This window comes from Haemaphysalis longicornis, unplaced genomic scaffold (assembly GCF_048455015.1).
Source record: "Haemaphysalis longicornis isolate Haplotype H1 unplaced genomic scaffold, Haemaphysalis longicornis Haplotype H1 scaffold_3, whole genome shotgun sequence".
Lineage (NCBI taxonomy): Eukaryota > Metazoa > Arthropoda > Arachnida > Ixodida > Ixodidae > Haemaphysalis > Haemaphysalis longicornis.
This window is the reverse complement of record NW_027526335.1, coordinates 170,465,672-170,537,760: the sequence shown is the minus strand read 5'-3', so window position 1 is coordinate 170,537,760 and position 72,089 is coordinate 170,465,672. Positions and strand designations below refer to the sequence as shown.

The window sequence follows — 72,089 nt, the reverse complement described above, 5'->3', positions numbered from 1 at the left end:
GAGTCTACTCGTCGCTGCGTGTCTTTTGCGGGTCGGTCGTCCCAAGCATGATTTGGTGCAGCCGTCTCGATGGGAAAAGGAGAGTAGACTCGGCGGCGCCGTGTGCCGCCAGTTGCGGCACGTCTGCCGCGGGCTGGCTGACCGAGGCGCGAATCGGGCCCGCCGTCGGCGCGTCGCCAGGTGCAGCAAATTTGTGTCGGGCGCTGTGGTTAACCGCACACACACGCATAGAAAAATTAGTGAGTAAGATCAGACCCGTGTGGGTTTTGGCCTAGCTGTTAACGGAAATAGACACAACGACGCGTAGCGCCCGTCCTGTAGGCGGGACCTTCCTCTGGCTTTTCGCGCGCTAGCCGGTTTTCGTCTTTCTGTTTATCTCTTACTTTGCGGGCTGACGGCGGTTGCGAGGGGTACGGTTGCGCAATGTTCGCAGAATTCGGAACAGCGGCGGCACTGTCTCTTTCCAGATGGTTTTAAAGACGATAGTCTTTCTTTGGCCACTTGAGCGCGACAATGTTGGCCTCTCAGTCTGTCTGTCTGTGTACGTCATAAAGATAATTCATTATTGCAACGTAATATCACGCCCCGCTGTACACATGGGAGCTACTGGGGTCGCCGTTAAGTAGCTTCACGTACATAATGCGCCCTCTCTACAACTGGCCAACTGCCCCGCGATTCAGCCGCAATTCAGTCCGCGATTCAAAACGCGAGTGCGTACGTCCCGTTTCGCTCTCTCCCGTGTACGTGCCTTCGCGCAGTGGGAAGCCCTACGACAATGCACCGTGTAAGACGTTTTCTTTTCGGGCTCCTCTGTCCTGAAGTATATGTAATCTCAGTATTTCTAATTAGTTAAACATTTTATTTTTTTCTGTTTAGCCTTTCATTCGAGCCACGACCTAGCTAAGATGTTGCAGTCGACAGGATCATGATTTAAGGCCACGGGAGGACGAACGGACGAACAACCTGGACAGACCGCACCACGACTACGAGAGTGCAGCACGAAGACATGGTGCACCGACTCACTCCACGCCAGCCATGGTCGACACAGTGCTGACTTCAACGGAACGCTACGTCCTATGCTCTATGAAGAAACAGCATTTCGTGAGCGCACTACGATTACGGGGGCTACCCTGCTCTGGCCGTAAGGACGACATCATCTTGCGTCTTCTAGAGGACAACGAAGAACGTCGTCATCTCTTCAAACGAACGAATGTGCCAACGCTACTTCAGGCTGCCTCCGACAACAAACGGCAGAGGACCCTGCAAGCGGCGCTGTTTGAGAGCAGAAGGCTGCGTGATGAACGAGAAAGTTTTCTGAGACAACGGGCGAGAGTCGGCCGCACGTTTTCCACGGTGCCTGGACTGCACGAGATCCGGACACAGGCAGAATGCACGACAGCACGCACATGAACGAGACGACGCATGCAAAATTGTGATTGCGTGCTCACCGGACCTTTCCCAGGTAATCGCCACTATTTACGGAGACGCATCGAAGGTCAGTGCATTTCTGGCGAGATCACGAACACATGTTGCTCTGCTACATCGCCCACGAGCTACATCGCCCACGCGCAGGTCATTTCAGCAACAAGCAACGAAACGCGCAACGTACGCAGCGCGCACGAGCCAGAAGGCACCACGTTCCTGGCACCCGCTCTTCCGCTACAGACGTACACGAACGGAACGCTGAGAGCACGGAACGCAACGGAGCCGGTACGTACATTTTCCGCACGTGCTGTCCCGGCGCGGGTCCACGCAACCAACGACATCGCATCCGGATTGGTGGATATGGCCACGACAAGCGAACAAGACGCACGGCGCCCGAAATGCACCATACGTGGCGAACGACAGCACCCCAATTATAGGGGAGCTTCCTAGATAAAACGAGACGAACAGCGCACGAAACGCACCAGAAGTGACGAACGACATCCAACTTGAACCAGTGTAGCTGACCACGGAGAACGAAATGCACAACGCACGGAACGCCACCAAGCCGGCACACACGGAGGAAACTGCTGTTCGCGACATCCTCCGCTCCCACTGCAGGTGCTATCCGGACGTGGCCAGCGAATGTTACAACCACAGAAATCACCTGGCCACAAGCAACAAAAGACCCAGCGCACGCGGTTCAACCCTACCTGAAAGTACGAGCTCTCCGACACCCGCTGCTCCCGCCCGAGTCCAGCGGATGAGCGACATGACACTCGGGCAAGTAGGTCCGTCAACGAGCAACGACACGGCCAGCGCATGCGGCATGTCCGAGCCAGAATTAACAAGATCACCGGCACCCGCGCTCCGATCGAGACTCACACGACAAACACCATTTCGTACAAGAAGACGCAACCGCGAGCAAGCGGACTCGCTATAAACGGAGCCTGCTTGTATGGGAGAGATAGCGATTATAGCATTCTCGAAACAACGGGCAAAAGACGAGGTCTTGAGCGACGACACGGACACGGCAAGAACGGCAACGAATGAACCCGATCCAGACGACGCATCGAATGCCCTGATGATGAAGTCACGTTTGCGACGCCGAGGAATGTGGTACCGAACGGACAGCACGAACTACGCCCGCTTCTCCACCACAACGGTTTCACTTCCGAAACAACCACGGCGACTGCGAGCACAGAGCCGCAACGACTTTGACCGATCAGCCATGCCACCCTACGAAAACGCCCCGCTACCGCACACTAAACGAAAAGCCAAACGGCTCCCGCACCATACGCAACGCACGCATCAATTCAAGCAACGTCCTCAACGCGCCGAACTATGCCATCCCTACACAGCGCAGCTCGCCACCGAACAAACCAGACGTCTACGCCCCCACATGCATCAAGCACGCGACGAGCTGCACGAACACAATCGCCGACGGAAGCGGCGCAACCAACGCAACGCCGTAAACACTGTCAAGCAGATTTGAAATTGACCGAAACTCAACGAGACGAACACCCTCTTAACGATGTTTCTAGTATCTGGAACAACAAAAAACAAACGCCAGCATTGGGCATCTGTGAACAAGCGGACAGTGATCTGGATACGAACGGACGTCAATCTACGCGAACGCTTCATTGTGCCTGGGGACAGGCGCATTTCGGATTCAGAGCACGATTAGGATACGTATCAGCGCGCCCGGAAACGAAAACGGACGACAAAAGCTGCCACAACAAGACACGCAGAAAAACGCAGTTTACGGCCACGGCCGCACCGACAAGCCCCGAACTCCCCTCAGCCCGACCCGGCCTGAGAACAAGACGAGACGCCAGGCGCAACGCGAGTGCTTACGTTCCGTTTCGCTTTCTCACATGTATAGTGTACTTGCTTTCGCACAGTAAGTCGCTCAACGGCAGTGCACCGCGTCAGACGTTTTCTTCCTCTGTCCTGATTTATATGTAACGTGTGTTTTTCTAATCAATTTATAAACAATTTATTTTTTCTACTTAGTCTTTCATTCGAGCTACGACCTAGCTAACAGTGCAGTTAAGTTGATTATTCATGAGTAATACAAATTGAGTACTCTTGAGTACTGATTGAGTACTCATGAGTGCAGAATGAGTAGTACTCATGAGTGCAGAATGAGTAGTACTCGTCAGTGCAGAATGAGTAGTACTCGCGAGTGCAGAATGAGTAGTACTCATGAGTAGTACTCGTGAGCAGTAGTACTCATTGAGTACTCATGAGGATAGATTGAGTACTCATGAGTACAGAGTGAGTACTCATGAGTACAGATTCAGTACTCATGAGTACAGATTGAGTACGAATACTCGTGAGGACAAATGAGTTTGAGTACAAGTGAGTACGATTACAAATGAGTATTTGATGAGTGAGTACGAGTGATTTTGTGAACAGACGAACTTTTTGAGTCTGAGTTTGATTGAGTACAGCGTAAATAAAAAAAAATGTGATTGAGTTTGAGTGAGTTCTTTCTGTTTTGCCAACCTATGATCGGGCATAGTGTTGACGGAGGGTGTTCTCGGATTGCTGTAATTATTTGGGCAAACATCTTCCTTGCCGACTGGCTTGACGTTGATTCTGATCCATACATTAGAATGTGGTGTGCTTAGTGGTAGATATTGTCCGTTGAAGCATCAAAGCATCAATTTCGGTTTAGGGGTTCATTGGTTTCACAGGCTGTATTGGTCATTTGCCGCATGTCATTGATCTTACTACAAAATACTAATTAAGATTTTCATATTTTCGTGCAGTTCCACCTTGCAAAGAGAATTTTTCTGACGAGCGGCCAGGCAACGAAGATTTTAAACAACAAAAAGCCTACGCTCGTTGCGAAAGATACGGCACAGGCAATCTGGACCAACGAGGTCCTCGCAGATCGGAGCTTGCACGGGGGCGTGGCACCCAACAAGAGGGCACTTGGAGAGCGGGCCAAAGAGCAGATGTCACCTGAAAAAGTGCAGGTTGTGGCAGGTAATGCAGTTCCACTATCCTACTTGCGAAGGGTGCTGCACAGTTTTTTTTTCAGCAACCGTACGCTACTAGGGCTCTAAGAAGAGCATCGATGTGGACTCCACCGAGGCTGCATTGTCGCGGCTCTTGAGTGAAAAAATTCAGGAAGCTAGAAAGTCGCTCAAGAAACAAGAAACAAAGACACACGGTTCAGAGGGCCAAGATAGAGAGGGCCTAAACGCCCAGGGCCAGAACACCCAGGGCCAACACGCCCAGGGCCAAGACGTCCAGGGCCAAGACGGGGAGGCCCTGGCGGGAGCAATGTTGGGTAAATAAATGACATCCAGCTACACCATGCATATGGCGTGACATGAAGCGGGTCTGGTGGCACGTGCTCCTAGTATCAGCTTACCTAACCGTGGAACCTGGTGAACTGTTACCAGCTCGGTCAGGAGCCTGCTCGTCTTAGCTGGGAGCGACAGCTTTCTGAGACCACCAGCCTGCTAGGACCAGCATCCCATTCCCAGCTGGGACCAGCTGCCTGCTGGGACCAGCAGCCCACTCCCAGCTGGGGCCAGCAGCCTGCTGGTTTCAGCTGGGAATTTGGCCATAAACCAGCTCAGCTGGGACCAGCAGAAACAAGCAGAATATTTTCTCTTGGGATACTTTCAAACACGTATTATTCGAGCCTTATACTATGCGTATATTCACAGTCATCTCTCCTATTGCTTATCATGCTGGGGAAATATATATTTCACGCATTTAGACCACCTACAAAGTTTACAAACTCAAGCCATTCGAATAATGATATTTAGTCCATTCCTGTCTTATGCGCAACCAATCTGTCATAGCCTAAACATTCTTCGTATTAAACAGTTATTCCGGTTAAAGTTATCAATAATTTTGTATAGGCTTATTAATCATGACGTGCACACTGACGTCATCCATATTAATTATCTTTTAAATACTAATAATACTAGGTTTTCCCAACGCAATAACCTTCTTTTTCCCAAGGCGCGTACAAATAACGGCCAATGTACCACCGCTTTCGCTGGCATATCTCTATGGAATGCCATTCCGAGTGAAATCAAAACGTCGTGTAATGTTCATTCATTTTCTCATCCCACTAAAGTATATTTGCTAGTCGCAGTTTATGACTTCGCATGACTGCGTAAATCTTCTCTGCATATTTACCCTCATTGCTTTCTGCTTAGAATAGCTACTCGTATTCATCTCTCCACAAATACTGTTTTATTTTATTGTTATATTTTTTGAAGAATTTTTCAAATCAGTGTATATACTAAAATTGTATTTATACTTCATCGATGTTTCTTATAATGGTAACATATATGTTGTCTTTAAAGTGTATTTTGCATTGTCTAAACTTATATAATAATTCTGCTCTTGTTAGGATTATGAAATCACTGGTTTCATTATGTAATATTCCCTAAATCTGTTTTGTCATACGAGGTACCCCCGACAGTTTTTTTAAAACTTTCGGACATCCTTCTGTAGCATATTTATTGTATTCAACAATACAGTATTCATTATTTTGAATACACTTGAACTTAAAGGGACCCTGCAACACTTGCCACCGACTACTAGTAATGTATTTTTGGATGAAGTCTATTGTCCCAGAAATCTCCTCCCGCAAAAATTATGAAAATCCGTTCACAATTAACGAAACTACGCGCGATGAGAAATCACGCATAATCGTTCCCTCTCAACTCGACCGCGGACAACGCGACGAAATCTGCGCGCTCTCTCCCGGAGAGGGGGGCGGCTCGCGGCGTTCTCTTCGGCGGCCTTCGATATATTCTCACGAAGCCAAGGACGACGCAGTTGTCTTGAAGCAGAAACAAGTTTATTGGAGCGAACTTGTGCTTCCCTAACAACTCAAAAGAATACAGAGGCGGCGAAGCAGCGGTCAACAAAGTGACTTGCGTAGGCGAGGGTCGCAGAATCGAATGCCGAGGCGTCTGCTCTGCAGGCTTTTTATCTTTCGGCGCGAGTGTTTCTGGAACCGTCGATTCACATCCAGAACATTGTAGATCACAGGCGATTATTCTGGGCTAGCGACGTTAGGGCGAAACAGTTTGCTTGTCTGAATGTGATAGCCCGTGTGGCATAAAAATAAAGGAAGACGCGCTTTGCTTGGAACGCAGATAACACAGCCGGGCGTGACCCGGCAGTAAAAACAAACAATAAATAAGCATGGCCATACATGGTTCGCGGCATTACCCCCCTCTAAGAGTGCATCGACCCGATGCTAAAATAAAAGACAGTCCGAACAAACAACAACAACAACAAAAAAGTCCGTCATCTTGCATAGTAAGGTTTCAAGCGAACCACGTGGACCACTTCGGGCCGCGTGCGTCGTCGTGATGCTCCGGAATCCCCATCGGGGATCACCTCGTAGGTAAGTTGGCCGACACGTCGCAGAATTTGGCAGGGTGCGAAATATCGTCGCAGAAGCTTCTCACTGAGTCCGCGTCGTCGGATGGGAGTCCAAACCCAAACACGGTCCCCTGGGTGGTACTCGGCGTCTCGGCGTCGGAGATTGTAGCGCCCGGCATCCACGAGCTGCTGGCGCGTTGTACGAACTCGAGCCAGCTGGCGGGCCTCCTCCGCATGCTGAAGGAATCCTTGGACGTCGGTGTTGAGGTCATCGTCTTCTACGTGCAGAAGCATGGCGTTGAGCATCGTAGTTGGCCGTCTTCCGTAGGCAAGCTCGAACGTCGTCAGCTGCGTCGTCACCTGGATAGCCGTGTTGTACGCAAACGTGACATACGGAAGAACTCCGTCCCAAGTCTTAGGTTCGACGTCGACGTACATTAACCGCATATCCGCGATCGTCTTGTTCAGACGTTCTGTTAGTCCGTTCGTTTGGGGGTGGTACGCCGTCGTTCTTCTGTGATCCGTGTTGCTGTAGCGTAATATTCCTTGCATCAGCTCCGCAGTAAAGGCCGTTCCGCGGTCCGTTATTAGGACTTCCGGGGCTCCATGTCGCAGCACAACTTGGCTTACGAAGAACTTTGCGACTTCCTGTGCAGTGCCCCTCGGAAGAGCGGCGGTCTCTGTTTAGCGCGTCATGTAGTCTGTCGCCACGACAATCCACCTGTTGTCTGATTATGACGTAGGGAACGGGCCTAGAAGGTCCATTCCAATCTGTTGAAAGGGCCTCGACGGGACGGCGATCGGTTGCAGAAAGCCGGCGGGTCTTGTCGGCGGCGTTTTCGTCGCTGGCAGTCACGGCAACTCCGAACGTAGTGGGTGACGTCGGATGTAAGGCGGGGCCAGAAGTACTTCGCCTTGATTTTTGCAATAGTGCGAGCTGTGCCGAGATGTCCGGAAGACGGGTCGTCGTGGCACGCTTCCAAAATTTCGTTACGGAGCTCTGCAGGGATGACAAGTAGGTAATGCGTTATCGTTCCGGGGCTGAAATTCTTCTACACGAGGACGGAGTTTTTGAGGCTGAATGGTGGCAAGTTCCGCTTGAACGCCCTAGGCACGGCGACATTTCGTCCTTCGAGATAGACGATCATAACGCGCAAGTCGGGGTCGGCACGCTGCTGGGCGGCTAGGTCGCTCTCCGTAACGACTCCGAAGAACGCGCTGTCTTCATCGGAGTCTAGTGGTGGCGGGTCGACGGGGGCGCGGGACAGGCAGTCGGCGTCGGAGTGTTTCCTGCCGTATTTGTAGACGATTCTAACGTCGAACTCTTGCAGGCGCAAGCTCCACCGCCCAAGACGGCCAGAGGGGTCCTTCAAATTGGCGAGCCAACACAGCGCATGGTGGTCTGTGACAACCTTGAATGGTCTACCATATACGTATGGGCGAAATTTCGAAATGGCCCATATAATTGCGAGGCACTCTTTTTCAGAGGCTGAGTAATTTTTCTCCTCCTTCGACAGACCACGGCTGGCAAAGGCTATTACTTTTTCGCTACTGCTTTGCTTTTGGACGAGAACGGCACCCAAGCCTATATTGCTGGCGTCGGTGTGCATTTCAGTTTCGGCGTTTTCGTCGAAATGAGCGAGCACGGGAGGGCTTTGCAGGCGTTTTTTCAGCTCGCAGAATGCCTTTTCTTGGTCGTTTTCCCAGCTAAAAGGCGTGCTATCTTTCGTCAACCGTGTGAGTGGCTCCACAATGCGGGCAAAGTTTGCGACGAAGTGCCGGTAGTATGCGCACAGTCCGAGAAATCTTCGCACGCCCTTCTTGCCTTTCGGCCTTGGGAAATTCGCAATGGCCGAAGTTTTTGCCGGGTCAGGTAGGACTCCCGCGGCGTTGACGACGTGGCCCAAGAACTTCAGCTCCTCATACGCGAAACGACACTTTTCAGGCTTCAGCGTTAACCCCGATGTACGAATGGCCTCGAGTACAGACTCCAACCTTGCAAGGTGTTCGTCGAAACTCCGGGCGAATACCAGAACGTCGTCGAGGTATACGAGGCAAGTGTGCCACTTCAGGCCAGCTAGCACAGTGTCCATGACTCTCTGAAACTTTGCTGACGCCGTGCACAGCCCAAAAGGCATCACCTTGAACTCGTATAGGCCGTCCGGGGTTATAAACGCAGTCTTCTTTCGGTCTCTCTCGTCCACTTCAATTTGCCAGTAGCCGGTCTTCAAATCCATCGATGAGAAGTACTTGGCATAGCAGAGGTGGTCAAGCGCGTCGTCGATTCGTGGCAGGGGATACACGTCCTTTTTGGTGATTTTGTTTAGTCGCCGGTAGTCAACGCATAACCTTAAAGGAGCACTCACACCAATTTTCGGCGTTAATATTATTGCGCAGTTCGCTTCCTTCACTCAACATAATACCCTGGCTGAAATATGAGCGGCCTGCGACGCGAAGAACGTAGTTCAATTGGATCTCATTTATCGCGCCGACGGAGCAGCGCGCGGAGCGGCACTCAGCAAATGGACATCAGCGTGACGTCAATCCAAGAGCGGGAAAGAAGTGACGCGACAGCGCTCGTCAAAAACTCGTGACGTCCCTTCACGCGCGCGACCCCACGAGCGGCGAGCGGGCGCAACACCCTCTCAAGCGGGCGCCGGTGACGTCCGCACAAAGCGGTGACGTCTGTCCGGGAGTCTGTCATATGCGCCGTTCGGGATGAAAGCGCGGGGATTTGAAACAAACGATTTTCAGGCCGTTCAATGTAATTAACTATCGCGCGCTGAAGTATTTGAAGGGCTGTTTCGGGTTCGCCAGACCATTAAGCATCGATAAAAACAATAAGAGTGGAACAAAAAATTTTCGTGTCAGTGCTCCTTTAATGTGCTGTCTTTTGTCTTTACGAGTACGACCAGCGACGCCCAGGGGCTTTTCGATGGCTGTATAATGTCGTCGCTGAGCATGTCGTCGACTTGAGTCCGGATGGCTTGCCGTTCGTGGGAAGAGACGCGGTATGGTGACTGTCGGGTAGGTCGGGCTCCATCCTCAGTTATAATACGGTGCTTCGCTAGGGGTGTCTGACGTAATTTTGAACTCGACGAAAAACACTCGCTGTAGCGACGCATCAAAGCCAATAATTTGTTCCGTTGTTCTTGCGTCTTGCGGTAGCGCCGGATTCACGTCGAAGGGCTGCGGAAGCTTGAAGGTGTCATCGAGTGGGCGTTCAAAGTCGGCGACGGCGATCACGTCACTTGCTTCTTGCGTTTCTTTGAGGAACGCAATTGCAGCTCCCTTGTTTAAATGCTGGTACTCTTCGGTGAAATAAGTGACCAAAAGGTGAGATTGGCGTTGCATAAAATGGGCAATGCCTCTTGCGACAGAGGAGGAGAAGGATAAACTTTATTGGGAGCATCGTAATGTGGTGTGGGGCCCTCATTCCAGGACTCCATTGGAGACCCCTGCCGCTACGGCCCTTTCCACCAGCCTAAGCTGGGAATCGAGACCGGAGCTGGACAGCTCCTTCTCCCACTGCTCACGGGAAGGGTGCGCGATTCTTGAAATTTTGGGGTTTGCCGAACACTCCCATACCATATGGTACAGGGTGCCCGGGGAAGCGCAAAATTTGCACAGCTGGAAGTACTGAGTGGGATGGAGCAAGTGAAGTTTTGACGGATGAGGAAACGTATTTGTTTGGAGGAGCCGGAGGCAGTGCTCCTGCTCTTTGGTTAGGGATGCATGACCGGGGGGATATATCATTCTTTGGCACTTATAGTAACCCGTAATGTCTTGATACGTAACCAAAGGACACGCAGTCTCTAACCTACACCCTCGTGTCGCCTGGCGGGATAGATCTCGGGCGATGTCATGGGCGGTCGTGTTGCCCTTGAGGGTTGAGTGGGCTGGCGTCCAAACAATCTTCACTTTTCTTTCGGGTGGCTTTTGCAGCAGGATGTTCAGAGCCGTTTTGGAAATTCTACCACGAAGGAAGTTTCGGCAAGCCTGTTGCGAGTCCGTAATAACGGTATCCGCATTTGTCTGGGAGATGGCCAGAGCAATGGCCGCTTCCTCTGCTTGGGTAGTGGTTGTGAAGGGCAAGGTGATGCTGGTAAGGTGGTTCTCTGTTGAAGTAACCACGGCGCTCATGGCTCCCCTTCTGGCGTAGTCGGTGGCGTCGGTGTAAACCGTGCGCTCTCGGTCCCTGTGTCGTTTGTCGAGAGTGCGCGCTCTTGATTATCTTCTCCCTGCGTGGTAAGTAGGGTCCATCTTGCGGGGTATAGGTGCAACGTCAATGCTTATTCTTATTTTTGGAGGTACGTCGCGTACTTGCTGGGATCTTTCTTCGGGGGACGCCATTCCCAGTCTGGTGAGGAGATTCCTCCCGCAGGGCGACAGAAACACCGCGGTCGAGAAGCAACCTTCGGTCACTCTCTACGATAGCGTCGATGTCAGAAGCAGCATCCTCACAGTAGACGGCGATCATCAAGCTTGCGCGGGGTGGCAGGGTGATGTGATCGTCGGCGATCCTGACAGCAGCACGGTGATCGGGGTTCGGCTGCGGCGTCGTGGAGTGATCGGAGGAAAAAGTTATCGACTTGGTCTGCAGATCAATTATTGCGCCGTTGTCCGTAAAAAAGTTCAGTCCGAGAATTACGTCGCGGGAGCAGTTAGGCAAAATAACGAACTCAGCAGGGTACGTGGTGCCGCCTACAGTGACGCGTGATGTGCACGTTGCAGTTGGCGTTACGAGATGTCCTCCTGCTGTGCGTATATGCGGACCGTCCCATGTTGTCGTAACTTTCTTCAGCTTTGACGCGAATGAGCCGCTCATTACCGAGTAGTCGGCTGCCGTGTCGATGAGGGGGACTACATCAAAGCCGTCGATGGGCAACTGGACGTCGGACGCCGCTTTCCTCGAGTTTCTGGTGCGTCGGGGCGTTGTATCTCGGCTTGTGCGTGGTGACGGTCGGGCACCATGCGTCGTCATTCTCGTCATCTTCTCAGCGGCAGGCTCTGTCTTTTCGGGTACGCGTCGCGTCGTGTCGTCGTCGGGTTCAGGAGTCACGTCCGGGTTAGGTCGAGTCGTTGGGCTGCAGGCACGGTGTTCGGTGCGGCCATGCGTCGTTGGAGGGTTTTCGTTTTAGGAGCGAAGCCATGGGTCTGTCCATCCCTTGTGTCTCGTGGTACGTGACCGCCGCATGCTTTCGGAGATGTCGCAAAGTGGGCCGCGTTGTACGCGCAAGAACCGGCTGCAACCGGCAGCGCAAACTCGGCACCGGGAGCGCGAGCTTGTCTGTGTTCGCCAACGGAGGCGCGAGCGCACGTGCACTGCGAGGGGGAGATAACGCAAGAGATCACGCCACGAACGCAGGCAGTCGTTCTCGGAGATCGAACGAGACGCAAGGACCTTTGCTCGTTTCCTCTCGTCTTGTTCGGGCACAAGTTCGCCCTAAATAAAAGTTCTTTCTTTACCGTTGTGTCCCATCCTACGTGACAAATTGTGGTGGAGGTGCGGGGTAGTCCTCGATGGCGCGGGGTATTTCACCAGGTCTGGGCATGGGAGCATTGACTCCGAAAATAGAAGTTGATTTGTACAATGTACGCACACAGTCTTACGTCTTTCTTAATGATGTAATGGGCGAACTTTCACAGGAGAGTTACGGTTACCGATGATCTCCCCCTCTCGAGCTTCGCCCCACTTATCATCATTCATTCCGTGGATATGGCGTGATTTTTTTTTCGCCGTTCTGCAACTTCACCTCCAGAAGGTGCTGCTTTTAGTTTCCCCCGCGTGGGCTGGGGGACCTTCCACGTGAGAAGTCAGCGGTGTTATGGCGGTTTGGCGACTGGTACCGGTAGGGCGACGGCGAACGGTTGAAGCGGGCAGGTCCTCGGTTCGCGTTGGACAAGTATTCGTCGTTCTCAGTTGGGCGCTGGCCGGGTCGGGGAGTGGTGCGTCCACGGAGAATCCTCCTAGACCGAGCCTCTTGTAAGGGCAGCGACGGTAGATGTGGTCGGCCTCTCCGCAGTGGTAGCACAGCGGGTGATTATCGGGCGTTCGCCACACGTCGGTCTTCCTTGGCGTCTGGTATTGGTCTACAGGGCGTCGGGCGGGCGGCATTGGACGGCGGTATGGCTGAGCCTCTTGACGACGGGTTGGAGCAGGGCGGCGTTGACGAGGAGCTGCGGAGTAGGTCATCGCTTGGGGCTGACGGGGTGCTTCTGAAGGCATAGAAGTTTCCAGCGCCTGCTGAACCTCTTCATGGATGACGTCAGTCAGAGAAGCCACTTGAGGTTGCGGCGTTGTTGGAAAAAGCTTCTGAAGCTCCTCCTTGACCACTGCTCGGATGGTCTCTCGCAATGTATCGGAGCTTCCAGTTGCGGCACCGATGGTCTCCGAGAACAGCGCGTTGACAGGGCGGTCGTACTGCCTCGTTCGAATTTCTAGCGTCTTCTTCATCGCGGCCGCGTCAGACGCGAATTCAGCCACCGTATTCGGCGGGTTACGGACTAGACAAGCTAAAAGCTCTTGCTTCACTCCTCGCATTAGAAACCTGAGCTTCTTTTCTTCGGTCATTTCGGGGTCCACACGGGGAAAAAGTCGCTTCATCTCCTCAACGAAGATCACGACACCTTCGTTGGGGTGCTGCGTTCGAGTTTCAAGCAAAAGCGCAGCTCGCTTTTTTCTCGCAACGGTAGTGAAGGTCTTAAGAAACTCCCTTTTGAATTGAGTTCAGTCGGACAAAGAACTCTCATGGTTGACGAACCAAGTTCGAGCAGCATCTTCTACGTAAAAGAAGACATGCCGGAAAGTTTCTTCGTCGTCCCACCTGTTGAAGATGCGCACGCGCTCCAGCTTCTCCAACCATTCTTCAGGGTCTTCAGCGGGGGCTCCGATGGCGGTTCCCGGGGGCGTGAAATAAATTGCAAGGACGCTCAGACGCGAAAGGGAGAAAAGGAGGAGTGCGAGTGGGAAAGGCGAAGGGCGCTTGGCTTTTCCGCCGTTGTGCACACTCCCCGCGCTCTGGGACCGCCCTGCCGGCGTTGAATATCGCCGGAGAAGTGTGCGCTCTGCGCTAGCCTCTGCTCGGGCACTTTCGTGAAGCGACAAGTGTATCAATCGGCGTGTTTTATTTCGCTCTCTGCGACGGCCGCGCTTTGGATTTAACGCTTAATCCTTCGTATTCTAGCGAAGTTACGAGTGCTTCAACCGTGCCTGTGTTGGATATTTCGCGTTCTCTTACGTGAAGCGGCAACTGTTTGGATACGCAGTGTGCGCTCTACTGTATCCTCTCCTCATGCTCTTACGTGAAGTGCTTCAACCGTGCCTCTGTGCGTGATTTCGCGTTCTCGGGTGTTGGCCGGCGCTGTAGATTTCGAAGTGCCTCAACCGTTCGCCAGTCGCCGCGTAGTTGGAGCGGCTGTTTCTCAAACGTAGATCTACCGTTCACCCTACATGTGATCGGCTCAACCTTTGGCCGGGAAATTGCATTTTGTGCCCCGATGTTTTTTAAGTGCGAATGCACTTTATAAGCGACCCCGAACCTTCCGCCGTCCGCATAGCAACAGCTGCGGGTGCGCGCGCTTTTCGTCTTCCTTAGCAACGGGGGGAGATGGGCGCGCGCTGCCTGGCCGCTGACATGGCACATACCCACGTGGGAGATTGGCCAGGAATAAGTGCGAATGCACTTCTTAAGCGAGCCTGAATCGTCCGCCGGGGAGGTGGGGGTCCCGCTAACCTTCCCGATCTAAACTCGGTCGAAGAGCGCCTCATCTCGCCTCGCCTCCCCTTCATGGTCATCAGGCGGCTGACTCGGGGCAACGGTCAGTACGGCATTAAGGGACAGATCGTGAACGTGCCCATCGACGTTCCGAGCGTGGTGGAGTGTCTTCCGCGGCTGGTTCCCGAGGACGTTGCGATAGACGTGCACGTAAAGCGGAGGCTGGTGAGTCCGGCTACGTACAGGCGCGGACTAGTAAAGCGTGGTAGCATCTTGGCGTGGTTGAAGCACCTGGAGCATGCGCCGTTGTATGTCGCTAGCGGCGTGCGCATCGACTGGAGTCGGCTGGGTCCGGCTCCGATTGCCCCCACCTCCCCGAAGGGAATCGTGAAGGGAAGGGAAGGGTTAGGTTTGCACTCACCCTCGGCGCGCGCCTCTCCCCTCGCCTGACAGCTCCCCCTCGCCGGTACTGCGCCTCTCAAGGCGATGGCACAATTACTACGCTGTGTACTCTCGGTGCAAGAAATGCATTCGCACTTCCTCACGATTCCCTTCGGGGAGGTGGGGGCAATTTTTTCTGTGATAGCGCAAACGACCATGTTGCTTTCGTTCTTTTTTTTTTCTTCACTACCGTTCCGTGCTGACGAAACGGCAGTTGTAACTCGCTAAAGTTTCGGCAGGCGCAATGATAACTGGCCTGAGTCCTTCAATGATTTACTACTGCTCGGACGATTTCCTCAGTCAGACAGGATGACCCTTTAGTGTGCGCTTCCGTTGCTAAATGTGTTGTTCCAGGGTTCAAATCTATTGTGACCACCCACCCCCCTTTTTATTTGTCGCTGGCGACCGCTTAGGAAAGTGTCTGGTGTGCAAATTCAGTGTACTGCTGACCAATTGCAAAGCGTGGGTGTTATTAAGCTTGTCACAGAGCCTTTGAAGATATGACTATTGCATTCCTAATGACCAGTTTCCCAAAAGACGTTTCCAGAAGGAGCATATTTAAGCAGTTCTGCTCTCACTGTGTGAATTGCAAAACAGGTGAAAACAATGTGCTATGGTGGCTGTATTTGGCTTAAGAGTTAAGTGTACATTGCATGTGTTGCTGCGGACCAGCTTATTTATTTATTTATTTATGACATACTGCAGGCCCCACACAGGACCCAAGCAGGAATCACTCAAATATAAACAAACCGACAACACAGGGTAAAATACAGTAACTTGTAAAAACATACTGTCTCAATTTTCAATATGTTCAATCCCATCAATGCTGCAGACAACAGATACAGGCAGATTATTCCAGTCGGATATGGTGTGTGGGAAGAAGGAAAATTTGAAGACGTTTGTCTGGCGCGGCAGCATTGAGGCATATATTGACACGGCAACGATATTTAGATATGTCGATGATTACATGATTGTTACTAGGTCGGTGAAGCCAGAAGAAGTAAACCTTTTAGTCAAGACAGTTAAGAAAACATTTCTGGAGCGCTCTGACGGCTTGGAATTCACTCATGAATTACCAAATGATGGGTCCTTGCAGTTCCTCGATGTGTGTTTTAATTTCTGTGGAACACGCGTGTGTTGGGCGTATCAGCCACGGTCAAAAAAGGCAATTTTGGATTATCGTTCAGCGCATTCGAAGATAGTGAAAAGGGGTATTGGCGTTAGCTGTCTTCGCGGTGCCCTCGAGAAGTCTTGTCAGCACCAAGTCGCCGATAGTGTTCAGCACCAAGTTGCACGTTTGAACGATGCCGGCTTCCCTCGGGAAGTAATAGCAGCAGTGGTTGAAAGCCTATTGCGTGACGTCAAGTCAGGGGCACGGCGTCAAGGGCGAGATGAACCTCGCAAAGAAAGGAGGCCTGTAGTCGTGTGTGGGCTGGGGGAAAGCGTCGGCGGGAGAGGCGGTATTGCTCTGTGACTTCTTGGTATGAGAGCAATCAATCGCGGGCCGACCGAGCACCGTGGTAGGGAGCAAGAACGAGCCCAGCATTACGTGCACAATTTCTCCAACCGCCTTAAAAAGGTGGCGGGGAAATGTGGTGCCGACGTTGTGTCCTCCGCCCCAGAAAAACTAGCACGAATGTGCTCTGCTGTGAATGGCGAGAAGAAGGGTAACCGAAGAAGAGGCATGCCACGCTGTTTGTTGGTTGCAAACAAGGTGTTGTATATGAAGTGCCTCTATCTGGTGGAAAATGCTATATTGGGCAGACTGGTAGGTGCATAAATGACAGGCTCTGGGAGCACCGTACAGCTGTTCAAGCGCTCGCTGCGGGGGGCCATTTAGCTGACCATTGCCGCCGCTGCCGGTGCGTTCCACACTGTGTTCCAATTTACGAGAAGACAGTAACATTGTGCTGTTTTAAGGACCAAGCCAGCCGTGAATTGTTTGAAGCGTGGTGCATCATGAAAGCCGGTGAAAAGTGTGTAAGCACGGCATCTATTAGTTCATCAAAAAAAGAAATAGATTATCTGGATGCGAACTTGCCATGTGCGTAACAAAATGCACCACTTGACCTTGTCTTTTTTATTTGTGCTTTGAGCATGTTCACGCATGCGCCCTTCCTGTATATCTTTTGATGTGTGTAGTAAAAATTTCAGTTGATGTCTAGCGCTAGTCCTGTGTGGTCTCTACTTTTGTCCCGTCTTTACCGCGCTACTTGACCATGTTTCCCCAGAAACGCCTGCAGGCGCTACTCACCTAGGAAAAGCTGCTGAATATGCATGCACCATTGATCAAAGCATTTGAAAGCCGTCCTGCTTCGTGTTGATTGTGCTAATTTTCCTGTTTCCACTGGCTGCTTTATCTGTATGTCACTAGCTAGGTAGAGTACTACAGTCTCTAGTGCACCCACATGCATGTATTTTTGTGGCTGTGTTTCTAGGCGAGGCAAAACATTCCCACGAAATCGACATTGCAAGAAAGCCTGGGATGAGGCATCATATTTTATGTTTACTGGCTGATGTTTGTGTCTTTTAAAATGCTCATAACCAGGAAAAGTTCTTGCACACACTCATTTTAAACTTGCATAACCCTGCATCAGTGTTTGCTTCAGAAGAACACTTCGACTAGTTCCACCAGTCTTGTCTTGCCATTCGCAATCAGTGATGCCACAAGTTGTCTGCAGAACAATGTACAGGGCAGCCGTGCCTGTTTTCAGGACGCTTTGCGAATTTTCATGCACTAATAAAGTACTGCTGCTGCAAGTCGCATATTATTTGTATTCACAACACTGCAATTACCGATGCTGGCCAACTTGCTTTTGCACTTTAGTGTCTCTTTAGGCGTCTATAGTGTACCGTAAAACCATTAGGTCCCTCCTGGGCAGATGTACTGAACTATGCTCCTGTGCTATGTCCCTTGTGCATCCCAGTAGATTTACTTCCTCATTCTCTTTTTAAGCATAGCAGCAATTTTTGAGGTGCAAAAAGTGTCGAAAAATGAAAAAGTTCAGTGTAGTTTTTCGTGCTTAAAATGAGAGCTACTGTATTTACTCTCATAATGAACCCTCCCCCCACTTTTCTTGTTGAGAATTTAATTTTTTGTCACTGAATAAAAAATGCAGCGGGAATATGTCTTATTTTAAGCATGGTTGCTGATGCTGTAGGCGATCACAGTAACGTGATATTGTGCTACAGTACGCGCAGAAATGCTAAAAATGCATTCCAAGAAAAAGAAATCTCATCCGTAGCCGGAGACGTGAGCGCGAATGCCGCGGCTTACAATTTAAAAATTGCGCGTTTGCGGTGCGCCACCTGTTGAATGCAAAACAAACCTTGCGCCATAAAAACGTTGTGGTGTGCGAAGTTCGAACAAAGCACCAAACGTACTCCGCAGTCCTTTTCTGCTATTTGATGTTTAGGCTAGTTCTGCCGGCGTGCGAACAAAGCAGTAAACGTACTCCGCACTCCTCTGCTCTTGTTTAGGGCTCGTTCACGTACGTTCACGGCACCAGCAGCATCAGTGGCGTAGAGTTTGCTGCAATTTTACGGTTTTTTTCTAGTTCGACGACGAAGTAGCAGTTAATTTCTTCAGCCGTTGTGACATGCGCGGGCGCGACCAACCTTTCGAGTTAGGCTGCAAAGCCAGCGTCGATAACGTGAACGTGCTTCGTGCGTGGATGCGTACGCATGGCTGACTACTACGGCGAGGCAACCGTGCGTCGTGGATCGTCGACTGGGAGCCCCCAACCCAACGAGGTACCATAGATGCTCTACGGCAGTGTCTTTATTTATTCTGGCAAGGTCCTCGGAGGCGTTGCCAAATCACCCCCCTACCCGACCTGGTAAAATCAAGACAGACTGATCAGTTGCAGTTGCGAAGCTACACCAGCGAGTTTTTTTTTTTGCTACGCAATTATTACAGTAGCGGTGGCTTAAAAATCTGGTTACTACTGATCACACTTGCTTCCGTCACGCTGAACAACGCCACGGGTCAATCATCGATGCCGCCGTCTTTCACGCTCAATTTCAAAGGGAAGAACAGCTGAACTTCGTCGTTGTATGTTCTCTTGGCCGAGGTGAAAGAACATATAGCTTAAATTACATTACATTGAGTTGGGCTGGGATTTTTTGACCACGATTTGAAGCACCCGTGCAAAAACAATCCGCATTTCACTTCATGTTCAAATTCATTTATTTTTCCTTACGTAAGATTAAACAATATCAGAATAATGTGTGATGTAATTCTAATTCACAAACAAATAACGCTTCATAGTATGGTCCGAGCAAAAAGAGTCAAGCATGTGTGTCATGCTTTTGACATTTTCACAGATGAATGATTTTTAGCCAATTATCTCCTGCCCCCTTCGGTCTATAAAGGGGCACCCCTTGCTGAGGAGGAAAAAAAGACCAACTGAAAATGCTTTAAAAGAGGCTTTAAACGTGTCGTGTTATTACGTGTTCAGTGGATTTAAACGTAACCGAAATGTGGGAAGCATATAACTGTCCTATTTTGGAGAGAATTGTGTTATATGCAAGAGCATAACATGCAACTGTTCCGCTTCGATTTCGTGAGCGATTGAGCAAGTTTTTTTTTTGCTTGGTACCAACACAAATTTTCCTAAAACGCCATTTTTCATACATGGGAAAATTAAGTGATAGGCGAGTGCTAAACCTGTATAATTTTTTATTCCGCGAAGTAGATCAGAACATGACTTGGAGGCACATCTTTAATACAGTATGCGCATCACCTTGGAACTTCAGCATTTCTTAGTTGTCTGATTGTGAAACTTGTCAGATGAAGTGGGTAATTGAAGTAAAAAAAACATTTGCAGGTTACATATTGCATATCTGGTTCTCAATAATAATCTCACAACTAAAATAATTCAAAATGTTACCGTTTAACACGTTTGTGTTTCATAAAATTGTAATTTAAGTAAAAAAATATATTGCAGGTTAGTCGTTGTATATCAAGCTTTAAATAATATTTTGAGAATTCAGATAATTTGTGATATTCTCTTTTTACAGGTTTTTGTTCCACAAGGAGTGAAGGTGTCAGCACAGAAGCTCAAACGAAACTGTCGGAAAGCATTCTACTACTGCTAAGCATTTGTAGATGTCAAAATTAGGAAGTCACAAAAGCAACTCAGCAGAACGACCCATTCCTCAACTGGCCAGTCTCGCCGACTGCTGTCATCAAGCTGCATGAGGTGCTCAACCACGGGCTCGACTGCGCCGATGGGCTTCGCCTTCTAAAACCCACATCGGACAAAAGTGCCGCATTCTTCCGCTACTTTCAAGATGATACGACCCCAGCAGCCGCACTAGCTCCTCATAAAACGAAGCTGGCAAGGCAGGAGGACGGCGAGGACCTGCTCGCTAGCAGCGCTGTAAATCCCCCAGTCAGCACCGTCTACCACTGGTTGTGTGGGTGGGGGACAGGGCAGTATGGCGACGAAGGAGTGAGCCCCCTCACTAAGCTGGACAGAAGAGCACCAAATCACGTTGAACATTGTAAGTAGCTATATACCCCAGCACACTCCATTTATTGCTACTTTTATGTGACCTGTGCCAACGTTTATGCAAACATGGTATCTCTTTCAGTTTCATTTTCAGCTTCAAGCAAGCTATCATGCAGTGTAGACGGAAAGGTATCGCAGAAACTCTGTTCTGCAGTGTTGAATTCTCTAATTCGGGAGAAAGGCAGCGATGAGCACATGCACAGCCACGGCGCACTTAACTAGACTTGTCTGATGCACCTGTCCTAATGAAGATGGCACAGCCTGACTGAAAGCCTGTGCTTGTAAAACTACTTTTAAATTATGGCCCAGACGTTCATATGTCTCAGTACATACCTTCGCTCTACTATTTTTGTTCCACTTAGAAGGAATAAATGGGCGTGTGGTATTCGCCACAACAGTGCAGCTCATAATACTTCTTTATACGTGGCACAGCTAACAGCAGCCTGGCGTGGGAGCAATGCGCAGTTTTAATCAAATTCAATGTGAAGTGAATTTTCACTATTCACATTTGAAAATAATTCATTTGCAGTAATCTTTTGCCATTTACATTCGAATATATGTAATTCGCGGTTGGTTTCTACTATTCGTATTTGAGAATATTCGATCTGATTCACAGTCAGTTTTAACTATTCCTAACTGTTTACAGCATGTCTGGAGGGGGCATTCAGGAAGCTTGACTGGGAAAGCAAACACAGGGCAACTCCCAAGAAGCCAGCACCAGCACACCCACAGGGCAAGGCCAACCGGTGGCAGCAGAGCCTGAACAGCAGCAGCTGCCTATGGATACCGAGCCACAGCTGGAGGCCCAGGGCTAAACTGGAAGCAGTCACCAACGTGAGGTGTTGAGGTGTGGCTTGTGCTCGTGCATTTATTTTAGCAAAGCCTAATAATTGTGACCCTTACTCCAGTTACTGGACACCTAGGTAAAAACTAGACACCTGAACAAGATCTGTTTCTCAGCAACACACTCCACTTTTGGAAAGAGCTTTCTATTTTATAACCACGTGCATGCATTTTTTCAGGGGTCTCTTGTAGTAAAATTTATTTTTACGAAGGTACAATTGCAGGAGCTAAGTAGAAGAAGGCTACAGGATGCCAAAAAAGACACTCCAAAAATTAAGGCAATCCAACATGACTGCGTAGCATCATAGCAGAAGCAAGACGAACAAGTTTTCCCAATGAATGTAAAGGGGAGCAAGAATGAAGTAGTATTCATATGTCACAGCTAGTGTGAAATTTTGCATGCTGGCTGTCGTATGTCTTCCGAGGCCCTTTCTGACATAGGGAGGGTGCTAAGAGGAGGAGGAATAAACTTTCATTAAACAGCACTGTACTGGTGTTAGGGGCCCCCACCAGGTGGGACAGTCTTCAGCCCAGCTTAAAAGAAGAAGTGTTAAACAGACTCTGCCAGGATCCAATCTCATACCATTAGATACACAGTCAGTTGCACAGTGCAAGTTTTTGAGTTGTAAAATTTTACATTCTGGTCTTAATGTTTTTTCTGTGTGTTTCGCTGAATAGTCCTTGTATGCCACTAAGGCCCTGTGAATAAAAAGGTGCCTTGTGAAAGCGCTAGGTCAGGGACTCTCAAGTAAGGCTTTGAGGAACCCTCGGATTTTGAAGAGGCGTTGCTTGGGTTCTGTGAGACTAAAGTGACTATGGTGTTGTGCTGCTGAGCCCAAGGACATGGGTTCGATACCGGCTGCGGTAGCAATTTTCCTGATAGAAGTGAAAAGCGAAAGCGTCTGTGTGTCGAGATTTCGGCGCACGTTAACTCTTCCTAGCTGTTCCTAGGTGACCAAAATTAAACCCCAGCTGTCTCCACTACAGCGCGCCTCATAAGCAAGGTGTAGTTTCGGTACTTTAAACCTCGCAGTCAATCAATCAATCAGTCATTATTATGTAACTGAAGATGGCACTAAACAAAGCTTTTTCTTGTGTTTTATTTTAGTTCAATGAATGCATTAATGTTTGTGAAACTAATCTGTAAATACCTGCGTAGTATTCTCTGGTTCAAACTGGTTATCTAAGCTTGGCAGGGGAAGGTGAGTTCTGTGAACATTTTTCAGCCCTAATGGGTTTCCCTGTAGGCCCGTAGTTGAATACCTACGGAACACCCTTATTACTTCAGCAGTGCAAAGAAGACAATAGTAAAGATAGGAGATGCAACAAATTTTGAGTAAATCTGTGGTATATCCTGAACAAATTTTTCGTAGGACACTGCGGAGCTGCAGAAGATCTACGAGGAGTGGTGGCGCCAGCCTTCCCTAGCTGCTGGCAACCCATTTTATGCCACTGCCCTTCAGCAGCTGCTGCGGCAGATGCACAAGATCAGAAAGGAGCCCCAGGAAGGAGCCTGCCCATGAAGGCAGGCTTCACCAGCGCCCGGAGGTGCGGCTGTACCGTCAAGGTCCAGCCCACAAGCATTGCCAGGCGTCGCCCTGGGGTCAACCGGGGACCAGGTAGAGTGCCTGCTGGCCAAGAGCTCGGCTAGCAAGAAGGTCAAGCGGTCCTCACACCCTGAACCTCAGCGTCAGAGATGGGGTGCCGCACGCCAAAGCTCTCGGACTACAGAAGGGACAGAATGCACCTAATAGGGTGCCCCTTGTGTGGGCCTCTTCATTTAGGGTTATGTTTTCTCCTGAGGTGTGTGAATGGCACTACAAGTCGTAAATGAATAGTGAAAACTCACAAGAAATCACCTCCAATATTTTTAAATGCACATGTCTCGGCATTAAAGGCCAACTGCACTCAAATTTTTCTTTGTCCAAATAAGCAGTCTAAGCTCTTAGGAGGTTGGGGAACCTGTCCCGTGAAGCTCGCATTTCTCCGGCGACTTGCAGGGCGCTCCGCCAGGTGCAGGGATGTGCTCGCCCGGGGTTTCTCTGCTACACCAGCGCGCTGTACCGCCGTCGCCATCACATGTTTAAACTAACCGCATAGGCAGGCGTATCCGCCATTTTTTTTCAATGTAAAAAAAAAGAAAGAAAGATGAGAAGCCTACAAACTATTCACGCGCTTGCGAATGTCTTGGTGTTAGCAAACCTCTTTTTACTTAAAAATAAAATTTTTACTCAAAGATAAAAATAGCGCGAAATGAGCACATGCCTTACATTTGTCATTCCTATTGCATTTACAACAGAAAAAAAAAGATATTTTATAACTTTTTGGCCGCTTGCATCCCGCGTCCAATATGGGCCATATTTGGGCTGGCCCAACGCCACCTCTATCCTTTAGACCTTTTCAAAAGTTTGACGACCTAAATAGAGTTGTTGTACATGCGGCTATAAACGCTTGTGTGTCTTTTGCCTGACTCGCTAAGTGAGCCAAAATCAGCCTTTCTCTAAGTAACAAATACATCAGCACAAATATCGGCCGTCGTCTTCGTCAAGTGCGAAAACTAACGAAACTTCTCCTCTCCTAAATAATAGACTAGATTTTTAAAAGTTCAATTCCCAAGTGAAGTATTTACTTTGAGTGTTAGATTTAGTTTATTTGAAAGTAAAATGTTTTCAGCAGCCCCTGTCTCTGGTTAAAGTAGAAAAACAGTGGCAGATAGGAAATGTTTTCGTGCTTTAGTGCATCATTTAGCTGTGGAAGCTGGCTTATCGTTTTAGATCCGTTTTATAATTCGTTTCCCGATGGGCAGCAAGGCAAAAAATACTGGGTTGATATTCACGAAGCTGTTTGCACATAATGTATGGTAAAAATAGTGATCGATCGCAGCCCGCGTGCGGTTTGTTCCCTTCAAAGAGAGAGACGTGATAGCTGAAGCGTCGGCTATAACAAAAGCTCCTTTTCGAAATCGTACGGGCAAGTAGCGTTGTAAATCAGGGTCCGCTTTTTTAGTAAAATATGCTGGTGGGCTAGTTGGTTCATTGCTTAAGGAAAATCGAGCGCTACAAACGAGGACAGAAAAAACGAAGAACGACGAGACAGATGCGCTACTAACAACTGATTTATTCCAAGGAAAGACAGCGGTATAAGTAGCTTATCTACAAACGCACAAACATACACAAAGGATAATAGATCTGAAAAAGATACTATAAAAACAAAATAGCCACAGCTGAAGACAACAATCACACTTTTTTATCGCATGTTGTCTAGGATCCGGTACTCCTTCGAAAACAGGGATAGCGATGCTTCACTGATACAGCCTGCGCTGTTTTTTTTGGATAAAATACGCTTCGCGCAGTTCTTGCGCCACGGTGTCACGACTCTTTCCGATAATGATTGTCTCTGTCAGTCTCGGAAGGCATCCTTTGCCACACTCGCGGTAGTGATGAGGCAAATGCGACCCGGTGCCATTCTTCATGGAAAGATCATGTTCCCTGAGGCGGTCATTTACGCATCGGCTGGTTTGTCTGATGTACACCTTACCGCAGAAGCAGTCATCGAAGTATCTCGGGAACACCTTGGGTATCGGCTAAAATATTTCCAATGCCTTGTTTTAAATTGCTTCTATTGTAATATTTGCAGTCGTGACTGAAATAAATGCTCCCATAGCGGTACCGAAAATTTGCTTGTAGAATTCGCTTTTGTGCGAGAAGCAAGTGTTAGACAGGCAAAACCGTAACAAGGTGCAGAGCTCAGTGACATCGAACGGCGTGCGATACACTAATGTCATGTCCTTGTGGAGGAACTGCCTGGAAGTGAAGCCCTTGCTCGTGTCTTCAGAAAACGTGGTGTGCAGATCGCGCATGTGCAAGCAAGCAATTAAGCTCACGGGTGACTTGCTTAACATAAAGGATCCTCCCTCGGCAACGTTTCCCTGGTGTGGTCTACAAAATCCCATGCGCCGACTGCGAATCGGTATACAATGGTGAAAGCGGAAATTTTTGCCGGCGTCTTAAACAGCACAAAAATGACGTCACCGAGGGCCACACCGTGACGAATGCACTTGCAGAGCATGTCGAGAAGATGGGCCAAAAGATAGAGTGGGACCACGCGCGCATCATAGCCACGGAGTGGAGTGGATAAACTTTATTAAGACGAGCTTCAGGTGCCCACCAGGTGGGGGGCCTCCTGTAGTCCGGGAAGCCCTGGTCCGCGCTGGCTGCCCTAGCCCTCTCCACCAGGATACGCTGGACTGAGAGGTCGGAGCTGGCCAGCTGGTCCGCCCACTGCTCGTACGTTGGGTGAGGATTTGGGGTAAGAGATGGGGTTTTTCTGACACTCCCATACCATGTGGTACAGGGTGCCTGGTTGGTGACAGAAATTACACGTTGAGTAGTAGAGGGTGGGGTACATGGCATGGAGGAAAGGCAGTCGCCTGTGCTCTGGATAAATGGGAATGTGGTGGCGGGAAGCGTCGTCGTTCGTGGCGGTAATGGGCGAGGATGTCCGCGTATGAATTCAGAGTAGCGGGCTTGGGAGAGCGAAGGGGCTGCGTGACTTCGCCTTCTTGAGAAACGGCCCGGTGTGTATGAACGCGGGCAGCGGCGTGTGCCGCCTCGTTCCCCTCGAAGGACTCATGTCCGGGGGTCCAGATGATGTGCATTTCCGGGAGCTGGTGCACACTTTGCAGAATTTTTAAGGCCGTGGGTGTTATTCGACCTAGCAGGAAGTTGCGGCAGGCGGATTATAGTGAAGTAGCCGTTTCCAGTGGTGGCGGCTAGAGCGATGGCAAGTCCTTCTGCTGCCTCAATAGATGTCGTGTGTACTGTAGCGGCCGTCAGTTCTGCACTGTTGGCTCCGGTGACACTCACGGCATGTTCCGGTTGTTGGTGGTATGGAGAGGCATCCGTGTAACGAGTACAGGGAGAGTTGGGGAAGCGTTTTCTAAGGGCTCGTATCCGGGCTTCTCGGCGTGCCTTGTTATAGATGGGGTGCATATTTCTGGGAATGGGTGCGATTGTGATGTACTGTCGGATAGTTAGAGGGATGCGTTGCCTCTGTTCGCATATTGGGGGAGGCCTGGAGCCGAGCCGGGTAAGTTTAGCCCTGCCGGTTGGCGTGAGCTTAAGTCGCGTGAATTGGGAGATGCGATGAGCTTCTTCCAGTTCCTCCCATGTATTATGGATGCTGAGCTGTAGAAGTTTTCTTGTTGCTATTTTTGGAGGCAGTCCAAGGGCGGCCTCGTAGGCCTGGCGTATGGCGATGTTTAGCTTTTCTTTCTCTGCGGGTTTCAGGGCCAAATACGGTGGCGTAACCTGGCTAATAAGGAGGGCGTGAATGATGCGCAGGGTGTCAGCTTCTTGTAGCCCAAGTCGCTGATGGGAGATCCTGCGGATGAGGTGAATGAGCTGGTCAAGAGTCCGTTGCAAGGGAAGGATAGTCTGAGCGCCTGGGCCATCTTTTGGTATGGTGAGGCCTAATATGCGTAGGAGTGGGACATTGGGGACGCGTTGCTCATCTGGACGCTTCTTATATGTCCTTTTGCACAGGGTTAGAAGGGCAGATTTTTCGGGGACACAATCGAGTCCTCGGGCTTTCAGGTATTGTTGGGTGACCTGAATGGCTGCTTGAAGTGCATCTGGCTGGTCGCCCGGAGATCCAGTGGGGACCCAGAGCGTTAGGTCGTCCGCGTATATTGCGTGGCGAAGATTCGGGATGGCTTTTAGTAGGGGTAGCAAGTCTTTCATTATGAGGTTGAATAGTATTTGGGATACTACCAACCCCTGCGGAGTGCCCTTTGGCAGGGTTTTAAATCCGTCGGATCGACGGTGCCCGATGCCCACTGTTGCTGTGTGCTGGGTTAGAAAGGAGACAAAGAATTGGAATGTGCGCTCGCCACAGTTTGTAGATGCGAGGCCTTGAAGGATGGCTTGGTGAGAAACGTTGTCGAATGCCCCCTTAATGTCAAGGGCCAAGATGGACCGCTTGCTGTGGCTATTAAAGTCGTCCAGCACCTCCTCCTTAAGCTGAAGTAGTATGTCTTGGGTTGACAGATGTGGGCGGAAGCCGTACATCGTGTCAGGGAAGTAGCCGTTGTCTTCAACGTGGGGCGAGAGCTGGTTGTAAACCAGGTGTTCAAACAATTTGCCGACACATGAGGTCAGAGAAATAGGCCTCAGATTCTTGGAGTTCAAGGGTTTGCCGGGCTTGGGGATGAAAGTGACGTCTGCGTGTTTCCACTGTGGGGGCAGGAAACCCGCTAGCCAGCACTCATTGATGTAGACTAGAAGATTTTCTAGGACGGCATGGTCGAGGTTTCGCAATAATTTGTTAGGGATTTTGTCTCGACCCGGAGTGGTGTTTCGGGTGAGGTTGTACGCTGCCGCCTCGATTTCAGCAATGGAGAACGGCTCGTCCATTTTGGGATTCGGATCGCCTGTGTAGTCAGGTGCCTGGGTGGGTTGGACATGAGGTGGGGGCGCCAAGGCTTGCTTAATAAGTTCGTCCAACAACTCTTCTTCTGTGCCCGGGTAATTGTGGATTAATCGGCGAAGCTGGTCTGCTGCGACCGCCTTATATTCACCGGGGCCCATAAGGGAACGGAGCAGGTACCATGTGCGGCGGGTTCCCAGCGTTCTTTGCAGCTTGTTGCAGAACTGCGTCCAGTTGTGCTGGCTCAGCTCACGGGCGTACACTTCAGCTTCTGCCGTAATTTCCGCAATGCGGATCTTCAGCTTGCGGTTCATCTTGTTCTTTTTCCACCGCCTGATTAGCCCTCTACGGGCGTCCCAGAGGTGGAGGAGATGGGCATCGATGGCTGGGTTATCCTGCGTAAGGAAAGGTTCCTTGGCGTGTTTTCTTGCCTCTTGAATGAGCTTGGTAGTCCATTCCTCGAGACTGTTATCCGATCAGCGGAGGTGGTTTCTCGGAAGTTCTTCCAATTTGTTATGCACGCAGTGCCAATTTTTTGTCTGCTCGCTCTTTGATGGGAGATTTGTGACTGAATTATGTAGTGGTCGCCGGGAAAGAATTTCGCAACGAGGCTCAATCTTGAATCGCTAATAATTCAGACAACAAGCAACACAATCAACAGATCATCTGGCACTCTAAACCATGTGTACTCCCGTACATTACGTCTTGCGCTCAACGCTACTTAGGAGCCTGCTGCTAAGCCATCAATCCATTATGAACAAGGGATCCATACGGATCCCGAAACGTCAATTTTGTTGCAACATTTATACAAATCCCTTTACCTGACCAGACGGCATTCCGTCGAACTCTCGACAAAGACAGAGATTGGCTTATAGGTTTATAGATGACGCAGCTACACTCTCACACCTACCGACAGTGCTACTTGGGAATGCCACATCAAAGGGAACATTAAGGCGTCTCTCGCAGCAGAGCGCACATGCAGCAAGCTACTCTGTGAAGCACAGCTCAATGAGTAGGCCACACATCACACATAAAACAGCAACTGTATGTCACAGCTTTGCTTGTTAATCATCTGTACAGACTGTGTAGGTGAATGTTTTTGCCAATGCACTTAGTGAGATGTTGCTGTGCTTTGTTTGTGAGGGTGCTGCTACAATTGCTGAAGTTGTTAATGTGAATGTACTGAGTGATAGGAGTATGCATATGACTAAAGTTGTGTTTTTATGGTTCGCATAATGCCACCTTTTTAAGGCTAGGACGCAGGCTCCTGCTTGTGATTCTTGCTTTTGATGTTTTGTACTTGCATATCTTTGCGGTGCAAACAAATAAACTTTGTTGCAAGTCAAGCACTTGTCGTGCCCTTCTTTCAGGCCTGTGGGCAGCAGAAATGCCACAAGGTGTAATATGCGCAGAATGTAGCTCACTCATTTCAAGCACGAAGAACTACACTGAACTTTTTCATGTTTCGACACTTTTTGCACCTCAAAGGTTGCTGCTATGCTTAAAAAGAGAGAAAGAGGAAGTAAATATATTGGGATGCAAAAGCGACATAGCACAGGAGCATAGTTCAGCACATCTGCCCAGGAGGGACCTAATGAATTTACGGTACAATACAGACGCCTAAAGAGACACTAAAGTGCAAAAGCAAGTTGGCCAGCATCAGTAATTACAGTGTTGTGAATACAAATAATATGCCACTTGCAGCAGCAGTACTTTATTAGTGCATGAAAATTCCCAAAGTGGCGTGAAAACAGGCACGGCTGCACGGCTGCCCCATATATTGTTCTGCACGACAACTTGTGACATTACTAATTGCGGATGTCAAGACATGACTGGTGGAACTAGTCGAAGCGTTCTTCTGAAGCAAACACTGATGCAGGGATATGAATGTGTGCAAGAACTTTTCCTGGTCTTGTGCTTCGTAAAAGACAAAAACCTCATCTAGCAAACATAAAATATGATGCCTCATTCCACACTTTGTTGCAGTGTCGATTTCATCAGAATGTTTTGCCTTGCCTACAAGCACAGCCACAAAAATGCATGCATGTGGGTGCACTAGAGACTGTAGTACTGTACATATCTAGTGACTTAGCGCATACAGATAAAGCAGCTAGTGACAGCAGGGGATTATGAGCACAATCAGCAGGAAACAACACGACTGTGAAATGCTTTGATCAATGGCGCAGGCATGTTCGCGTAGCAGCTTTTCCTAGGTGGTGCCACTGCGGGCGTTCCTAACGAAGCTTTGCCGATGTCATAATGCCCTGCCAGCAAAGAGATGGGGCTGGGTGGCCTATTTTTGATTGATTGTGGGGGTTTAACGCGCCGACGCAACGCAGGCGATGAGGCGCGCCGTAGTGGAGGGCTCCGGATTAATTTTGACCACCTGGGGATCTTTAACGTGCGCCGAAATCTCGTACACACGGGCGTTTTTGCTTTTCGCCTCCATCAGAAAAGCGGCCGCCGCGGCCGGGAATCGAACCCGCGACCTCGTGCTCAGCAGCGCAACGCCTTAGCCACTGAGCCACCGCGGCGGGTTGGGTGGCCTATTTTGCTGTACGCCGCCACACCAAGGTAGCATTAGGTAGAATGTAACAGAATGACAGAACGTAACTTTGAAAAGTGAAGGGCAATCAGAAAAGTTTTTAAGAAGGTGGTAACAACTGAATAGTCGGGCTTGGCTTGCTCTGGGCGCTTTGTGACGTGCCCTGATATGTTTCCAAAAAGCGAAAGAGAAAAAGCCAGTTCGATGAATAAAAGAAAAGGCTTTGAAAAATTGTGGTTTTTCTGGCAGACCAACTTTTACAGCCAGTTCAGCACTGTTAGCTGGCCTGCAGCAACACATGCATGTACACTTCACTCTTAAGTCTCGTGCGCAAATTCAGCGTACAGTAGACCGATTGCAAAGCGTGGGTGTTAGGAAGTTTGTCACATAGCCTTTGATGTGATGACTATTGCATTATAATGACCAGTTTCCCAAATATGCTTCCAGAAGTGAGCATTTTTAAGCAATTCTGCTCTCACCATGTGAACTGCACGACAGGTGAAAACAATGGCTACCGTGGCTGTAGCCAAAGAAAACGGGGGGCGAAATTTGATTAAGCACCGGACAACACATTTAGCAACGGAAGCACACACCAAAGGCCACAATGAAGACATGAGGAAACGTAGAGCGCTGAAGTTTACAAGACGACCACAGAATAAAGGGACAAACGAAACGCTTGGTGTTATTCGTTTGCTCCTTTATTCTGTGGTCGTCTTTTAAACTTCAGCGCTCTGCTTTTCCTCATGTCTTCATACCAACTAGCCCAACACCCAAGCTTTACTGAATAACACAATTAAAGGTCATCCTGCCTGATGGAGGCAACGCATGTGAGCAATAGTAAATCACTTAAGGACTCTGGCCAGATATCATTCCGCCTGACGAAACTTTAGGGAGTTCTAATTGCCGTCTCGTCAGCACGGAACGCTAGAAAAAAATATATCTGAAGCAACACGGTTGTCTGCACAATCGCAGAAACAATCAGGGCGATTTTCGGGCCAAAGGTTAAGCTGATTCCACGTAGGGATGTAGGGTAAACGGTGCAGATACACGTTTGACAAACAGCCGTTCCAACCACGCGGCGATTTGCGAACCGCCGAGGGCGTGAAATAGAGCAATAGTAAATCACTGAAGGACTCTGGCCAGTTATCATTCCGCCTGACGAAACTTTAGGGAGTTCCAATTGCCGTCTCGTCAGCACGGAACGCTAGAAAAAAAATATATCTGAAGCAACACGGTTGTCTGCACCCGTGGTCTGCACTATCGCAGAAACAATCAAGGCACAAAATGCAATTTTCGGGCCAAAGGTTAAGCTGATTCCATGTAGGGTAAACAGTGCAGATCCACGTTTGACAAACAGCCGTTCCAACCACGCGGCGATTTGCGAACGGCTGAGGAGGCACTTCGAAATCCACAGCGGCGGGCAACACCTGACAATTAAAGGTTGACTTTATAACTTTTACAGCGGCGGTCGATCACCACAGGGTGAATGGTGTAGATCTAGATACACGCTCGAGAAACAACCGGTTCATATACACGGCGATTGGCGAACGGTTGAGGCACTTCGAAATCTACAGCAGCGGGCAACGCCTGAGAACGCGTAATCACGCACAGAGGCACGGTTGAAGCACTTCACGTAAGAGCATGAGGAGCGGATGCGGTAGCGCACACTGTGTATCCAAACCACGACCGACTGTCGTGACTCAAACCACGACTGGCTTGATCCAAACACTTGCCGCTTCGCGTAAGTGCATAAGCGGCGGGAAACACCTGTTGAGAACGCGAAATCCAACACAGGCACGGTTGAAGCACTCGTAACTTCGTTAGAATATGAATGATTAGGCGTTCAATCCACAGCGCGGCCGTCGCAGAAAGCGAGATACAACATGCCGATTGAAACACTTCACGTAACATGAGCACAGGCTAGCGCAGAGGGCACAGCCTTTTTATTTCTCTATGGCACAGCTCCGGCGGCTCCGGCAGGTCCCAGAGCGCAGGGAGTGTGCACAGCGGCGGAAAAGCCAAGCGCCCTTCGCCTTTCCCACTCGCACTCCTCCTTTTCTCTCTTTCGCGTCTGAGCGTCCGGGCAATTTATTTCACGCTTCCCGGTGCTGCTGCAGGACGATTGGCGACGTTGGTTCCTGCACCATGGTGTTGGTTGCAGCGCTCCTTCTCTTGGGCCCTTCTGGCATGAGACCGAACTCGGGCAGCACTGCTTGCAGTCGGCGGCTTCCTCTGGTTGGGCTGGCTTGGCGGCTTCCAGATGTCGTAGAGAGCATAAAGGGTGAGTACCCCGCACCTCCACCAGATGGCATGAAGCCAAGGACGACGCAGTTGTCTTGAGGATAAACAAGTTTATTGGAGCCAACTTGTGCTCCCCTAACAACTCAAAAGAATACAGAGGCGGCGAAGCAGCGGTCAACAAAGTGACTCAAAAGCAAAAAGAAACGGCAAAACTATGCCTACAGGTTCAGGCATAGAAGAGGTTCGTACACAGCGATGACGATGACGGAAATGGGAGAATCTAGCCGCGAAGTTGACCAGTGACAACCAATCGGGCAGCCATGGCCTATGTAACGTCCCTTAGGCCATGCCAGGGGTTGCATAATGAGGACAACTGAAGAGAGAACGGTTGGTTTTTCCGCGCCTTTCACATCGATTTGCGCGCTCAACGCTTCACGTGCAGGCGTAATATTTGGCTCACGTATTCCTGGAAGTGTAATCTAAACGTCGCGCAGGTTTACTTGCACTGCTCAAAGAGTGTTGCAGGGTCCCTTTAACATGAAAGAAAGTGCCGGCGACACCGGTGGCGCCACCTGGCCGTGGCGTTAGAAAACCCCCGGAGTTGCGCGCTCAAGGCGCGCGCCAGATGGCGCCACCATATCCAATTATTTTTGGGCGGCCGGTCACTCCAAAGAGATCGACCCCAAGAATCTGTCCATCGGAAGGACTGCCGTTCGTGCGGTGGCTTGTATTTAATTTTCTTTCGCAACAGTGAAGCATTCATGTCATTTTTCACAAAGGAACACTGGAAATATCACCTACGTATTGATGTAGTGCCGCAGATATCCGCTATGTTTAGTTTTGGCACAGCAATGTATACATGTAGGAACATTGCCACCGGACTTACATGCTTAGATATGGCTGGGGTATATAAACCTTTCGTTGAATGTCTGCATTAACTTTGGCCGGGCGGAAGAGTGGAGGGACAGACAGAGATACCAAAGCGACAGCCGTTCCAACCACGCGGCGATTTGCGAACCGCCGAAGATACAAAGAGACCAAAGCTTCTACGTTTATTGGGGCCACGCAGACAAAACACAAGTTTAGTTTGTAGAGCGCATGCCACGGAGGCGTTGAAACAGAGACGACCAGACCACGTAGCAAGCCGGTTTATTCCGAACGCCGTGGGGACTCTATCTACTGATGCCAGGGGCGCGCGAGTCCAACGGCGGGTGAGCGCGCCCGTGGGCCTGCGTCACGCTGCTGCCGCTGGCACTGTGGCTTGCCGCTACAAGTTCATTCGAGAGATTGCCTCGTTAGAATCATAGTGACACCAATCTTAACGCACACGTCACTCAAATAAGCTGTATAATTGGAGAAAAGGGGAATGTCCATGTGACCCACCACTTCCTTTCCCATAACAGAACCTATGTTGCCATATGGGCCCAGATGCGCGATTGGCTGAGGCTGGCAAAAGCAAATGAAAATTAGGCAGAGCTTATAGGCTTGCCTAACGAGCTGTTTGCGCTTAAATGTAATGCATATTCATTTTAAAGCAGCAAGAATGGTGCCGTGAACAAGGAAAGTTACGAAAATACAAGTAAGAAAACAGGTACCCATGGGAACTGCTGTTGATACTCTGCGGATATGCTTGTTTTTGCTGCACAGCAGTCCGCAGCTTTGGAGTTGTCTTACACGACACTGCTCGATAGGCGTAAACACCGTTGTCTTACGTGACCCTGTTTGTTGAGGACACCCCGTGTTTCCCCAAGCGAATACTTATACGGTAACAAAAACAAGCCAAGAGAGCAACTGCCGACAACGGTCCATGGATCAGTATGGTAGCGCCACTTGGGAGGACTGACGGCAAGCAAGATTGCAGAGCCGAATGATGCAGTGGAAGTTCGTCTGAATGCGCGCACTCATGACTTCACTGCTGACGTACCGAAAACACACGGTTTAGTGGGAGAATCAAAATTTCAACCTAATTTAACTAATTTCTCAGTGAATACGGCATCATTTGCTGTCGGGCAAGCGCTTGGGGCGCTATAAAACACGCAATCTTTCCAATAAAAAACTTGTATTTTGCCTGCATGGCCCCTTTAAATAACCCAATAAAGACTATCGTCTTTAAAAGGAAAAACCAGGTTAATCCTGCGCAAAAATCGTCAAGAATGGCAACGATGGCGGCAAGAGCACGGTGTCCTGCAACTCCACCTCTCCCTCTCCTCTCCCCCCTCCACCCACCCCCACCCGCTCAGCGGCTCACACTGAGCTTCCCATCCTAGTGGCATCTTTCAAGGCACAAAATCAGACGCTTTTAGCCAATCTTGAACCTATAAAAAAGCAATCCCCTTGCCCTCCAAAGTGTGCCCCGCATAGAGAGGCCATGGAGAGCCAGGCGGCGGCGCCCCGACTCTGGAATCCTCCATTAACACCCGTCATCAACAGCCAAATTTGCAGACATGATGAGCGAGTTGGGAGCGCAACTCTTGTCCTCATGCCCAAGTTAACGCTCAAGTAGCAGAGCCCGTTCACAAAATGCTTGCCCAGGCTGCGCGCAAAGTTGTCCTGAAGGCTATATCTGTCCTCCCAAGCAAGTTTTCTCGTCGTTTGATCATGCCGGACGGAAATGAGGACAGTAGGTGCCATTCCGGAACCGAGGTACAGGCCCGTGAGGTAGTAGGACTTCTTTGCTGGCTAGTTGGTTCATGACGTATGAAGGAATATGTTTGCGCAAAAGACGAGGACGAAGGGCAGAGGGGACAAGATGAGCGCAACTTCAAACTTTATTTATCTAACAATTCATTTATCTACACGAAATGCGTTTCAAACGTAGTCTACAAAATTCCTTTGACCTGCAAAAGGTTATTTTACATCGGTCAAACTGGGCGCTGTTTTAATCAGAGAGCGCGGGAGCACAATCTTCTCGTTAAAAATAAATCGGGGACGGAGGGGGGGCATCTGGCTATGCATTGTAAAACCTGCGGCTGCATTCCCAAAGTTGAAGATACCGAATTCCTTGCACGAGCTAAAGATCAAGCAGAGCCTGAGAGAAATAATTGACGCCAGAGAACAAGAGACCGGGGAAGATTGCGTCAGCACACCCTCGGTAAGCCTCCTACCCACTGAGGTAAGATTCATGGTGAAAAACAACGAAAGGAACACAGGGACAAAAGAGTGGACCAGGCACAGCGCTGAAATCGCAACTCAAAGTTTATTAGAAATAAAACACGTATTTATTACACACAAAAAACATAATATCGCGTGAACAGACAACAGAGACAGAGCGTGTGAGCGACAACAAATTGACATCTTTAAACATTGTGGCACGCGACAAAGTTCGTCATCCAAGAAGTTACACAATCTGCTAGGGGATAAGAAATTGAAATTCCTTGTCAAGTAATGGCACAGAAGGAACACTAACGCACTTGCAATCGTTCCTTCTAAAATGAAAAGCCTCTATTATCTCTCGGACATGCTGTTTTTTTATGTTTGGCTACAACGTTTCTGTCCTTAAAAACAGGGAAATAACCTTTACATTTTTTACAGTGTTGTGCGACGTGTGAATAGCCATCACCCTTCAAAGAAGGTCTATGCTCCATTAGTCGAATGTTAAGCATCGGCCCGTTTGGCCGATATAGACTTGACCGCAGACAAGAGAAACACGTACACTACACCAACACTACAGGGCACAAAACTTGACACATGGTTTACTCCACAGTTTCCACGTGTAGCTATACCTGCAAACCTCCTATTTACTGCGCTTTATATCTTTCATAATTTGTCGGGTGCCGATAAAAGGACGTATACACCATAACGGCGTGTTACATTTGTTAATCCATGGGACAACACGTGCACATATGGCATGACCGAGAAAACTTTTTTTCCTTGACTCTGTATCTCTAGCCACTACGGAACCAGATTTCACCCAAATTTTTACTTTGTCAACAGCAACACGCATAACATGTTTGCTGCACCCGGCCGACGTAAGCCTGGCTACTTGTTCAGAAAAGCTGTTGGCCCATCCTCGATGATGATGACTCTTTCTTCTGCAGGCTTGGATTTCTTTGGTAGCGGTAGAGTCGGCCTAATGCTGTTCCAGAGCCACTCAGTGTACCCTTCAGGCGTCGACGACCACTCCCGGAACAGCCTTTCGTGCCTGGTCTTGCTCAGCGTAGCACAGGTAGCTCGAAGGCAATCCCGCATTGCCCTCGAGCGTCGAATGCTGGCGCTAATGTCTTGTTCTTTCTTCCGCCTCCTTTAAAGGGTTAAGCTCTTCCCTCCAAAATTCTGGTTCTCGACGTTCGAGGCGTTTCGTAATTTGGCGCTCCCCGCTCCATCGAGGAGCCCGTCCTCTATTTTGTGCTGCCTCTACTTGTCCCCGCTGGGCGCTCCGCCAGTGGGCTGTTTGTCGGCGTGAACTTCGATTTCCATTTCTTCCTGTTTTTTTTAAGTCGCTGGAATGCATTCCCTATAACAGGATCTTCCTTGACTTGGGCAATGTACCTCTCCCGGAGCACGTTTGCAGTTCCCCTCTACTGGCAAAAAGGGCTACGACAAAGCAAGCACTACCCCGTCAAGCGCACTCTCATTTAGTGCGCGTGTGATACCTCCGATTTCTTGGTGAAGCAACAAAGTAAACCTCTCTCTACATCACCTACTTCCATGCTTTTAAACAATCTAAAGAATACTCCGTACGGCTCTTCTCCGAGGTCAAGGAGCGAGATTTAAGGCGGGAAGATTATGGTCACCCCATAATGGTCACCGTAAAACACAAGCTTCGGATCTCTTTTGCAAAACATGAACATTGACTTCTACTATGGCCACCGCATGACGCAATGGTAATGCGTAAAATAAATACACTATTCTATTGGGGCATATGCCCTGCACAACAAGGTGCACGTGAGACACCGAGACTAAGCTTGTGTTATACATGCTGGAGCAGTGTCAAAAACGAGAGAACGTGAACTTGTAGGAACGACAGCGCTGAACTCGCTTTCATTTCTTTACACGGCTTTTCGATTTTAAATCTGATATTTAGATTAGCTAGGTTTACGTCACACACAAAGGAAGATATGGTGCAAGTTAGTTAATTATGAATCCATTCGCAGTGACAGATCAGCTTAGTTGAACTCGAGTATAGCTCGAGTTTGTGCATGAAGAGATAACAAAAACACATTTATTGAGCCGTGTGAGTTTGTGTTGCTTGCTGGGCGCCGTTTTAAGTTTCGTGGCGACGATGGCAGCCCTAGTGACCTTGACATCCTGAAAATGTGTTTTGCGCCACAGAAAACAACATGAAATCACCTAGTTGGCAGCGTCGCGGCTTGTCCGGTCAGAATTTGCTACTAACCCCTCGCGCCACCAGAGCAAATGAAAATGTCTTACATGATTATTATTGATCAGGCGCATTTGCTGTAGTTTGTCTATCCCAAGACTTTGTTTTGGCTTTGTTTCGAACACAGGAGATATTGGCCAGGAGTAACTCCCCAACATAGTTGAGTATACATTTATGCCAGCATATTTGGACACAATGCAGAGGGTCTGTCGAGTAGACCAGCCAAATATGAATTGTATTGATAATTTTTAATCTGAACTTTTGCTTTGTGTGCACTAAAACGAGTGTGGTCCACTCTGAAAAAAATTAACACCATACTTATGTACACTTTTGTGACGTTAGTGGATTGATGAGTTGCAAAAGTGTCCTATCGTACCACACAATAATTTTAGGAAACTTCAGAGGCACTGTAAATAAGTTATCCCAACCTTAAGGAAGAACGACTCCCGAAGGCTCAACGTAAACTGTATCCTACATCAGCATCACACCTGTCCAGTGGGCATTGCATTCAGCATTGTTCTGTTCGGTTCTTTTGGTGCTTCAGATTCGTTTTTGCTTCGAAACAGCATATGTCGACCCACCTCCGCCACATTTCATTCCGGTGAAGCCGCTTTACTCGGCGCCGCTCCAGGACTCCTCCGTGCCATAGCCAACTCCTCCTTCGCAAAGGCGATTCCCCTCGAAACATCGATGCCTACGGCACAAGTTGAGCAATCGGCTGATAACAGTGGTAGCGCCCTTATCAGATGATTGCGGAAATTCAACAGAAGCGGGAATGGGCGCCATACCTATGATGAAATGCCGCCGACACCGCAAATCTAACCGCCGCCATGGCCGCCTTCCGTTTCACCTCGCCGAATAGCTGCGAATCCCTCCCAGTTTAAAAGCAACTTGCCCGGTTGATACGGCGGCGTGAGCCCATATTTCTTCTTCAGCTTGAAAAACTTTCCAAGCGACACTTCCGCCGGTGTATTTTACGCCTAAGTATGCACCCATCACCAGTTGCCGATTTATACGTTCAAGGTTTGGGAGCGGAATAAGAGGGGCGTGTACGCACAACTGGGTTTCAAGCCGCTACCGATGACATGCCGGAGCGACATTTTGGACGGTGTCTGCCACTCTAATCCCCCGCACTTAAGCGGTAGCCAGTTTATGCATACACAGGCAGAGTTGAGGGAGATGAGGGGCATTCACGCGTTGCTATAGGTTTTATCCTCTACTCATGGCATGTCCCTTCTGCTGGCGGGAAGTTTAAACGTGGACGTCAAACCGTCCCATGCGACCTGTCCGGTGTCCTTAGTCGTCGAGTGGATAGGGTTGACGTGGTAAAGAAACAGTAACATGCCAACGACGCGGGAGGGAAACCGACAGCTAAATATTTGCCCGCGAGAAAAAAGCTCATGTTCCTCCAAGTTCCATTCAGCTAATTGGCTAAGAAGTATGCTCATTCGTAAAGGACAAACAAACGTGTTTTTTGTTCATGCACTCCGTGGGCTCCGTCCAGCTTCGCAAATCGTCGTTCTTCACAGAGTGGAGGGGACCAAGTTTTTTTGGAAATGTTAACATCTACTCCTTTATAACTGCAAGCTTAACGTTCCCTTGAGAAAGAGGACTCTTCACTAAAACTTAATTATTTCCACATTTGGTTTTTCCTGAATGCCAAGCATAATAAATATTAACAAATTTACAGCGCTTCCCTGGGGCTACCATCTCGAAGCCGCAATTTCGAGGCACAAAACACAAATGCTTACAAATAACAGTGCCACAAACAAAAATAAAAAGACATGAATATCATAAAAGGTCACGATTTCTTTTGAGCCAATCGGGATTTCTGTACTGTACTCGGTGACTGGCCTACTTGGAATACACCGCCTAGGAAAATTAAAAGCGTAAGGATTCAGCGCCGTCTCAAATATTCTTCGCGTAACCTTGTTGTATTGCTTCGCCAGAGGGAAATCCTTTCTCACGGGAGTCGATATTAAAGCGAGCCCCAATTGGTCCTGAGATTCAATGAATGGCCAGCTATTGGACTTTAAGTAGCAGTCGCCCAAGGCGTAAAGGAAACAGGCAAATCCTGGTTTCGTGGCGCACGACTCTAAGCAGTCTGTGAAGACGACGAAATTGAGTTGTACAGTTTTGGAGTGTTGTTCAAAGGCCGCCCTCAATTTCCCTAGCAGAACTTCATTGCTGCTCTCGCTGCTGTCATTTAAAAAGAGGTTCTGACGAGATTGGTTCGAGATGCACGGGTGAAGTTTTCTTTGATCAAGTTCTTCCTCCAGTTCACGTACTGTGTCGATTGGGTCAGGTGGAATTATCATTGCTAAGGAAGATGTAAGTTCGCCTCGGAAATACACAGACAGTGGTAGCAGGCCCAATAGCCACACAACGATCATTAGTTCTTGGCTTCGTTTGTAACGACTGCCGCTGCTACCTGTGAATTCATAAGGTAGATGTGCCGGTATTGCAAAAAGACTCGCTAACTTAAACATCGCCCAGTCTCCTGTCGCTCTAAAACAGCCGTAGCGCCTACGCTCCAAGCATTGTCTGAAATTATGAGCCATTAAAGCCGCCGTCGTTGCGGCCAGAAGCGAAAAAAGCGCTGGCCAAGAACGTGCAACGAATGTCACAAATGATACGCTTGCTTTTCCTTTCCATACATAAAACCTCCAATGTCTGAATTCCAGAATTTCTGGGAAAAAGAAGTCGTTAAAGACAGTTTGGTGGAAAACTACTACATGAAACAATATGTCGGCATTACCTTCCAACAACGCGTTTTTGGCTGACGAAAAATCAGCGTAAAACCTGAACCTAACTGTTGCATTAAGAGCCTCTAGGACTTGGAGCGTGACGTTATATAAAGGATAATTGCAAAGTGTGTAGTTTTTCAGGACTGAATTAAGCGGCAGACAAGCGAATACAACTTCCCGGCCATCAAATGCTTCGGTCAACTTCGGCTGGCGCGGTATCTCTTTTGAAATACAACTGCCAGAATACTCTATGTGGTTTGAAATGGTAACATCCATCGCTTCTAGTTTTTCAATACGAGAGCTGCTTGCGCAGTGTGCCTGCATTCCACGATCTGTAATTGATGTTCTTTGTGTGAAGTCATTCTGTACAATCACCAAATCCACCATATTTAGCGGGACGCTTACGTTTGCATCACTATGAAGACATTCTTTTTGCCTTTCCAAAGTATTAGGCAATAACCCGAGGGGTCTCACTTTCAGAAACATGTTTTGATCTAGTCCTTTATGAAAAGCTGCATGAGAACTACTCCAAGTGGTTCTTTTAGCCCACGTTTGCTTCAGAAATAACAATTCAGACTTGTCTAGGGTACGATTACATGAAAGAAGCATGACTGCATTATACCGACGTATCCACTTCTGTACCAGCGAAAACCCTTCGTGTGTGTCTGGGTGGGAGATGTTTCTAAAATCAACTACACTCCAAAGTGCCGTTACTACAAGAAATAGAGGAATTGATTGCATGATGTTTTATGGTTTACCCAAAGTAACTACATATGCAGCCGTGGTTACAATCGGTGCGAGGACCTCCGATGAATACTTGCCACCTCAATTGTCTATGAAAATCATGTTCGGCATTACAAAAAGTGATGCCAAATTGTTTGAGGAGTGTTTTAGTTTTGAGAAAATAAAAACTACAATTCAGTCAATAGGTCTCCTCGGAAAGGCTTTCTGAAGGCCCGGATTTTTTAAAAAATATTTTAAGCTTCGATTGTTGAGGCTCTGATACTGTACGCTTTTCCTGGTGCTCAATGATGCTCAGTTTGAATAAATACAGCTCAAAATAGTTACACAATTTTCAGCTTCAAGCATTTATGAATGCCTATACCCAAACAATGCGTAGAATATTTTGTGGCAGAACTTTTAACCTTAGCGAGCTTAGGATTTCCGATGTCGTAGTAACAACTTCCAGCTATCGTTAGACATGAAGTGCCTTTCGACCAATAGTTCAAAATGGGCCGGACTGGCAGAAGTACTCCAGGAATGATTACTCAACCGTACATACCACAGACTGTGTCCTGGTATCCTGGGAAAAATATTTCAATAGTACACGTATTACAGCATTCAATATGGCAGTTCTGTCCTGCACTTTTGTGCGAGATTCCACCGAGAAAGTTCTTGGACATAATCCCATCACAGCTCGGTGCCCAATAATTGCACCAATACAAACACGTCCAGACTTCGTTGCCCCGCAACAATCTTAAAGGGAGTGACCGCTCAGAAAGCAAAACATTAGCGACGTTCGAAAACGAACCAGTGGCGTGATAAGACCAGTAAGAACCGCACCCATTCCTCGACCCACAACAAACAGTTCGTGTTCTAATTTGTCTTCTTCCTGAGAAGAACACGGAAGAGGGGAGGCCTGGCATGTAGAAATGTGGGAGAAACATCTCCTAATTTTTGGCGCATTATATAGATTTGGTATTTCATGGATCAATTTCACACAAAAAGCTTACAAAAGGCCTAACGCAATTTCGTGTGCTTCCTCTATTCGTGTCTCTTTGGAGAGTGCCACAAGAGAGCTGTTGTATTGAGGCGTCAATATCATGAATCTTGAGGCGAGAGAAACAAATTGAGAGCGAAATCGGCATACGCCAAATTACTACTTATACTTGCAGTACCTGACCTAGTAAAATGAATTCGGCACTTTGTTTTTATCAATGCAAAGGAGCAGGCGGTGGTCACGCTGTACACATTCTACAAAGCAAAAACGTCTCGTCGATGACGTCACCCCATATATAGCTTGATAATAAAGCTGTGTCCCATTAATGTACTCATCATCGTTAGGCAAAGTATTCTCGAGAAAGTAAGGTTTTTGAGAAAATGCCAGACGTATTCTTTTGGCGACACAATGGTCTTGTCAAGATAGGCGATCCAGCAGCGGTAAACTTGTGGCCTTAGAATCGCAACAAAAAGATGCCTTCGTTTATGAGCACTGCAGTGTAGCGATATTTTGCTCTCCAAAAGGCTTGTGAGACCGGTCGGCGCAACGGTATCCTAAACAACCTTCTTTTGTGGAAAAGGAATCTTTCGTTATATGCGGAAATGCGTTAAACAAAGCCTGGAAAGCCTTATTATCGGAAGTTCAGCACCAGGATGAGCATGCTACCTCCACAAGAAAGCTTTGTCCTTAGTGTGACCACCATTTTCCACGCGTCATCTCTTCATAAATTACATGTATACATGCGTACGTAGATACCTACATACGTACATAATTACAAAGAGAGAGAGAGATAACTCTTTAATGTGGGCTGGAGAGGTCAGCTCTGCTAGCGGCAGTGCTTGCTACAAAACATGGGGATGATTACAATGCAGTGAAGTGAATGTGAGAGATCGGGAAAGCAGCAATAGAGAGAAAACAAAAGTAAATAAAAATGGTTCGCAATGAAGTGCAAGGAAAAAACTCGAAATAAAGTTAAGTAAAAGAAAAAAAGATAGAGTGAATGGAGCCCAGGAAGCGCAGAGCACCTAACAAGAAAAAGGAGTCAAAGCGTACATGACGACGCAAACGCGTACAGATGTAGCCATGCGCACAATGGAAGAATTACAAAGTTTTGTCTAGTCCTGAATCTCGCAAAAAACGGAGAAGAATTTTCGTCCCTAAATATGAGTCATTGTGTTCTTGTCCCAGGGTCCAAGAAAGTGACACAACTGAAGGCTTGCTCCACGTCGAACACGAGACAGGCAGCTGGCCGCTGGAACTCGTGCAGCGGAAAATCGCTGTCATATACACAACAAGTTCTCGGTAGTTTCACGCACAGCGCACGTGGGGCACAGTGGTGAATCCTCCCCCCCCCCCCTCCTATTTTGAACTTGAAGCTTCGCGTGTAAGCCACGTTGAGACGCAAAGGATGCAGTACACCTTCAGACGCTTTGCTTAGGTCGGGTGGAACGCGAAATTTACAGAAAGGGTCAATTCCATGTAGAGGTGGACATCCGCTGCGAGTATGCTGCCACCTCAACATTTGCTCTCTCCAAACAGTTCGATAGATAAGGGCACAACCATCCTCTCGAGAGAAAGGAAGCTGTGTCGTGTTACGCAGAGAGTGAACAGCACTGGCGGCTGCATCAGATATTATATTTCCTTCTATTCCCGAATGACCAGGAAGCCATTGAAGCACGATGTCATGGCCCCGTGCGCAGAAACATGTCTAGAAGCACATACGCGAGCTCGCTAAACTGCGCTGGAGCCAGTTCTGCTCTCGGCTGGATCCACGAAAGCCACTAACACGTATATGGCAAATTTTTCGCACCTTAAGAATCCCGTCAAGTCCACTTCACCCGTTCTCGACGGTTTCTCTTCAATTTCAATTTCAATTTGTTTATTTTTCGCCAAATCAATACACCAGGTGAAAAATGGTGAAAAAATGGCGGCCGAAAAAAAAAACTGCAATAAAGCAGCTTGACAGAGCTCCGGCCACCGTCAACTAGCAGCAAAGAAGTGCAAACACAAGACATACATACATACTGTTGGATGATACATTTCCTACTGGGTAACATTTCACACAGGGAAAAAGAAACGAAAAGAAACGAGAAAAAAAAACGAAATGGCTGAGGAAACACGGTAAAACGCAATTAAAAACAGTATTTGTTCACTTTAGAAAAAACTAAATGAAGGCGTGCACCGTAAAAACGAGGTGAAATCAACGTGAATATTCAGCAATGTAGCGTTTGTCACATGTAAAAACAAGTACATAAAATGCAAACAGGCAACGAGGTAAAATTTCAGGACATGGTATCTTAGAATTCCAATGACACATAACATTCGTACGCGAGAATGATAATGTATACATGAAAGTGACATGAACAGTATTTCCTGCGTTCATACACGTTTTCGCAGGTAAAATTCAAATAAAGCCATCACAACGACAGTTCCAACATGCTCTTGTCACTCATGGATAAAGGATCGACGCAGTGCATATCTCACGATGTCACCCGCGTTGGCGTCCGTAGTCCGCGTCCGCATCGCTCCCCCTACACTATATAAAAAAATAATACTTGCCGGCGCCAGGTTTCGATCCTACGACTCTGCGGGTGGAACGCATGGTGCACGGTACTCTACCAACTGAGCCACAAAGCCGACACAGAACGGAAGGTTACGAACGTGCCTTATATCCTTGACTCATTCAACCGTCTGCCAGAGGTGCGCCCTCTCCCCCGCGTCCTCTTCGCCTTCTCTCCGCTCGCAACGCCCTCTCTCGCCGCGTTCGGTTCGGGCGCACAACAGGTGGGGACGTGCGCATTGGATTGGATTCGATTGGATTGGCTTGGATTGGCTTGGATTTGGATTGGATTGGATTAAAGTGGATTGTGTTGGATTGTGTTGCGCCATAGCCGCGCCACGTTGCGTCATAGCCGCTCCACGTTGCGTCATAGCCGCGGCAGGGGGTTTACGGCACGTTTCACCATCGACTTCATCGACAATGTCTACGCTCGAAGACAACAATTACAACAACAACAACCAATACGTAATCCATACGACTTGCAGGCGCGCCCCCCCGCAGAAATGCTCTGCATTATCCTATCATTATTGAGGGGACACTGATACCTTACGTCACGCACCACAGATTTTTGGGAGTGACTGTAGACCGCGGTCTGTCGTGGACGAAACACATAGCCTCGTTGAAGACTAAACTTGCAAGCCTAGTACATGTTCTTCGCTTCGTGGCGGGGATGAGATGGGGTCCATCTGAGAGCGCTCTTCTCCAGTTGTACCGGAGCCTGTTTTTGGGGCATCTTCGTTACAGCCTGCCAGCCATTTCAAACCTGCGAACTTCTTCCCGGCGCACATTGGAGGGTTTGCAAGCACAAGCCCTCAGAATATGCTTGGGGCTACCACGATGTACCTCTACTGTGGGCACAATTGCCGAGGCACGTGTTTTTCCAATGGATGCACTTCTTTTGGGCGAACCCCTTCGAGTCTACCTTAGATGCTTCACAAGGCATGAACACCATCCATTATTGGCTCTTCCTACTACGTGTTCGAGAAGTAGTTTTGCGGCAGCCATTTTGCAACACCAACATAAGATCCCATCAGGTTTCGCCCCAATGGTGGTTTCCCAGAATCCTCTGTGGGTACTATCAAAACCGTCAATTTACCTTTCCATCCCGGGAATTGGGAAGAAGTCCTCTTTGCCATCAATAGCCCTCAAACAGTTGACTCTAGCGTTCTTGACAGACAAGTACGCCGGAACTGTACATGTATATACTGATGGCTCTGTGACTGCATCCCGGTCCACCGCGGCTGTGGTAATTCCAAGCTTATGCGTTACCCGAGGATTCACACTAGACCACAAGACAACTTCTACTGCCACTGAGTTGGTCGCCATACGGGAGGCGATTCGTTTAGTCTCCCGTGAATCACCTCAAGCTTGGACCCTGTTTTGTGATTCCAAGCCAGCACTCCAGGTCCTCAACGGAGTTATGAGGCAAGGACCTTATTATGCCCTTGCTGCGGAAGTACTCGAATTATGCTCATTGGCACTGCAACAAGGACATGTCCTCATCATTCAGTGGGTACCAGGCCATTGCGGGCTAGCTGGTAACGACTGGGCTGACCAGGAGGCAAAGAAGGTTTCTGCAAATGCAGATGTTGTACGTCTGCCCTTCGCAAGGACGGACACGACCGCCCTTCTGTTTACCATTCTCCGCCACGCCTCGGCGAACCACTGGTCCCACCCTGACAATCGTCATAGAAGATTAGACCGCCTGGACCCCGACTGCAAGTTTCGGTTACCTCCTGGTATTCAGCGAAACTACGCCACACTGTTTCACCGACTACGGCTTGGCGTAGCCTTTACCCGTCGCTACAAGCACCTCATTGGCTTTACGAGTGACCCCGACTGTGAGACATGCCATGTACCAGAGACTATTTCGCATGTTCTCTGCCACTGTCCACGCTATGCGCAACCTCGAGAACAATTAGTGAGAACATTGGCCCGTTTGGACTGTCGTGTGGTGTCGGAGGAAGTGCTGCTGGGAGCTTGGCCAGACGCGAAGCGTTCCTACAGTGCATTTAAAGCTGTGCTGACATTTCTGCGCAGCAGCGGCCTCTCAGAGATATTGTAGTAGAGGCCCGTCCGGCTTAACTTTAACACATACACCGTATCGGTATAGGCATCTTCTATACATAGCCCTTCATTTATTTCTCCGCCATCTTCATCTATCTCGTCCTCTATCCACACTCTTTCCTCCACTTTCCCTTCCCACACACAGAATAGCTGGCCAGATATACTACCGTCAGGCCGACCTTTCTGTGTTTATTTCATTTCAATAAAATTCCTCCCTCCTTGATCGTGCCCCTCGCGAGGGGGATGTTTTTTTTACTCACCGTTTTTACGTAATTTAGGACAAACCAATTGCACGTAAGAGTGTATCTGAAGATACGCTTGTAATAAGAGACGGTTGTAAGTTGTCTATCATCGTGTGTTGCATTTATTATCTACTCAATATTTGCTTTGCGTGAAGCAATGTGGCCTTTGCGATACGCGCTACTGCGTCAGTAGTTTGCAAAAGTATTTGCTAATTATCCCTATCTGTTGGCGGGGCTCGCTGCGGCAATATTGATTTTTCACCTGCCACTGACAAATTTTGCATTCAGTCTAATTGTGTGTTAATTAAACGCAGCAATATCAACACCACTCCCCAGTGTAGGTGTGTAAATCATTTGTCTACGTTAAAGACTAGAAGCCACCCAGTACGGCGACAATCAGTCATCCCTATTAATCGAGCAGTCGTGGCCTAGGGTTTCCGTGTTCATCATATCTTTTACACGACGGTGGGTCGAATCCCACCCTGGGATAACGTGACCGATTATGGTTTTGAGAATGACTATTTTAGTTCTTCGTAAAATTTCCCGGGGAATTTCGCGATATTGTCTGTATTCATTCAAATGTTTTTATATTTCGAGCATTTGGCCAACTTGTGTTTCATCCGGAGGCCAATCCAATTTGTGGGTGATTAAACCGATAGTTTTTATATACGCAGTTCATTGTGCTTTCGTGAAAAAGCAATACGTGAGCAAGCTTCCCGTTGGTAGCCCTCCTGCGTAAGCAGTGAGCTCTCCTCTGCTTTTCGGCCAGCACTATTAGGTATGCCACATAGGCAGCGATTCGATTATACCTGCATCTCAGATCTCTGCTGCCCAGTGTTCATCCGTATTCAGAGGTTTGAAAATATTTACAGTGTTTCACCTTACCCGCAGGCTAGAAGCATTCGGCTTTCTGAATAACCACGCTCCGTCAATAAAAAAAATATTTTATAGGGTTCTGTCCAACCAGTGGTGTGGTACCGACTAGGCTGCGTCCGTTGGCACGCTATCGCAAACTTAGCAATTTCTAACTGGACCTTTTCACTGTATAAAGGAGCACAACTTCGATAGTGGTATCGGCTATTCTGGTTCCTGCATGCCCTGGGCACAAGCACTTAACCTTTCCTATTTACCGATAGTAGAAATTATTTTTTTTTTCATGTGTCTTTTCCTCTTCTCTATCGTTAATCGCATATTCCGTTGTGGCAAGCACCGTCAATCAGACTCAAAACAGTGTAAATGCGAGTTAAGTTAACCAGCAAACTTTCTGAAGATGACGCAGAAATATAATTCAGCGGATCGAAAGACACGGACGCTGGAAAGGATGGGACTGACGGTCGCACCATCCTTTTCACCGTCTGGGTCTTTCGCTGCACTAACTCATATTGCTGTGATATGAACCAACTAGCCCGACAACACATTGTATTGAAGATGATCGATTGAGCACATGCAATATTTCGTGTTTGTTGATTCTTTTTCATGTTCACCAAATACATGCATGAATGTCCTTATCCTTAGCCTATTGGTTAGTAATGAATCCATTAAAAACATCATAGAGGAATAAGGGGTTATGCTACCTACAATCACACGTTTGAAGGAGATGCAGTATGTATTTCGTGAGAAAAAACATGGCTAGGAATAAACAAGACGCATTCCAGATCACAGTACTAAGAACACGTTTGGTTCTATACAGACACATAAACCTATGAATACGAAAGCTGTGTCTAATTCACATTGCAATAACACACACGCTAGAGATCACACTCAGGAATGAAGTACATCGTCACTGGTTGATTGATTCTAGGGTTTAACTCCCCGACGCAACGCAGGCGATGAGGCGCGCGGTACTGGAGGGCTACGAATTAATTTTGACCACCTGGGGATCTTTATAGTTCGCCGAAATCTCGTATACACGGGCATTTTGGCTTTTATCCTCCATCAACAAAGCGGGCGCCGCGGCCAGGAACCACCCCCGCGACCTCGTGCTCAGCAAAACAACGCCTTTGCCACTCTGCTACCGTGGTTTTTACCACCTGCCCGACTGGTAAAGAGCTAGATAAGATTGTTGTCCCCAAAACAGCAGCAGTTAAAATCACGTACAAGGCACTGGAAGTCGATAGTATTTTCAATTCTTTCTTACTTTTTAGGAACGCCACCACTTTGACCACGTCTGTGCCGTGGTTCGCGATAACAACACCGGTAAGTTTGTTGTTTTGTTGTGCCATGAGCCTTAAACGCTCATGAATCATTCAGCAACTGCTGCCTTAACCATGCTGGTCTCAAGGAAGCCCATGGAGACTGAATGAAAACATATAGTACATGCGTGTATTTGCTGCATTGCTTCTACGATTTTAATGGGCGGTCAAGAGAATTAAGGAGGTGAGCCTATCGGAGGCCAGCTGCTTCAAATCAAATCGACTTTATTGCACAAACTTCAGTAAGCTATGTAGGAAAAAAAGGGCATCCCAGCTTAACTCGTAAGCATTGGGAGCGCCGCTGGCGAGCAGGGATGACAGCAGCGCGGCTCCGCTTGAGCCGGCAATAAGGCGAGCGTCAGCGTATCGAGATGGGCCGGCAGGATGTGTCCACGTGCTCTCGCTATCTGCGGCGTATATATTCATAGGTAGTGCTGGCATGCAATTTTGCCTGCTCCGGCTACCGCTCTCGTTCACCGTTTCAGCTTTGGAGCACCTGTACATACATGAATACGTGCATAAATGCGTACATACATACATACATGCATACAGACATATAGATACTGTAGCAGAGCGCAAGCATACGTGCCTGCAACACTACTCCGCATGTCACGGCTACAGACGGCGTTTTTCGGCTCGCATGTATAAATGCCTGCGCACAAGTGTTCGCGACACATGGAATTCCCGCCAAGTTTTGAAACGATAACGGTCCCCCTTTCAACAGTGAAAGCTTCCGAACGTTCATGTCGCATTTCCGGATCAGCCATGTCACCTCTAGCCCCTACTACCCGCGCGGTAACGGCATGGCAGAACGAGCTGTCCAGGAAGCAAAAAAGTTGCTAAAGAAATGCCCATTTTCTAAGCTCGCATTTTTCAGCGCCCTGTTGGAGTGGCGAAACACCCCAAGGGACGACCGCCTCAAGTCTCCCGCAGAGAGGTTGATGGGACGCCACACCAGGACACAACTCCCCGTGACCGACTATCACCTGGAGCCAAGGGCTGTTTCCCCAGAGGAGGTTCGACAACGACTCCGGAAAATAAGGCACAAGCAGCGCGTCTACTACAAAAGAGGTACCAGATGCTTGCCAGAGCTTTAGAGTGGGTCGAGAGTGTCTGTCTACGAGACTCGTAGCAAAACATGGGCCCCGGCCGTAGTCGTCGGCCCTGGGGATACAGCTCGGTCTTACGTGGTATCTACAGAAAGCGGACAGCAACTACATCGCACGAGGGAACACCTGAGGACCACTGAAACCGATACGAATGACTCGCAAGCGAAATCGGAGCCTGTGACGCACATCGCAGAAGACAACACAAGCACGAGTCTACGAAGAAGCGAATGCGTCCGCCAACAGCCCTGCGCTACCATTACCAGAATAACTGAACATTTGCATTGTTAAAAGTGAAAAACGGCAGTTGTTGTTTTTGTTTTTTGTTGTTTTTTTTTCGAAGAAAAGGAAGATGTAGCAGAGCACAAGCATACGTGCCTGCAACACTACTGCGCATGTCTCGGCTACAGACGGCGCTTATCAGCTCGCATGTATAAATGCTTGCGCGTTGTTCAACAAAGCCTCTTTTCCTTCCCAGCTGCTTGCCTAAACACAGATACGTACAGTCGCGCTCCCTATGACCTACACCGCTCATTAGTATTCACAGCTTTATATGACCTTTGTCTGGCCCCCGGGGTTGAAGACCAAGTGCGCATTAGGAGAACAGCGTCCTTATGAATCAACACCTTATCCTAACGTATATGCCCATAGTCATTGTTTTGACGATATAATCGTCTGAATACTAATGAGCGGTGTAGGTCATAGTGAGCGCGACTGTACATACATATATATATAGTATTTACGTACATACATACGTACATACGTGCATAAATACGTACATATACATACATGCATACATACATACGTACATAAATACATACATACATACATACACATGCCGTATGCATACGGCAGACGTTCTTAGATAATGAATGGCAGCCTACGATTCTCTCTGAAGAAGAAAGTGTATGACAGCTGCATTTTACCGGTACTCACCTACGGGGGAGAAACTTGGTGGCTCACTAAGAGGGTTCAACTTAAACTGAGAACCACTCAGTGGGCAATGGAGTGGAAGGTGATAGGTGTAACATTAAGGGACAAAAAAGAGCAGAGTGGGTCAGGGAACAAACGCGTGTTAAGTACATATTAGATGAAATTAGGAAGAAGAAATGGACGTGGGCAGTGCATGTAATGCGAAGGCAAGAAAACCGTTGGTCATTAAGGGTAACAGAGTGGATCCCTAGAGAAGGCAAGCGTTGAAAGGGGCGGCAGAAAGTTAGATGGGCAGATGAGATCGAGAAGTTTGCGAGGCTAATTTCTCGCAATTAGCACAGGTCCGCGGTAAATGGAGATTAATGGGAGAGGCCTTTGCCCTGCAGTGGGCGTAGATAGGCTGGTGATGTTGATGATGACGTACACATGGTAAGAGAAGCTATAAAGCCAGATAGAAAGGAGGAACTCTGTATTGAAATTGACTACGACCCAAAACCACTGCCAGCAGGACTTTTCAGGCGCCCTAGTCCTGGTTCACAAGATTAGGTCAGGGGATTCTCTCACAAAATACTTGTTAGCTAAGTGGTGGGCATACGTTTCCCGCCGCAGGAGACACCTGTGGGAAACCGCCGAGAAACCCGGGGAGGCCACCATCGTGACCTGCTCCTCATGCCATTCAACGACAAAACAGCGGGCATGGAATTACCGGGGTATTATACAGGAAAATCTAAAACGCCCTTACCTTATTTACTGCTTTTTGAACACCTGAAAACATCTCGTGTCACCCCTTCTAAATAAGAAATAATTATAGTAATAATTCTCACTCCAGAAGCACTCATCGCCAACGGTCAGCCGTGCTGCAGGACCGCGCAGAAATCACCTTAGACAGGCAGCTGTATATCGTCACGCGACATGCTATTGCGACATGGCTGACTGTGTCGCCTCCATCGGGCGGGAATGATAGAGATGCCGATAATGATGGCTCGGTGCCCGCACGTACTCACTATGGCCATTCCCAGACGGTTTTACTCCTGCCTCCATGTAGACGGGATATAGTAGACTTAGAAGGACTGCCATTAGGGCGTGTTGGTTCATGTTCATGACCAGAAAGGCACTATTGAAAACTAAAACTTAGCAAGAACACGTGACACAGCGCTACTAACAAATTATATTTAGGAAAAACGGCTTACATATTCATTAAACAAAACATTGTGTCACACCACACATTGTCGCTATCTGCAAAGACATTTCAACGCATGATATCGAAACCATGACACTGCAAACTTTGACAACGCAGGGTCAGTGAAAATCGTGAATAACAGAATAAAACCTAGGAAAAATATGGCAGATAATACATTGCTAGCTGCTACTAGAATTAATACATTCTCTTCTTGACAGACAGACATACAGACAGACCAAAATTTCTGCGTTCAAATAGCCCAAGATAGACTATCATCTTTGAAAGTGCAAGCTAGATCACTTGACGAGGGTTTGCGCCCCATTTCTGGAAAGTAAGACGGTTAAAATGCGAAAAAACAATACATTGAACACGAACTAAGCAATAACGCTTCATTGAGAATTGATACCCAAATAATGTGGAAAAGCAATTATACAAAAGAAGCACAATATTAAATAGCTTACTAGACATGGAGTTCTATAAACCGATATGATTTAAACAATTTATGAAAAGAATGTAATATGCAACTTGACCTAATTTATTTTGGTTTATGTTCCATGTCACCAGAGCAGAAAATTTTGGGGTCTGTCTTTCTTAGTTCATACGCACTTTTGGCATCACAAAATTGTTTTACTGCAAAGCAGTAGATGTCTACCCCTCCAGTTTTCATTCCGGTTTCATCGATTTACTCGGCGCCGCTGCGGGGCTCCCCCTCCGCTGACACCTCTATCGCAACTATTTTCCCCCTCGGCTCCATTGATGCCCCTTTGGCAAGTTGCGCAGTCGAGCTAACGGCGGTAGTGCGGTTATCAGATGATTGCGAAAAATAAGCAGAAGCACGGATGGGTATTCAAAATGCACTGACGACACTACTTAATATGAAATTTGTGCGCAGCGCGAGCTACAGTCTTCTCGGTCACGGAGCATTTCTGCCAAGGTAAATATAACTGGTAGCGAAGCTTCCATAGAAGCCCATACATTCAGAAAATGGCGGCTCTTAAGCTGCTCATGGGGCTTAGCGTCATCTGTGTGAGGAGCGAACAATTCCGGTGGAACAAAAAATAAACCGGACGTGACGCGAGATCCGGTCAAAAAGTGACGTCATTTTGGTTGCATTAGCGCGAAAATTTACTTCAAAATAGCTTTAGCAGGCCTGTGATCGCTTAGGGCTCATGTCATTGCCAACTGACGCAATTGGGCGAGTCCTTGGCGTGTGTGCTGCAAGTCAACGCTAGCTTAACTAGAACAGACTCGTGACTAGAGAAACGTACTTATTTCTGATGGAGGCGAAAAGCAAAAACGCCCGTGTGTACGAGATTTCGGCGCACGATAAAGATCCCCAGGTGGTCAAAATTAATCCGGAGCCCTCCACTACGGCGCGCCTCATCGCCTGCGTTGCGTCGGCGCGTTAAACCCCACAATCAATCAAGAAACGTACTTAAGCATACTGTCGTATGATCGCCTAGGTTTTGATAAAAACGGCTTGCATTTTCTCTGAAACTTTATTCTGTATTCATTACTTCCACTGCCGTATAAAAGCAATCAGTTGTTTACGTTGATTGCAGCGGGTGGAAAACCGGGAACCAGGCACGTCCCCCCCCTACTTCCAGAATTTTTTTCTTTCATGGGATACAGAGCCCAAAATGGCACTCCACCACTCTTCGCGGCCTCCCCTTCATATCGAAACGTGTCCCCTCCTCACCGCGATACAAATTTCTACCAACGCCACTGCTGGGTTGTTTAACTGCGTCGCACATACGCAGGTTGCATGCGCGCCTTAAGAATAGATCAAGGTTATATAATGCTTGCTCGGTTTGTGTGCTTCAGTTCTACGCGACGAAATAACGCATAGTCATGCTATAATCAAGACATTTGAATTTTATTCCATTATAAACATAAAACAACTTTACCACAGAGTACAAAATCAGCACGTATATAAATAAGTACAAAATGTTCGTGGGAGCTACATGTGTTATGATTTTCTTTACACGCCGAAAAATTGACTTTACCCGTAACACATAGCATTATGAGCAATGAAAGCCTCAACAGCAGAACTACTTCCAAACAAGAGAAAAGAACTAGGCACTGAATCTTGACGCAGAAAACCGGGCCGCAGGAATGCCGATTCACGAATGTGCAGCGAGCACACCGCAGCTGTCCCAGCGTTTTATCAATTAGACGTGGGTTTCTAAAGAACTTCACAAAAGAGTCACGCCTGCAATTTCCTGGTTGCATTGCTTAGGCAAGTGTCGCAACAGATAAGTAAAAAGAGTAAAAATGGATCAATACAAAAGAAAGCAACGGCAGTAAGTAAAAACACATAGCAGGAAAGAGCTCAGCACGGAGCAGCACAACACAGTACTGCGATGGAAATATTGCTTGCGCATACAAGCGCGGGAAGCAGCGATCATTACAAGCGTTGTAATGCAACAGAGAAGGCACTGAGATAGACAATAAAGCGAATCGTTTGAATTCGATTGACGCACAATATTTGCGCTATTTGAATACACTGAGAACTGCTAGAGTAATTGACACCACTTCCTCCGAGCCAACCTGAGGTGAAATCAAGAGATAACTGTGATATAACAAAGCTTTAGACCCATTTTTTTTCGAAACACCGCCGCGTCCCCTTAAACAACCCCCCGTGCACGTATTAACAGTGCGATAGTTTCGCGTTACCTGTGGAAATGAGAGGGAAATGGTGCCTTGAAACGCCAGGCGCACGGGAGTTGCTGTTGCAACCTTGTACAGCACATTGTTTCCGTAGGTACCGAGGAAAGCGCTCTGCTCCAACCGTTGGCAGCATCGTCCCGTAAAGACACCGTGCCCGCCGGGCAAGTTACTAAACGTGTTCACCCACGATACAACGCACCTCGCAATTACACGCACACCAAGAATTAATTGCGCACCAAATTAACAAGAAAAAACGAATGCGAATGCGCACCACCAAAAAATGTGAGGGGCGTTTCCTAGCAGACGAACTTTAGGCGCGCCTTTCCGAACACTACAAGGAGTGCATCACAGAGCAATGACATCTGCCATTCTTCAGAGGGCGCCACAAAAAAGGTTTTTGAGAATGAACAGCATTTTCATGAATTATTTGCACACTGTGCCTAAATAAATGTGACTGAGAAATAAATATCTTTCGGAAAATATGAATATTGTTTTATTGTTGAATAAAACTTGTTTTTTTTTGTTATTAGTGTTTGTTCCCTCCTCACGTAGTCGCGCTTCAATCGCCACTCTCATAACCCTCCATGTTGATGTCGCTGGCGATAGGTTCTGAACCGCTTTTCGCTCGAAGCTTCGCTACTGTTGTGTCGTGGGCGACGGCGAGCGGCCTCGGCAGCGACGGAGCGAGGGACGGCCGCCGGGCCCACCCACAAGCCCAAGAAGAAAGAGTGCGGCCTGCTCGTACCAAGACCAGAACCCAAAAAGCGCGTTTATTGTTCAACAAGACGGCACCGAGACGCATACGCACGTGACCCGTCACGTGCGTCCACAGCAACGACATCTAGTTACAATTCATACAACCAAGCGCACACAGTGAGCGGGCGCTCCACTAGAGGGCGCCACTACACCACATCATCTCCCCGTGCAAAAGAAGTTCGCACACTCTGCGAAATACATACAGCATCTTAAATGCACACTCCACATCATTCTCCCGTGCTTTGAAGAATGTCTGCATCTTCCTTTCACTTGACTCACACAACAGGCTATCAGTCGCTCACGACAGTTCTATAAGTCCCAAAAAAACCCGTCCAAAAAAACATTTTCAATGATGACATACGATTCAACACAGACATGACACGTCCAACATGACGCAAAGCATGAGCCGTACGTATACCCCCTACTGCACATATTCGCGAAGCCACTGAGGCTGCTTAGTCTTACGGCGCGGACGCGTAGACGTTGAACTTGCATTATTTGACGATCCAGACGCCCCCTCATTTTCCCTTGTTTTGTCTACATGGTTATTTGGATCTATTTGTTCACTATTTTCTTCCTGACATTCTAATGGTTCCCGAGGGACAACGGATTCAGACCTTGCACTGGTAGAAACCTCCGACAGATCAGGGTCTGTCTGAACCATGGGGCTTGTCCCTTCTGAAAACTGTAGACTAGGGGACTGGCTGTCACAAATGTCCAAGTTAGACAAAGAGTACAAAAACTCTTTATGCCTCGACGAGAGTTCAACATTGTCAAACGAATACGGTGCTGAGCCAACCTCGATTCCCTTCGGAACGACTGTGAGATTTGAAGCGTTCCAGATCTTTCCATCACTGAGCTTAAGGGTGAAAGGTGCAACCTGAGCTTGCACTGTCAACGGCTTACTATACTTCAGAAATCCTTGCTTACGGAATTTTACTTTCACGCATCTCCCACCTTTATGCGGGTCTGCTGCGCACCTTTCCTTCTGTCAAAGTACTGTTTAGCTTTATGCTGCTTCGTGAAGACCTGATTCCGAACATGAGGCAGGAAATTGTCCGATTCTGCTGCCTTTTTACGTATCCTGAAGTTGCTAATATCCACTTTGGAACGAGGCTGACGTCCATGCAGCAAAAAAGCTGGAGAAAGACCTGTCACTGAATGTGGTGTGACCCTAACGACCCAAGAAATTGTGTAATGCTTTTCGAAGCATCCTTGCCTTCAAGTCTGGCTACCTGTAAATATTCTTTGAGAACTCTGTTAAACCGTTCAATCTGGCCGTTAGCCTGAGGGTAATAATTCGACGAGAACACGTGGCGGATACCTTTCTCCTTTAGATACTCTTGCATTTGTTTGGAGACAAACTGGGGTCCATTATCCGTCACTAAAACCTCAGGGAGCCCTTCCCGACTGAAAGACCAGTCCAACATCTTAATGACATCCTCATTTGAAATGGAATTTGTGCCCAGAACCTCAGGCCACTTAGAGTAGTAATCGACTAGTGTAACAAGAAATCGGGGGTACGACACATTTATCGGACCGACGATGTCCATTCCCAACTTTTGCCAAGGCCCTTCAGGCCATTCCACTGGCTGCAACGGAGCTACATGAGGCTTAGCAGACTTGTCTGCCAGCTGACAAACGTGACAATGCTTTACATGTTCTTCAACATTGCCATCCATTTGAGGCCACCAGTAACGTTCCCGGAGAAGTTGTTTCGTACGTACTATTCCTTGATGATTTTCATGTGCTAACTCGAGGAACGTAGGTACCAGTACACAAGGAATGACTACACGGTCATCACGCATGAGTAATCCATCCACAACAGAAAGTTCATCCCTTACATGAAAGTAAGCAGTTAAATCACTGTGTACCTTTTTCTTATCGGGCCAACCCTTGGATACATACTCTGCTACCTTCTGCAACGTCACATCTGCCTTCGTTGCCAGCTGCACGGTTTCTTTATCGACTACTGATGTTACTAGTGACACTATCTCTTCCTCCTTAACAAGTTCTTGGCCGGTCTGAATGGGTAATCTCGATAGAGCGTCAGCCACCAGATTTTCTGACCCTTTGCAGTACTCGATGTCAAAATTGTAATACAGCAAACGAGCTGACCACCGTGAAATCCTCAAAGGTCTCCGACCTGAGTCTCCTGCGGCTAACAAAGCCACTATAGCCTGATGGTCAGTTCTAAGTGTGAACCGTCTGCCCCAAAGAAAAATGTGCCACTTTTCGCACGCGAACAAACAAGCCAGCGCTTCGCGCTCTCCCACAGAGTATTTTCTCTCAGTCTCCGACAAAGTTCTAGATGCAAAGGCTATGATTTCAAGCCGAGAACCATACCGCTGCTGTAATACCGCGCCAATTCCCACATCAGATGCGTCGGTAGTTACTACTACAGGCAAGTCAGGATTAAAGACCTTCACAACCGGAGAACATGTGAGGCACGCTTTCAACTGATCGAAACTGCGCTGAGCATCATCAGACCAACAAAACGTCTGACCCTTCCTGAGCATGAAGCGAAGTGGTTCAACTATCTCTGCATAGTTCTTTATGAACTTAGCATAGTGTCCTGCAAGACCTAAAAATGATTGCAGTGACTTTATGTCCGTAGGAGCGGGAGCATGAACTATAGCTTTTACTTTGCTCTCCAAAGGTGAGATGCCCTCTGCCGAAATCTTGTGACCCAAAAAATCAAGTTCCTTGACCGAAAAAAGACATTTGTCGTTCAACTTCATGCCACTGTTTGCTATACATGTTAAGACTTCAACCAGGCTCGCGTCATGCTCAGCTTGAGTCTTTCCCCACACAAGAATATCATCAAGATAGCAAACAACATTTTTGCAATTTTTTAAGATCTGAGACATCATTTTTTGAAAAACCGCAGGCGCCGACGCCAGACCAAAACACACCCGCTTAAACCTGAATAAACCTTCATGAGTCACGAAAGTAGTTAAGTCCCTACTGCCCTCTTCCAGCAACAACTGATGATAAGCCGACGCCAAGTCAAGCTTAGAAAAACAAACAGCACCATGAAACATCTGCAACAGCTCTTCAACATGCGGTAAAGGATACCCATCAATGATAATTGCCTTATTCGGTTCCCGGAGGTCCACACACAGCCGAATGTCCCCCTTCTTTTTCCGGACGACGACGAGTGGTGAAACCCACTCCGAGGCGTCGACACGCTCAATGACATCATTGTCCTCGAGGCGTCGCAGCTCGCTGGACACTGGATCACTGAGAGCAAGAGGCAATCTTCGTAGCTTAGATGCGACTGGAGTCACACCTGGCCGCCGTTGGATCTTATGCGAGACGTCCTTGACAAGACCCAACTCGCCGTTGAAGAGATGTTCGAAACCCGGGGGCACGTTCACGGGACACTGCACTGCACACACCGATGCTAGTCGACACGTAAGAGACGCACCGTCGATCTGAATGCCCAGTTGCTGGATGGCGTCGAGCCCCAAAAGAGATGTCCCTTTGTCGGTGACGTAGAATGTGACGGAGCAAGACCGTTGCAAGACTTGAACAGGAGCTTGGAATGAGCCGCGGATGCCGATACGTTGTTTGGAAAAATTCCACAAGTTGACGGAAGCCTTGGACAGCGCATGCTGTTTACTGAAGTGACGCTTGAAATCTTCGACAGTCATCAACGACACGGATGCTCCGGTATCGACTAAGAGTTGCATGGTCACTCCGCTGACTTCGGCTTGAACGACTAAGTCCTTTCTTGGAGGATTGTTGACGCTGACTTCCGCTTGGACGACTAAGTCCTTTCTAGAAGAAGTGCTGACTGTTAAGACGGAAGATCTTGCGGGTGCGTTGATCTCCGTGGATGCTGGATGCTCTACAGGTTCCGGTGTCGAAGCGGATCCCGTAGCTTCCTTCGAAGAAACTCGATGCACCGGTGCCGGCTTACAGCACATCGATGCGAAATGTCCCCACTTATTACAAGAGTTGCAGCGCCGATTTCTGGCTGGACAATTTGGAAATGCTGAATTATGCGATTTATTTCCGCATCGCTCGCATAACTGAAGCTTGCCTGCAAACTTCTTCTGCTGAACTGTACCGCGGAACTCTACAGCTGACTGCGGATGGAAACGTCCATCTTGGGGGCCACCATCTTGTCTTCCCGAACCCGGTGGAATGACGTCACGGCCTCCCCGGCTGGCCAGGCCATCTTGAATTCCTATGCCGCCATCTTGAGCGCGCCGGCCTCCCCGGCGGCCCACGCCATCTTGATCCTCCACGCCGCCATCTTGATCGCGGCGGCTTCCCCGACCGCCATCTTCCGCGACGCCACCTTCTCCTCGTCGGCCTACCGCTTGTACTTGATGATGCGAACCGAAGGCTTGGTTCGCCAACGACAACGATTCAAAACTCCGACCAATCTCTTCAGCTTTCTCCAAAGACAACTTTTCGCCATGTGCGAGCAGCTTTTCTCTAACCTGGGGGTTAGACGTTCCATGTATGATTTGATCTCGGACGCGCTCCGCGTACGTCAGCCCGAACTTGCAACGTACGGCTTTCTCCTTTAGAGCGGTCACGTATTCTAAAAAACTTTCCCCCCGAAATTGACGACGGCTTGTGAACTCATGTCGTTCAACAAGCGTATTTGTGGACGCAGCGAAGAGCCGGTCCAGCTGCTCCAAAAGTTGGTCGAATTTCGAAATGGCCGGAGCCGAGGATGCGGTCACACTACAGTCGGTCGCGGAGTCGGTCACGATAGGGCTGGTTACATTAGCGTCGGTCACGTTACTGGCGGCGTCCCTCCTTGCTTCGTCCTGCTCCGCCTCAGCAAAATACCTTCGTTGCCCCTCCCTACCCAAAACGCTGACGAGCGCCGACGCGCGTCGTCCGTCATTCCAGTCGCTGCCGCCAGCCGCCTCGAGATGGGCCTGAAACAATTTTTTCCAGTTATGCCACGGAATCGGAGGCGGCCCCGGCAATTCGAGGAAAACGGGCAGGTTATCGAAGAGGCCCATGCTGCCAAGCAGGAAGGAGAGAGATGCAGGAGCAGAAGCAGAAGAACGAAGTAGGGCGAGGCCTAAACGACGGTTCGACAAGCGTCAGCACAAAGAACGCTAGGCCTCGCGACGCCAGACGCGCCGGACAGTCACACTCGAGCGAGGTCAAACGCACTCACGTTTTCATTCTGCCGGACCCGTCGACGATGTCGTCGCAGCAGAAGAAAATCATCCCGTCCTCGTCGCCAAAAAGATGTTGTGTCGTGGGCGACGGCGAGCGGCCTCGGCAGCGACGGAGCGAGGGACGGCCGCCGGGCCCACCCACAAGCCCAAGAAGAAAGAGTGCGGCCTGCTCGTACCAAGACCAGAACCCAAAAAGCGCGTTTATTGTTCAACAAGACGGCACCAGGGCTCGCAAGCTTGGACGTTCCCTGGTTTCCCTATAGGCGGCGTAAAAATGGACGCCCCACGTGACCAACCTACAGCGCAAATTTCGACCATCAAATCCACCAGGCGGCGCAAGCGAAAGGTTACTTTTGGTATAGAATACAAAACATTCATTCCGTGACTCAAAGAGCCCACACAGTTCGCTTACAATGTGTTATTTAAAAATATTATTAACAAGGTCCACATCAAACATCCGTTGAGCAAAAATGTACGCAACTTTTTACGAACAGCCGACTGGTGCACCACCTCGTTTCTGAATTCGCAACCACAAAGCCGCCAATGCAAATTGAAACCGCTGCAACGGCCAACCGTTTCTATGTGCGCGGAGCACTGGTTTCGTGACTGGTATTGCTGTTATGTGTTTTTGCGTCCATCAGTTGTTGAGAGGACTGGCAAAACACGGGAATTGAGTGCTTGTTGAGTGACAAATGTGGGAAATTCCGCATCGGAAGACAGCTGTCGAGGCCAGAATATTTGATTCTTCCAACAGAAGGTGAGTGTTATGCACTCCGCTAGAAAGACGGTGCAAACGAAACCGTTGTCGCCGTCAATACCTCATTCGTGCCCTTCGTTCGAAATCTTAGCGCAAGTGAACGAGTTGTTATGGCAAAAAAAAATGTTGTCATGAAAGCGACGTACAATTGCAGCGATCGAAATGAAATGATGTCCTGGCCTCTGTAAACTTGCGGATGTCAATAAACGATTTGTTCTCACTTGCTGCTCACTGTGGTCTGTGCCAGTCGAGGCCATCTGGTCACCTGGCGTAACATCACTTCACTAGCGCGGCGCAAGTAAACACGCGACCAGCGTGCCAGCCAGGAACCAGCAGGAGCAGCCACGGCCGGACTCGACGCCCCTTTCGCGCGCGGGAGGAGGAGAGTCGAGTCACAGAACGTCGAGTCCGGCCGTGGAGCAGCGAGCCGGCGGCCGCCGTGCGAGGGCAGCCATGTTATTAAGGAGCTCAACCGGCCTGTGCAAAAAGCATCCGCCATGTTTACAAAGCCGTGTTTACAGCGCCATCAAGCGGGCGTACTGGGTAGTTCACGACGCCGCCACTACGCTTTTTCTGGCACTACAGGCAAAGGTAGACCTTTGCTTCTCTAAAATCCTCCCTGTCCTCCCTGTTCTGTGACGGCACCGAGACGCATACGCACGTGACCCGTCACGTGCGTCCACAGCAACGACATCTAGTTACAATTCATACAACCAAGCGCACACAGTGAGCGGGCGCTCCACTAGAGGGCGCCACTACACCACAGCTACCATTTATATTTACCTTGTTTCTGCTGTGGGTCAGGAAGAGTTCGCGTGATCAGGGAACGAACGGCGACGTGCGCTACTCTGCTGCTACCTCTCAGTGCGCCGCCGCCGCTGGCCAGCGTGTTGCAAATCGTGTTTGAACCTCCCGCGCAGATTTCACATTTTTAGGATTAGCCCCGCACAAGGGAGCAGCGAACATGTTGTTGCATATCTCGTGTTTGAACCTCCCACGCAAACGTCACGTAGTTTGGATTAGTGAAGAATGGAACAGCGTCTGGGGAACCTGTCGGGGGGGAGGACGCTCCTTGGTGGTGACGCATTAGACGTATGAAGGAAAGGCAGTGAGAGAGATGAGGCCGTATGTGCACGTGTCATACTCCTCCCTTCGCTAGACGCTCCTCTCCGTTTTCTTTCTTTCGTCGACACGGTACTCTTCCCCACATCATATTAGAGTGCAAGCACTACCCCAACCTCCCCCCTCTTCCATCCCCCCTTCCCACCCCTGAGCTGTGGGAGAACCTGGTGACCAGCAGCGATCTGGACGTCCAGACACTTTTGACCTCCAGAGCGAAGGCTGCCGGCTCATCGCATGGCTTCCTGAAATAAGGAACCACTCCCCTTCACCGGCGCAATAAAATGTTTCTCACTCACTCACTCACTGCTGCGTTTGGTCACTCGGTTGCGCGGAGATAAACACGCTGCTGTCGCGAAGCCCAGGTAACGGCTGCCAAAGGGCTGCCCCCTAAAACGGCCGAAACCCACCGTCGCAGTTTCCGCGCAAATTCTAGTTCCCCATGTAGCTGCCAATCCCTCCCGGTAGAAGAGAAACATCCGCAGTTGGGACGCTGGCTTGAGGCCATATTTCTTTTTCAGCTTAGAAGGCCTTCTGAGCGACATTTCCGCGGGTGTCTTTCACGCCTAAGTATGCGCCATCACCGGTTGCCGGTTTATGCGTGCGCGGTTATCGGGTGGAGAACGAGGGATGTGCCCACAGAGCTGGGCTTCATGCATGCTGCTTCTGATGAAATGCCGGTTTTTCTGGTCGGAGATTTAGATGTCAAAATTACATGGCTCAATGCGCTTAGTCGGCTGTCCTCCATCGAGTCTGTCACTTCTAAACGCACACATCACCGCTGGTCGGTTTGTGCGTGCACAGGTTTGTAGTGGAGAACAGTGGGAGAGAGGAGCTGAGGCGTGCACGCGCAGCCATAGATTTTACGCCCGTACTGAGGAGGAGGAGGAAAAACTTTATTAATGTACAAAACAGAGTTGAAGAGAGGGAGAGGCGGTTAGGCCTCTCTTGCGTGGGTGGTATTCCTCAGTCCGGGATCCCATTGGTCGAGGCCGCCGCCCGTGCCCGCTGGACGAGAGCCCGCTGAGACTCTAGGTCCGAGCAGCCGGACAGGGCCGCCTCCGAGCCCTCCTTCGTTGGCTTCACTTTGACTTCTAACCCTGGATTATACCGGCAGGCTCATACCATATGATACGTGTCTGCCCACTGACCGCAGAAGTTACACGAACCCGAGAAGGACGGGTTGATGTGTTTGAGCATTGCGGGGCTGTAGAATGAGCCCGTCTGCAGCCGGCGAAGATGGCGCTCCTCAGTTCTATCTAGGCCCTTGGCAGGCACCGGGAACGCCCGCCTACCGAGGCGCAGGTATGTTGTGACCTCAGAGAATGTGGTTAGCGGGTAAGGTACGAGTGTACGGTCAGAGCCTGGGAAGTCAGAGGAACTCCGGGGGAGAGACGCTCGGGCGGCTGTGTGCGCAGCCTCGTTCCCCTCTACTCCCTGGTGGCCAGGTACCCATACAAGTTGTTTTATGGTGTCGGATATTTCTGGATTAGCATTTGTGAGAATTTTTCTACCTAGGAGTGCTATCCGACCGCTGATGAAATTTCGGCAAGCTTGTTGCGAGTCAGACATTATGTGCGTTGCGTCAGAGTGAGTGGCGGCCAGGGCTATAGCCGTCTCTTCAGCAAATTCAATTTTACTCGTTTTCACCGATATTCCATCCACCTGTGTTCCCGCGTGCAGGACAGCAACCGTACAGATGCCTTCCGGTATGGGCCCCGCTGCGTCTACATAATACACGCCTTTACGGGAGCCGTATTGTTTTGTTATGGCTGTTGCTCGGGCTTGCCTTCTTCCTGAGTTTCGGTCAGGATGCATATTACGGGGCAGTGGTTTAAAGGAGCCAAGAAGAGAAAACACAAGTTTGGTTCATTCGAAAGATTGCCTCGTTAGAACCATAACGACACCACTTAATTATTATAACGCAAACTTCGCTCAAATAAGCTACATAATTAGGAAAAAAGGAAATGACCATGCGACCCACCAGCTCATTTTCCGTAACAGAACCTGTGATGTCACTTGGGAATGCTCTGCGATTGGCGGAGGCCGGCAAAAGCAAACGCATGTTAGGCAGGGCTTACAGCTTGCATAGCGAGCTAAATGCCCGTGAAACATACTGCACATTATTTTTATGACAAAGAACGGTGGAGTAAACGGTTGAAGGTCCGAACGAACTCGCAAGCGTGTGCGCCAATGCGTACGAAACTAGCGCCGGCCGAGCTCGACATCTCGCCATCGCGCAGACGAATTTTCGGGTTCGAGGCTCTTCGGGGCCAACGAACCATTCCAGCACGCACAGCCGCGACCTTGCTTCGTATCGCAATCCCTTCACAGGAGGTTGGCCGTCATATCGCCAACCCGCAAAGGTAAAAATAGAAACGAGGGGAGTAAGGAACAGCAAGAAGCGACGAGATAGGGCCAGTCGTCGCGTAAGTTTCGAATGGTGTTGGCTTGCTGCTGTCGTTACGAGCTCGTTTCCAGTTTACAACCACTGAAAACTTCAGTTTGTTCAGTTACGGCAGGGACCCTTACGTTAGCTCACTCCTGGGACATGCTGGCGCTCGTCGCCGACTTCGTCAAATCGCTCTGACCTTGGGGAAAAAATGCCGTAAACACCGCGCATTGACGCTCGTATCTTTCTGGTTGAAGCAGAGAGCTCGCGCGAACGGCTTTCCATACACGACACCGGCCAACTGGCATAAGCGATAGTGCTACTGAAATTGAACAATTATTAACCGTAATCAAAATACGGCACATACGTACCAGTCTATATTCGTCCGTCGCGACGGGGCTGACGAGGCAGGGGTGCCGACGGCTGGGCGTTCGTCTGTTGTGGCTATCGCGGAATGGTCGCTTTCCCGTCCACCGCGTATCCCACAACTCTTGCCGCTCGTGCACTTAGAAGCATTGAGCGTTTTTGTGGTGTGAGGTTGTTAAATACAAGCCCGAGCTCCTCGGCGAGAGTTTTGTTCTCCGGATCAGGCGATTCCATGACTAGGGCTGCGGGTGCACTAGGTTTTACTAGTATTTTTAAAATGGCCGCCGTCTCGATCGACTCCCGCGTGTGGGTGCTATGTGGAGTCGACATAATAAGTATCTGTTTCATGGACCGGCTCTATGACGTTATTGTACACGTCACGGAATGTTCAATTTTAGCGGGAGATTTAAAATTTTGGCTTAAATTGCGTTATTTCTCAGTGAATAAAGCATCATTTGCTTCCGGGAAAGCGCTTGGGGTACTATGAAACACCTAATCTTTCGAATAAAACAAACTTTTGTTTTCTCTTCATGGCGCCTTTAACGATTAGCTTGCGGCGCCAAGCGGGAGGGATGTCCGCTCTGTCTTCAGTAGTAGGGGGTAGAGTGATGCGGAGATCCTCAAGGACCTGCCTGCCAGTAGTTATCATTGACAGTCGCATGATTTGGCTCGTGTACTGAGCCTCTATGAGCTCAGTGATCGTTTTGTGCAGCCCGAGCTGTGTTAAACGTTCGGTGGACGTTTTAGAAGGGAGTCCAAGGCCTCTCTTAACAACTGACCTGATCATAATATCAAGTTTTTTTGGATGGCTTGTTTATTATGCTGGTGTGAGGTTTAAACGCGGACGTTAGACAGCCCAATGTTACCTGTCCGGAGTCGTTAGTGGTAGAGCGGATTGGGTTTGTGTGGCAGGCTATGTTCAGACCACCGAAGCAAAAGCCGTACCGTGATCTATCGACGTAAAAAAACTGCTTGTCACGCAGTTCGGTTGGCTAACACGTTAAATGACGTCATTCTTTAAAGTTATTACGTCAGTTGCGGCAACAGCCTGAACCCGACCTTACACCAACAGTCGCATGCTTACGACGCGGAAGGGACACAGGCTGATCCATGTTTATCTGCAAGAGCAAGCTTGGATCCTCCAGAGGTTCATTCAGCTAATTGGCTAGGAAGAATGCTCCATCGCAAATTACGATAAATTTGTTTTGTTTCTTGAACTCCGCGGACTGCGTCCAGCTTTGCAGGTCATCCTTCGTTACAAAGTGGAAGAGCAGTAATTTTTAGACGCGGACCATCTCATGCTCGGGGCTGTGTCCTTCCTTCGCTTGTCGCTCGCCGTCCGCGCTCAACTGCGCATGCGCGTCTCTTCAGCCCCGTCAGCGTTTGGGCTGACGTCAGCGCAGTTCACTATAAAAAAATAGTTAGGCGGCGCCTGGTTTCAATCCCACGACTTTTTGGCCGCAACGGGAGGTACGTGGCGCTCTTCCCACTGCGCTAAAAACCGAGACAGGAGCATGTGCTACGAACGCGCCTTATGTCCTTCACTCATTCAAACTACGTCAAGAAGCTACTGATATAACGAAGGCACGTGAAGCTGAACGTCAACGGAAACGACGAACTGAAAACTAACGGGAACTTCAGTCGACCCCATGGCTGCTTCGCATACTACTCAGGGTTTCTCTACGGGAAGATGGTGTAATGATTGGGGGGAAGCTTCTCTTGCTCGGGCCCTGTCCCGGCCGTACACGGCACATTGTACACGGCACATTGATGATGATTGTGGCAGGATCCCCCTAGGGATTGGCCAACCAAAGATTGGCCGAAGAGGTCAAAACGTTCAACGCGTTCGTTGCTACCTGACAAGGAGGAGAGGAGGAAGAAGAGGTTGTCGTTTGTCGCCTGTGAGCTGAAGATACGTACCTGGGGTACGCGACACAAGACGCTCTGCAGAAGGCGACGGCCAAGCCGGCTAAAATGTCACACACCGAATTCGCCAAATTACCCATGGAGATTCTCATCCTCCCAAACACGCCCTACATAATCACCACAAACATCGACCTCGTCGATGGGCTTGTCAACGGAGCGGTGGAAAGCTTGACATGTCGAGTCGTTATATGATGTGTGGGCGAATGGTTTAGGGTTTTACTGATAAGCATTTTACCTTTGCCCCTCTCATCATCATTCACATCATGGAGATGGCGGGATTTTTTTTATAGTCTGTCGCCGCTAAACATCCTGTTATCTACTACATTCGGGAGCCAAGCGCGCAGCACGCTGATAGCAGATAGCATGATGCCCTTCAATGATTATCCTACTCAGTGGTGGCACAGCGTGAAAAGGCGCCGCAAAATGAACGGCAGCAGGATTCAAAAGGAACGGCGGGCGTCACTTCTTGATCAAGCATTTCCCATAAATTTACGCCACGTGACCGAACACTCTCGAAGAAGTGCGCATGGGAGCCAGATGGTGCAGCTTGCGTGGTTGGCTTGCACTCAGTTCGAATTTCTTTTAATCCCTCTTTACACTCTGTGATGCACACGATTATTTTAGGAGAAAAATCACGAAAGCCTTTTTCTGCGCAATATACTACCGCTACAAAACAGCAGACAGTACGACGTATAAGTTCCCCAAATTATCTGTATAAATAGTGACTTCGTATGGGCACTATTTTGAATGGGAGTATTGGCTCCAAGGCACAAGAAATGCGTAATAATCAGTGAATAAGTAGTCAATAACACCGGAATTTAAACTGCTGTTGATATTACACATGACATGAACGATTAAACATGATGAGCCACATGCATCGCATCTGTTAGGATAATTTATGAGAGAAGTGATTGTATAGCGAAGGTAACAATTCACATATTCAGCACAGGATGCACTATTCGTATCAATAGTGTATATATGTCTATCTCCACAAATTATAATATTTTTACGTTCATTTGTCAATCTGTCAAGAATTGTTGCAAACTGGATGCAGAATTTTGAATATGAAGAAGAGGCTGACCGATAGATGGACGCGATCATTGTACTGCGATTATTCACTGGAAGGACAGCGGGTTGGAATTTCAGCCAGACGGATTCGTAATTGATGTTACTAAATGAGATGTAATTTCGATGCCTGTATGAAAGTTATGAAGTAATCAGTAAAGCATACCTTCCTGCACGATGGTTCTCCCGGTTGCAGTATTCTGAGGCGTATCCTGGGAAGTCATACAAATCTCCGTCACTGATAGACAACCATGTTTCAGAAGGACATACGATTGAAAATGTGTGGTCAAATATAGAAAGAATTGCTAGCCAGTCATCATAGTGTTTGCGAAGACTACGCATATTAATATGTATAAGTGATAATGCAGGTGATTGTTCGTGGAAGAGTGCTTTGGCCTCTTGGCATGTGTATACACACGAGACCACAAGGAAAAGAACAAATGGTCCTCAAGGGTGCATGCAAACGCCTACAAAATGAATCTCAGATCTTCCACGCAAGAAATGCGACACAGGGGGCTGTCGTCAGTTTTCCTTGCCTTGATAGCACAATTGTCAGACCAAAGGATCTTCCAACTGTGTTCTTTTTTCGGTGACAGCGCCTGCGCGAATAGTTTCTTTTTCTCTGGCGTGAGATGATCGTTGACGAAATAGGTTTATCTGCTCTAGATTAGATTCCGATTGCTGCAGTTGTTAGTCAGGCCTTCCCAGCTTTACTGCCGAACTCAATCTTTTTGGTCCTTGAACAAAACCGCGCTATTATGTGTTGCCTACAGTTCGTCGCCGAAACATGATGCCCAACATCAATGTCCGTAGCCGTTACACGGCAGTCAAGCTTGTTGCCAATCTCTTCAACAACTTGAAGGCTACTTTCGATTTTGGAAAGAGTACACCTCGTATCTCAACGTTGCTGATGCGTGGATATTGTTCTGATCGTCCATGAGCTTCGCCAGCTCTTGGCTTTCGGTTTTCAGAAGCTTGTTTTCCTTTATCAGACTTTAAATTTCCGTGTTCACTTTTTCACAGATCTCATCGAACATTTTCAGGCTCTCGCGCATTTCGGGCAATTCGGCATGCATGGAGATCCCCGACTTCCTTTGATAATCCAGCGTTAGTCACAATGTCAAAAGTTGCATGAACATGGCAAGGGCAGCGATGGGGGCGGTTAAAACTCGCACAATTTCAGAAGTAAAGAAATCCGTGCACACAACTGCGTACGAAGTACGATAGGAATGAGCGCGATGGTCCTAGCCGCGCACACCGCTGCCACACTGTCGAAGATGCGCTACGGCCTTTGATTTTATACAGTTAAACCTGGACGTAACTGAGTTGATACAAATTCGCAATGTTTTGTTTCATGCAGGTTTTCGTTACATGGATGTTTCAAGTTACGGCTCCAGTAAATGAAGCAGAAACTAAATCAAAATGCTCGACATCAGGGATAGTGAACTTTCCCTTTATGATTTATTTAACAGTGGCAAAATGCGTGATTTGTTCCTTCGGCTTTACCACGAAGTTAGTGAGAACACGGCACTCCAAGGAATCAAGGTCACTTACCCCTGTATGCGCAAACGTAACTTAAGTATCAACTTTGCCTTTTGACACTCTTGGGTGCCTTAACCAGGTTCAAGGACCAAACGTACGCTGAAAAGGTGCCTTTTCGCGAACTTGACGTTTGCCGCACTCAAGCTTTTTGAGAGGCGGCTAGCTGGGATACTGTACCCGACGACATCGTGCATCTTTCTCGCCGGCGGAGACGGCACCTGAAATTGCGAGCTTGTCTTGAGAAGACAAAACTCTTCGTTTTCCGACAGCAGAACTCATCACCGACGAGCCTATATCTCAGAAAGCAACTGAGACGCGCGACTACACACCGACAGGCGGCCCAGGCACCTAACCGGCGCCCCATTCACACTGGAAACGCACGGTAGTTTGCGGTGCGGGAAAAGTCCGCTAAGTTAGTGCATATCTCCAGCCGTTTTTTCAGAAAATGTGAAAAAAAAACAATGTCTCATCAGCATAGCGAATTCGTTACACAAAAATTAACCATCGCCATGTCTTCGTTGCATAGAGGTTGCAAGCACATGAGTTTCAATGGGGCTGGTAATGGGGAATCGAAAAACTTTGTTAAATCCAGGAATTCGTTAAATAGATGTCCGTTACATCCAGGTTTAACTGTAGCCCTCTTGTCTGGGTGAAGGAAGGCGCAGTCGACCGATTGTGTCGGCGAAGCCGTAAGTCGGTCATGCGCACCAGTTGACCGCGGCAGGCGCGCGTCGTTGCAGGAGTTCGAAGCAAATGGCTGGCTAGTTTCTGTGATCTGCGTGCCAAATACGATGAGAATGAGTGCCATGCTCGTAGCCCCGTACAAAGCTGTGGCCTTGGGAAAAAAACTCACACAATGGCCATTAAATATACTCGCGAAAACAAAAGAAACCTAAAACTTGCAGTTATGCATTTTGGAATAAATTTTACACGCATGAAAAGAGGAAATTTAGGACTGCAAACAAATCGAGTACAGACGAGGTTCAACGTCAAGTTGCATAAAGTGCTCACGATTTGCAAGAAACCATTTGAAACCATTTGAGCTCTGGGTCATAATTTAAAAATCACTGTTAACAATGACAATCATTGTCAACATCATCACAATCATCACTATGCTTATTTCCATCCATACTCTCCAAAAACAGAGATTAAGAGTAACTTCTTTCTCAAGCAGTCCTGCAGTAGTCGAACCTTCTGCTATGTAGCCATGCCCCATCTTGTCTGCCCCAGCTTTGTTGTCGAGAAAGATAACCAGCAGGAGCTTTTCGAGAAAGATAATTTCGTTTTATGGCTAATAACTAAAAATCAATGCCACAAAAACAGCGATAATTCGTAGACAAACAGCGTATGTAAAAGTGCACTCGCAATGGCAAGCACGCCGTTGTGCTTTCAAACACCACCGATTCAAGGTGGGCTGATTTGCAGAAACACAACAATCCCGCTTCCAAAATGCCTCGTCGCACGCCCCACACCGCGGTATGGAAGCTTCATAGATTGAACTACCCAAGTGAAAAACTCAAGCAGCACAACCGACTGACAAGTAAGCCCCTATTTCAAAGTGTAACCGCCCGCTGGTGTCCACCCCACTGAAGGGGGCCGACCAATGCCGGGCGAACGCCTCTTCCGCTGGCGTTACGAATTTCGCCTTAAAGGTGCTCTACCAGACGTGGCCCCGGTGGGGCCGCGCCGCAGATGCTGGAGTTCGGGCGGAATTATGACATCGCCAGTTTCAAAAAATTCGTGCCCTT

The 72,089-nt window shown here is 48.6% G+C and overlaps 1 pseudogene; it reads left to right on the top strand.

Moving 5' to 3' along the window:
• Positions 1–14,585: 14,585 nt before the first annotated feature.
• On the top strand, positions 14,586–50,770 carry LOC144175530 (uncharacterized; annotated as a pseudogene).
• Positions 50,771–72,089: the final 21,319 nt, after the last annotated feature.